Source organism: Esox lucius, chromosome 20, assembly GCF_011004845.1.
Source record: "Esox lucius isolate fEsoLuc1 chromosome 20, fEsoLuc1.pri, whole genome shotgun sequence".
Lineage (NCBI taxonomy): Eukaryota > Metazoa > Chordata > Actinopteri > Esociformes > Esocidae > Esox > Esox lucius.
The window spans coordinates 7,599,490-7,660,437 of NC_047588.1; the positions used below are offsets into that span (position 1 = coordinate 7,599,490).

Genomic DNA, 60,948 nt, shown 5'->3' on the forward strand with positions numbered 1-60,948 from the left:
GAACGGGAGGAAAGTTGGTAACAAATTAAAAAGTGAAAATACTTTCTGCCAACCTCAAGGACTGTTCCGCCGCTCGTTTCTAATTAGGAACTCGTTTAGACCTTGCAGGCGAGCCAGGTGCAATTAGCGTAAGACGGGATGCCAGCAGGTGCCTTGACCTGGTAGGGTCAGTTACTATCGCCTGTTATATAACGTGTATAGTATGTCTGTATTATGGAGATGTGGAATCATTGTATATAGCAGGCAGGCGGTAGATAGATAGATAGACAGACAGCAAGCAGATTCCATTACACAATCTTGTTCTACATATTGATATCCTCTGCATATCTTACATTCCGTAAGACTACTGTACCCGTGTGAACAGCTACAAGGCCAACAGGCATTCCCTTACCAGAGACACACACAATGTCCCCTTTCCCATCTGTGTCTCAACGCTTCACACACCCACATCCTCCAACTCCCCGTGACCCCCACAGACAACATTATACCGCACATCCACTCCGACAGACACAGGCGAACACACGCGCGGAGGTGCCTGCAGGCTGGTTTGCGATGTAGACTCCCATGTCAAAGTAAATGATATTAACAGTCATATCATGAATAAATCAGCAGGCGGGGGTCGTCGCGTTGTGAGAGATCGTGAGGTGAGATGTTTGTCCAAGTTCACAGGACACCGATGTATTCTTTCAAAACCAGCCGCTTGGGACGATGGTCAAGGATATGTCAAGACGGCTAACGGCTCGCAAGGATGGAGACGGCGGGCTCTGGCTCAGAGGGCATCCAATCCCAGGGCAAGGCAGTCCTTTTGTTAGCTCTTCTTCTCTGTTGAGACACAACCCGTGCTGATTTGTTTTCTTCTTTTGAACCTCTCCTAAATAAGTACGGAGAAATCTTAATCGTTGATATATTCCAGTTTCAGCCACATCTCAAACCTTAAATGGTCTGATACGAAAGTTAATTTAAATGACTGATTCGGAAGTGAGTTTGGGTTACTTGGTTGTTCATGTCACCTCCAGGACACATCCACACATACCATGGGAATCCAGAAAGAGACATAGACACAGAGGAAACAGAAGAGCCTTCAGCAGGACTCTTTATTACACATGCACACAAGCAAACACATAGACAGCTCTTTCACATGCGTATATACACACACACACACACACTTGCGCGCGCGCCCCCACACACACGCACACACAGATAATTAAATGCTCCCTCATAGTTTTTAAAGAGCCCACCAACTCCCTAACCAAACCTCTAGGATGGTTACCATTCGACTGAACACATTCTTTGTGCATTGCACATGGCATTCGTTGAGTATTGCTCAACCATTCTTCCTATCAATGTGAATAGCTACAACCAACGACAGCCATCAAGACATCACTGTGGGATTATTCCCATTGTCTCTTGAAACTGTGTTACTGCAGTATCTTTCTGCACCAGTGTTAATGTCGTCAGCTGTCCATTGAGACAGGCAGAGGTGTGTGTGTGTGTGTGTGTATGTGAGAAAGAGAGGGCAGAGAGAAAGCTGGCTGATGGGTAAAGGCATGCTCAGCCTGCAGGTTAAATCTGCCCGCAAGCCACGCATCAAACTTTCACATCCCCGCTATAAATTATTCACCGGGCTACGCTGTCAGGAGTTTAGCACGCCACCGCGGCTGACAGCAAACAGGGAGGAGGGGAAAAAACGGGGGGTGCACTTCTGTTTCTGTGGGTATGTGACAGAGGGAGAAAGAGACAAAGGGAGGTGGGGATGGAGGGTGGGGGGATGGGACGCTGTAATAGCTATTCATACTGTACATTCACTTTACAGTGCTTTATACTAATGCATATAAAATACAGATAAGGATTGGGTGAAGAAGAGAGAGAGACTAAGGTAAAGAGAGAGATAAAGAAAGTGGAGACAGTGTGACAGAGTAGAGAAAGAGGGAGAGAGATGGAGAGAAGAGACAGAGAGTGAAAGGTACATTCACAGTACATGCACATATACACAAATATCCTCATCATTTCATTCTCTATCTCTTTCTGTACAGCCTCCCTACTAATTTAAAGAAAAGTAGTGTTGTGGAGTACTTTTTCCTTGGATTGGTTCGATGTGACATTTTTGTGGTTATATATTGCAGAGGCAGATGACAATACGATTGAAAGGTCTTTATACAATATAAAATGGACTGAGTTATGAATTCTAGCTTTTCAGAGCCTAACAAAGAACTCATGGCCAATCCCATAAAAATATGAATCTATAATCATAAAAAGGACTTACAAGCATTGGATGGCCTTACAAAGCATTTTATTAGGGTCCATATTATCTGTCACAAAAGCAGCAGCTCTTCATTCTATGGTCCACATGAAACCGGAAACAACACAGTAAAGGTATAGACATGTCAATAAGGTACAGCTGAACTGCCTATTTGGTATCCAACTGTTTCTGTGGCCGTGTCACATTGCAACGATTCTTAACGGATCCAGGAGAGCTGAAGATCATGGCATGCTTTGGTCTCATCCATTCTGCTTCTATCCACACTGCTATAACCAGGAAGTCACATAGGTCAACACGTGTGAGGGCAGCCCTAGCCGGCCTGAGGGAGTTGCAATAGAGTGCAAGAAGATCCGAAAATCCATGGTCAACACGTATAGCCCATGGGGCCTCATTAGCTAGCATCACAAAAGAAGGTTCTGTCTCCTAAAAGAGAATGGTATTCCTTGTCTACATTAATCTATTACATTTACATTTGTATATTTTCCAAAAGTAGCATCTATCAGATACATATCAGCACATAAAAAATATTCGCGTCAAATAGGGGAGAGGCCATGTGGTGTCAATCTCGCCCTCAACACAAGGTACAGCATGCCAACCCCTCAATCCTACATGAGTACACCCTCACACACACACTCATGATTTCCCACTTGAGTGTGAGCCAATCGAGAAAACAAGAAAACAAGGACAGCCAAGCCAAAGTGCTGATGGTGAGCAAAATTGGCCTGAAATTCTAAAAAGACTGGAAGAAGAGACAGTGTGAGGGGGAGAGAGAGGTGAGAGGGGGTGAGAGAGGTGAGAGGGGGAGAGAGAGGTGAGAGGGGGAGAGAGAGGTGAGAGGGGGTGAGAGAGGTGAGAGGGGGAGAGAGAGGTGAGAGGGGGTGAGAGAGGTGAGAGGGGGTGAGAGAGGTGAGAGGGGGAGAGAGAGGTGAGAGGGTGAGAGAGAGGTGAGAGGGGGTGAGAGAGGTGAGAGGGTGAGAGAGAGGTGAGAGGGGGAGAGAGAGGTGAGAGGGGGTGAGAGAGGTGAGAGGGGGAGAGAGAGGTGAGAGGGGGAGAGAGAGGTGAGAGGGGGTGAGAGAGGTGAGAGGGGGAGAGAGAGGTGAGAGGGTGAGAGAGAGGTGAGAGGGGGTGAGAGAGGTGAGAGGGGGAGAGAGAGGTGAGAGGGGGTGAGAGAGGTGAGAGGGGGAGAGAGAGGTGAGAGGGGGAGAGAGAGGTGAGAGGGGGTGAGAGAGGTGAGAGGGGGAGAGAGAGGTGAGAGGGGGTGAGAGAGGTGAGAGGGGGAGAGAGAGGTGAGAGGGGTGAGGGGGGGGAGAGAGGTGAGAGGGGGAGAGAGAGGTGAGAGGGTGAGAGAGAGGTGAGAGGGGGTGAGAGAGGTGAGAGGGGGAGAGAGAGGTGAGAGGGGGTGAGAGAGAGGTGAGAGGGGGAGAGAGAGGTGAGAGGGGGTGAGAGAGGTGAGAGGGGGAGAGAGAAGTGATGGAGAGAGACAGAGAGAGAGAGCACAGAAAAAGTCACTTCTCCAGAGTTGTGGGGATGGTACAACGACACGTTGAACTAACAATGCAGAAATAACATCTACTAGTCCTCTCCTTCTCTCTTACTTCTCCCTTTTGACCTTTAGTGACCAGCCACCAACCCGGCCTCCAATCATCTCCACATGACCCTCTCTGATATTTATAACCCCCAATGGAGGGCCAATGGTGAACTGGGGCATACAAGAGCATGCCAACACTGTTTGCCATTCAAATGAGTCACTGAAGCAGGAAGAAAGGAAGGAGGGAGGGAGGTGATTGTCTAAAAAGAGAGGGCGGCAGAGTCTCTGAAGGATAACTGATCATCTGAACTACAATGCATAATTGGCCCCCTCCAAATTGTTAAATATAACATTTTAATAAAACTGAAAGAAAAATCTACCGGCAGGAAACCATTTTTTTTTTCTGCAATATTTATCCATCTTAGAATCACCACATTTCTCAGAGGAAATATTCCCCACTCCTGAGCAAGAGACGAGCTATTTCGAAGCCCAGGGAAATGTGCTCATCTGTGGTGACACAAATGCATACCTGATCAAATGAGCACCTGAGGGGACAGCTACATTATTAGCCATACTGTCTCTTACTGTTTTAATCTCCCCATGGAAACATCAGTGACAGCACCACCTATAAGAATGGAAAGAACCTGTTGCAGCTCTGTCAAATAAAGGGTCAATCTACTGTAGATGTAAATAAACACATACAATGGCTGCAAGCCGGACAGAATTAGGCAAATATCCACTGATTATGTTAACTAGCCATTTAGTTTTGGAGATATCTCAAACATAGTGACCCCTCATATCCTTACCAAGCCATGCAAAGCTAAGAATTCAGCAGACTCTCTCCATCCACCTGGTCCTGCAGACTCCCTCCATCCACCTGGTCCTGTAGTCTCTCTCCATCCACCTGGTCCTGCAGTCTCCCTCCATCCACCTGGTCCTGCAGACTCCCTCCATCCACCTGGTCCTGCAGTCTCCCTCCATCCACCTGGTCTTGCAGACTCCCTCCATCCACCTGGTCCTGCAGTCTCTCTCCATCCACCTGGTCCTGCAGATTCTCTCCATCCACCTGGTCCTGCAGTCTCTCTCCATCCACCTGGTCCTGCAGACTCTCTCCATCCACCTGGTCCGGCAGTCTACCTCCATCCACCTGGTCCTGCAGACTCCCTCCATCCACCTGGTCCTGCAGACTCTCTCCATCCACCTGGTCCTGCAGACTCCTTCCATCCACCTGGTCCTGCAGACTCTCTCCATCCACCTGGTCCTGCAGTCTCCCTCCATCCACCTGGTCCTGCAGTCTCTCTCCATCCACCTGGTCTTGCAGACTCCCTCCATCCACCTGGTCTTGCAGAGTTGGGGCAGAGTTCACAAACCTGTTTAACTAAGACACTGATTCCAGAACATTCAATCTACCGAAATGAACCAAAACACAAAACAGCTGAAACAAAACTACATTGCCCATTGTGAAACATAAGCGCAAAGCAACATGCAGGAGAGGGGAAAAAGATAGCGAGATGGAGGATAGAGATATATGAAGCTGGAAGACAGATGGATTGAGAAAGACAGACAAAGAAAGAGGCAGAGAGAGATCTATGTGAGCGACTACAGAAATAATCTATATTTCATGGCCGCTCAATTAGTGTCAGTATTCACGGGGGGTTGAAGGAGGTCTAGGCAGGCCATGTACTCCTGGGCTAGCCTCGCCCGCACACAGCCCCCCTTGGTTCTCAAAGGATCACACTAGTTCGCCCCTGGTCCCAAAACATAGGAACCAGGAATCCCAGCCTGGAAGGGGGCACCACCCTGGGCCCTTCCTACAACAGCCACCCAGCGCTTTATCATAGAGCTAGTAAGACAATGTGATTAAACAGGTCTGGGATCATTATTCAACCCCCATAACCTTAACTGTTCCCAGTCAGACAATGTGGGAGTGGGAGGGCCACCAATAATGATTTCGGTTTTAACAAAGTGGGTCTCAAACTTGTCCTTTGGGACCCCAGTCATAATTACAATGCCATTTTACCTCTGAACTAGCTCATCTGATTCAATCCATTTAAGTCTTGATGATTAGCTGACAAGTTGAGTCAGGTGTACCTATCTTCAGGGTAGATCTGACACACAGAATGGCTGGTGGTCACAGAGGAAACCGTATAGAATCAGTGGGGTAACCATTAGGTCTTCAAACCTCCCCTCAGACCCCCCGACACATTTCACAATTTGTTTGTAGCCCTGAAAACGATCACCTGATTCATTGGAATGATCGGGAGGATCCTCAGGAGAGGGTTGAAGACCTCTAGGCGTTTCTGACCCTGTATCAGAAACATTAACCAATAACATGAAGACATATCTGATCCTGTATCAGAAACATTAACCAATAACATGAAGACATATCTGACCCTGTATCAGAGACATTAACCAATAACATGAAGACATATCTGACCCTGTATCAGAGACATTAACCAACAACATGAAGACATATCTGAGCCTGTATCAGAAACATTAACCAATAACATGAAGACATATCTGAGCCTGTATCAGAAACATTAACCAATAACATGAAGACATATCTGACCCTGTATCAGAGACATTAACCAATAACATGAAGACATATCTGAGCCTGTATCAGTGACATTAACCAATAACATGAAGACATATCTGACCCTGTATCAGAGACATTAACCAATAACATGAAGACATATCTGACCCTGTATCAGAAACATTAACCAACAACATGAAGACATATCTGATCCTGTATCAGAAACATTAACCAATAACATGAAGACATATCTGAGCCTGTATCAGAAACATTAACCAATAACATGAAGACATATCTGAGCCTGTATCAGAGACATTAACCAATAACATGAAGACATATCTGACCCTGTATCAGAGACATTAACCAATAACATGAAGACATATCTGAGCCTGTATCAGAGACATTAACCAATAACATGAAGACATATCTGACCCTGTATCAGAGACATTAACCAATAACATGAACACATATCTGAGCCTGTATCAGAAACATTAACCAATAACATGAAGACATATCTGAGCCTGTATCAGAGACATTAACCAACAACATGAAGACATATCTGATCCTGTATCAGAGACATTAACCAACAACATGAAGACATATCTGACCCTGTATCAGAAACATTAACCAATAACATGAAGACATATCTGACCCTGTATCAGAGACATTAACCAATAACATGAAGACATATCTGACCCTGTATCAGAGACATTAACCAATAACATGAAGACATATCTGAGCCTGTATCAGAGACATTAACCAATAACATGAAGACATATCTGAGCCTGTATCAGAAACATTAACCAATAACATGAAGACATATCTGACCCTGTATCAGAGACATTAACCAATAACATGAAGACATATCTGACCCTGTATCAGAAACATTAACCAATAACATGAAGACATATCTGACCCTGTAACAGAAACATTAACCAATAACATGAGGACATATCTGAGCCTGTATCAGAGACATTAACCAATAACATGAAGACATATCTGATCCTGTATCAGAGACATTAACCAACAACATGAAGACATATCTGACCCTGTATCAGAAACATTAACCAATAACATGAAGACATATCTGACCCTGTATCAGAGACATTAACCAATAACATGAAGACATATCTGACCCTGTATCAGAGACATTAACCAACAACATGAAGACATATCTGAGCCTGTATCAGAAACATTAACCAATAACATGAAGACATATCTGACCCTGTATCAGAAACATTAACCAATAACATGAAGACATATCTGACCCTGTATCAGAGACATTAACCAATAACATGAAGACATATCTGAGCCTGTATCAGAGACATTAACCAATAACATGAAGACATATCTGACCCTGTATCAGAGACATTAACCAATAACATGAACACATATCTGAGCCTGTATCAGAAACATTAACCAATAACATGAAGACATATCTGAGCCTGTATCAGAGACATTAACCAACAACATGAAGACATATCTGATCCTGTATCAGAGACATTAACCAACAACATGAAGACATATCTGACCCTGTATCAGAAACATTAACCAATAACATGAAGACATATCTGACCCTGTATCAGAGACATTAACCAATAACATGAAGACATATCTGACCCTGTATCAGAGACATTAACCAATAACATGAAGACATATCTGAGCCTGTATCAGAGACATTAACCAATAACATGAAGACATATCTGAGCCTGTATCAGAAACATTAACCAATAACATGAAGACATATCTGACCCTGTATCAGAAACATTAACCAATAACATGAAGACATATCTGACCCTGTAACAGAAACATTAACCAATAACATGAGGACATATCTGAGCCTGTATCAGTGACATTAACCAATAACATGAAGACATATCTGACCCTGTATCAGAAACATTAACCAACAACATGAAGACATATCTGATCCTGTATCAGAAACATTAACCAATAACATGAAGACATATCTGACCCTGTATCAGAAACATTAACCAATAACATGAAGACATATCTGACCCTGTATCAGAGACATTAACCAATAACATGAAGACATATCTGAGCCTGTATCAGAGACATTAACCAATAACATGAAGACATATCTGACCCTGTATCAGAGACATTAACCAATAACATGAACACATATCTGAGCCTGTATCAGAAACATTAACCAATAACATGAAGACATATCTGAGCCTGTATCAGAGACATTAACCAATAACATGAAGACATATCTGACCCTGTATCAGAGACATTAACCAACAACATGAAGACATATCTGAGCCTGTATCAGAAACATTAACCAACAACATGAAGACATATCTGACCCTGTATCAGAAACATTAACCAATAACATGAAGACATATCTGACCCTGTATCAGAGACATTAACCAATAACATGAAGACATATCTGACCCTGTATCAGAAACATTAACCAATAACATGAAGACATATCTGAGCCTGTATCAGAAACATTAACCAATAACATGAAGACATATCTGAGCCTGTATCAGAAACATTAACCAATAACATGAAGACATATCTGAGCCTGTATCAGAGACATTAACTAACAACATGAAGACATATGGGACCCTTAATCAGTGGTGCACTACTGTCCTTCTCCAGGAGGGTGCGCCTTATCAGCTGGACAGATGGTAGTGGGGCATCTAAAAGAGAGCCTCCCAGCTGGGAAGCACAGCTGCCTAGGTAGCTCCCTAGAGGCTCGTTTGGGAAGGAGACGAGAGACTGTATGACAGAGGGAGAGGGGGAGGAGGAGGGAAACAGGAGAGAGAGAAGGTAGGTTGGTGGTGTGCAGAGTCCCCACTGGGTGATAGGAACAATGTCATTTGGAACTGGAAAAGCCCTGCGACAGGATAACCAACAATCATACAGAATGGCCTCACCGGCGGCCGCTAAAGGTGAAAGGTCAGGCCCAGAGGGATCTTGTGATTGGATCTCTAGAGAGGGGGTCATGCCAAAACATCTGCTGTCAGTGAGTAGTCTCCCAGAAGACACTCACCCCCTCTAAACACACACACACACAAATGCAAACACACAAACACACACACACAGCAAGACAACCTTGGAGAGTGGCTGACGGATTTTCTCTTTTCTCTCACTGAGCAATTACCAGCAAAGGAAGAGAGAGAGAGCTCTGAGGAATTCTTGACGAAAGAGGAATAGAGAGAGGCAGACGAAGAGAAAGAGACAGAGGCAGAGAGAGAGAGACAGCAAGAGGGATAGAGAAAGACAGAAAAAGAGACATGGTTAGAGACAGACAGAGAGAGAGAGAGAGAGAGAGAGAGAGAGAGAGACATACAGACAGGGATAGAGACAGAGAGAGCGTGGGTGGCTGATTCTTAAACCTACCGGGTCAAGGCCTCACACAGACAGCAGCACTCTTTACACCGTGAAATAGCTTCCGCAGAGCGCTCAGGGGACGGCCTGGGGCTAGGCTTACTAAAATCACAGTCTGGGCTTTGAAAAGAGATAGAGAGAAAAGGGTCGTAGGGTAGGTATGAGAGAGGGACTCTCTGGGTGCTGATATAAGCAGAGTGTAAATGACCTTGGCTGGGAAAGAAGACGAAGTAGGGGCAGCGGAGGAAGAAACGTACACGCTCAGAAAATCGGCTTCTGAAAGGGTTCATTTGGAGAGCCAGGGTTCTACCTTTGTCATCTGAAGAACTTATTCTAGGTAGCCCTGTTTGGTGTGGGAACGTGGAGATGTAACGCCTGCGGGCCGTTCTCTGCGAGACAGAAGGACGACCATAAGAACTAAGAACGACCCAAAAGAAAAGTAATGTCTTTGAAAGGTGTCTATGAAGAGATCTAAGAACGGAGGATACAGGAGTAAATTCAATCCCATGGCAGATCTGAGGGACAGGCTCTGAAGGTGAAGGAGAGGAGGAGACCCGGCCGAGTCCGTCGCGAACTGCAACATCGACGAGATTGAAGTTAGGAGTTGTTAAGAGTGAGGCAGTGGCGTGAGAGAGGGGAAGAGTGCAGGAGAGATGGAGAGGGAGAGAGGAAGGAGAGTTGGGCAACTACAGGGAAGATCCTCCAGAAGGATCTGTAGGCTTGATCCACACACACACACATTTTTCTGGCAGTAAGAACGAGGACCGGCAGCAAGACTGTGTTTCTGTAGGAGATCCTAATGAGAAGACTTTCGCCTCTGTCTAGACTCCTCTTAGTGATAGAAGAGCTGACGCCACAGCTGCCTGCTGCACGAGGTACAGCAGTGTGTGTGTGTGTGTGTCAACTAGTCTGAGTGTCCGAATCCTCTCAACACTGTAATTCATGGGCTCCGTAACACAACACCCACCGCAAGCCCACCAGCAAAACCCCACCCACACCCACACAAACAAATCTCCACCTCCATTTCAAGTGTCGGTTAGGGTACACATACAAATCTGCCCTCTAAATCCCACCCCCACCCTAAACCCCTTCACCCTCCCTGTTCTCCCCTGCTAGTCAGGCCGCTGGTCAGCCAATCACACTGCAGGAACCACCCAAGCGGCAATGTCACGTCCTCTGGGATGCGTCCTCCGTCGCGTACGGATTCAGGGATTGCCATGTGCTGAGCACTCCGCTCTGTACACGCACACCTACGTGGCCCAAATGTCGCCCTATTCCCAGTGTTTGACCAGTGCTGTGTTCTAGAGCAGTGCACAGGGAATAGGGGGCTTCTTTGGGATATTGCCAATGTGTATTTCCTCATACAAGCAGTGTTCATTTTGTTTGTGGGGGAGCTCAACAATGGCACATTTCTTGTTATATACTTTGTAACAGTCACTTGCGCGCAGTTACAGTTGTCCGCGACTTCACGTTTCTACGTGACAGCAAACTTGGTATCATTCGTCAACGGTTCTTGACGGCTCGTTCCCCAGCGGCTCTTTGATAAGCTGCAGCTTTTCTCTCCAGAGGGAGGGCTGAACTCTCCCTCTCTCTCTCTGTCTTTCCTTCCATCTCTCCTGGGTTTTAATCAGGCACTTTTTTGTGATGCATCTTCTCCGGTAATCTGGAGGCTGGTGTGTACACACAGTCTGTGGTGATTGAGGTGGCAGGAGAGGCTGAGAATAGAGAGAAAAAGGGAAGACGAGGGAGGGTGAATGAGAGAGGAAGCGCTTGTTAGTAGCCCGGCTGAAGTGCTGCTCCAGTTACTCGCTTGAAAGGCGCTGCTTTTCTTTCGCTTTTTACATTCTTTCTCCCTATCTCCTTTGTGCTTGTGTCTCGGAGGTCCATTGGTTCCAGGTGACAGCCTCACTGAGGGTCAGGGTACGCTGCACACTGGATAACACAACACACACACAGGCACAGACGGACACAGACACACACATTTGTTTGTCTATATTTGTAGGGAAATACATGTCCCCTAAACTAATCTTAACTACAATAACCAACTTTTATACCTAAATTTAAACTAACCTTAATCTGAAACCTAAACCACAATGCCTAAACCAAAAACTAAGCCAGATTCTAACATTAAACCTAAACATACCTTTTCCTTTCGGACACCAAAACATTAAAATAATGTTTTGTCTGGTTTTACTCTCTTTGTGCGGACTTGTATTGTTAGACCTGGATCACATTCACACACACCGAGACACACAGTGACATACACACATATACACACACACACACGTTTCTATGGCTATCCTCATGGGGACCCTTGCCCTAATCTTAACCCTAAACCTAACCATAACCCTAACCCTTACCTTAACCCTAACCTTAACCTAACCCTAATCTAACTCTAACCCTTAACTTAACCTCAATAAAAAAATGTATGCCTAAACTTTACCTAGATGTAATGCCTAACATTAATGCCCGGAAAAGGTCCGGTTTTACTATACTCATGGGGACATTTTGTCCCCAGGAGTATAGTTAGACCTAAAACACACACATACAGACACACACAGACGAACAGCTCTCTTCACAGCAGGTCTCATTAACTACACTACAGCTGCTCTTGGTTCAGAGCCACACTCTTCACACACACACACACACACACACACACACACATAGACAGACACATGTGGACACACACACTGAAGATAGATGAACTACCAACCACCACCGGAGCCTACAGCTGACCCTTCTCTGAGCAGCACACTCCCACTCTCAAACCCCCCCACAGCATCAAACAGCATAGTCTTTAAAACCCAGAACTGTCTATGATCCTCAGTGCGTGTGTTTTGTGCACGTTTGTCTTTCCGCTCTTGCCAATGGGAAGCCAGTTGAAGCATCGCTATCTTCTAGTGATCACATTTTCAATCCGCTGCTATTAGCCACACTTGCTAATTGCTCTCACAGTATCAGTCATTAGGGACGCCAAGCAGCCCTGTTCCCCATTAGCGTTAGCGCTAGCACTAGCCGAGTTGGGCTATGCGTAGCACTTAGCCCCCATGTGGGATTAGACCATGAGTGATAGAGAAAGGCAGGGGGGGGGGATTTGGAAGGGGGCTCAAGGGTATTAATTCAACATTAATTGTGTCATCACCTCTCTAACACTCTCCCCCCTAGTCTGTAGGCCCCCCTCTTCTGGCTCAGGTTCAGAAGCAGTGGCAGCGGTGGATATCTAATTACATGTTCACACTTTAAACAGGGTTGAACTAGACAGAAGCCACCTAGATGTTGGTTTACCATTATGGCTGTGGTAGTCTCCCATAGCCAGGTCTTTTTTCTTAAGACCCCCAGAGGTGGATGGGTTCTAAATAGCTAGGGCAATGTGTGTGTTAGTGTTAGAGACTTTAAACAATACATACATCTGTCTGACGCTACTGAATGTAGTGGAACTTCAGATGGCTCAGTGGAGACTTGATTCATCAGAATTTGTGTAGTGATACCCACATATTTTTTCAGAAATTGTCGTCCCACCAAAACAAATGTCTGGACCTTTGGGAATCCAAACATTATCAAAACATACCAAATTTAAGTTTACAAGAGAACAGACAATGGAGGTGGAGACGGTAGAACTACAGCATTTCTCTATGAAAACTATGGTTTTCAAATGGGGAAGGTGGTTCCCCCATTGAGGTGCCAGCACAGAGATGGGTTATGACTCGCTGAATCGCAAAACTGCCCAAAGGGGTGGGGTGGCCAAGAGCTGAACTAAGTGCCCAGAGGTTTGGATTTGAGCATTGCCTGAAGGTAGGAAGGAGAGGTTCCTCTTGTTGCTCCACTGGAAAGCGCCATGGCGTTGGAGTGGATACGAGTTTAAACTGGAATACGGTGGGGTGCAGGAAGATCCAGGGTGATATGGGAGAACTTAGAGGGCTTTTGCATTCTAGATAAGGGCAACCCGTTTAAAATGGCTTTCCTATGTCCAATTGCAAATGAGACAAAGAATCGAACACAAATCCCTGCCTTATACAGTAGGTACATTAAATCAGGGCTGTTGCAAACAATACTGTGCCTAGGTATGAATGGATGAGTTTGTATGGACGGGTTTTAACGGGTTAGCTAATGTTATACAGCATCTAATATAAATCTAGTGACATATAAAGGATAACAAAAGATTTGGCTAGTAATAATAATAACAATAATAATAAACAAATTATAATTTAAAGGAACTGCACTTCACATTTGTCCAAAATGTTTGTTTTTGTTTTGATTTAAGCGTCATGAAGGTGAATTTAAAGTCTAAAGATGTTGTTAGTATCTATTTGTTTTACCTCATTTTAGGTGAATAATGTGCGGGTTGAATTTCTGGGTGTTATAAACTTCCTGTCTTGTTAAATACCAAGTTAGATAGGGAGCAGGTAGTGGCTTAAAACACAGCCTTGGAACAGCCTTGACCACCTCCCTTCACAAGAGAAACATTTTACAGAAAGCTGTTGCTTACGCCATTTTGGGTCAAACTTTATTTCTAAAGATCATCAGAAATACTTCAATGATATAATAACCCTAATCCTAACCCTAACCTGATCCCCTTGCATAATCCTTACCCTAACCTGATTCCCTAGCGTAATCCTAACCCTAAACCGCAGTGTAATCCTAACCCTAACCTGATCCCCTAGCGTAATCCTAACCCTAAACCGCAGCGTAATCCTAACCCTAACCTGATCCCCTAGCATAATCCTAACCCTAAACCGCAGTGTAATCCTAACCCTAAACCGCAGCGTAATCCTAACCCTAACCTGAACCCCTAGTGTAATCCTAACCCTAACCTGATCCCCTAGCGTAATCCTAACCCTAACCTGATCCCCTAGTGTAATCCTTATTTTAAACCTATCCCCAACCATAGGATATATCTGATTCTCTACACATGAATGTCTTTAAAGATGTTTTCTTTCTTCAGACATGTATGCTTTATTTGATAGGGCAGTGGTGAAAGATCAGAGCAGATATATACCTAATATACCAGTCAATTAAATATTTTCAATTCCTTGAGTACTATAACACTGTAGTCTCTGCAGTCAAGTCCAAACTACTATACCCACAGAGAAAAACAGATTTTTTTTAATCACAAAGCTTGGTGGAGTCAATGTCAGAAAGTAGCTAAAATGTCAATATTCCTGCAACTAGAATCCAAGTTTGATTTAGTGACAGTTTGCAACAAGGCAAATGCTTTGCATGATGGGAATTTAAAGTTGTCTACTAAGAGTGCCACAAGAGAAAATGTGCAAAAGCCTGGCATGGTTATGGTAAGAACGAATTCTGAATGTTCTGAAGTTGTTGCAAGTCAGGGTTGCACTTCATTTTGATAGTTGATACTTTACAGACAGTCACACTATCTGTCCACAAGCAGCTGCTTACTATCTTTAGTATTATATGAACCTCTGGTTCCAGCCTGGCAGTGCCCACCCCCCACACAACACTGTCTATCCTGTACCATCATCAGACTCAGTGAAGCAGAGGAAAGCTCTCTAGAACGGTTTGAGTGGGAGAAAAATGGCACCTGAACGCAGAGCCCCTCTCTCTCTGCAGTAATGAGGCAACAGAAGACATGTCCATCCCTGAGGCAGAGCACCTGGACTAGGTTGTCTGCCTCCGCCTCTCCCCTCTCTCTCTTCCACAGTCTAAGGTGTTTCTGTCTTGAGACAGATTGGACATCAGCCAGATTTGTAAAGGAATGCCTTTTTTAAATTCCCCATTCTGCTCAGAGAAATCTACAACGTTGTGTAGGAGAACAATATGGAGGAACCTAACAGCACAGCTGTCATGTATAGATGGAACATTATTTTGTTGAATTATTCAATACCACAATAACTTACGTATTAAGAATTGTAATTGTATTTCTTTTTGTCTCAGGTTTCCTTTTGGATTTTTCTCTGCATAGTCCACATCCTCCCTCCCTCCCTCCCTCCCTCCCTCCGGAGAGCCTCTGCCGAGTGGACTCAATTAAAAGAGTGAGTGAGAGGAGTGTTGGTGTATGTGCACTTTCAGCACTCCAGCATGTGTGTGTGTGTGTGTGTGTGAGACTGTAGTCTCCTGTGTGTACGTGCTCCTGCGCGTGTGTGTGTGTGTGTGTGTGTGAGTGTGTGTGGAGGAGACTCTCCTGGGGCCTGGCAGAATGGCACTGCAGCGCAGCGCACTCCTCCTGTGAAAACGCCTCCGATGGGACCGGGACAGCTGTGATCAACCTACAGCTTCAGAGGTGATAACAAGCCTTATTAGCTTCCCATCTCTCTTATATACACTCACACACTTTCACACATACAGAGTCACAGACGTACAATGTTAAACGTGGACATGCATACAAGGAAACACGTGCGCATTCACAGGCACGCGGACGTGCTGTTTCCCTCCAACTGACACTCATCAACTCTCTTTTCGACACTATGGCAACACACACTATGGCAACACACACTATGGCAAGAAAACGCACTGTAGCAACAGGAATTAGTGTGTGCCGTGTGTGCAGAGAGACAGCCTTGGCCAGATTATCCTTGGATAATAGTAAAGGGGAATAAACAAATGAATATTCAACACGCACCACACTCAGTCGCACATACAGGTATGAGGAAAAAGCACTCAAGCACACAACGGCATAAGACATCAACTCAGGAATCAGGGGATTACAGTGGAAATGTCATCACACAGCCCAACAACGGTGGCAAATCCTCACATGAAAACCACACACGCGTAGGACGAGACAGACGCTTTCTTTTCATTTCATTTATTTAACAGTCACCAGATGATGAGTTACATTCTCTTAAAAAAAGAAATAGACAACAAAATTGATATTTTCTTTTTTTTGTGTGTTTAAAAACTATTATACAATATTCTCAATATATAGATTTTTGTACAAAATAAAAGTCCTTATAACTGGAAAGTAAGTGTGACGCAGAAACAAAATTATAAAAGGGAACTGGAGTTGGCTCATAAATTACCACCCTCAGGGGAGACAAAGACCCACCTCTTTCATAAATAAATATATGTTTAATAAAATTAGATATTATCTCTATTTCCTAATATCAGGGTGTCACTAAATATTTTTAGTGCGGGCTATGACATATCCCTACCAAGGGGTCCTTTCGCAAGACCTTCCACAAATAATCCACACTGAGACTGAATGAGAGATGATATCCTAGAGTAAGGATGTTGATCTCGACGAAGGGGCCTGAATGTCTGGCATGATATGCCATTGGCATATTGGATATTTTAGGAATTCCTGGAATCGAGTACATTTTAGGAGATCCGCGGTACGGTGTACATTTTCGGACATCCCTGGTAGTATTACTCAGTTAAGTCTGCCGCAGTGTGTGCCTTCTAGAAGGAGCCATGAGAGCGGAGTCGTGCTCTTTAGGCATCCAGTGAACAAAAACAGGCTTAATCAGGGATGGACAACCTTGGCTTGAACCAATGAGAAACTCTCCTTTTCGTTTTCGTCACAAAGCATTTTTAAATGCTTTGGTAAGTTGTGCGCTAATGAACACGACCCAGAGGTTCTCTCGTCTCCTGAGATTTTGTGTGGAACTTGAGTGTGGGGGCTTGAGTTACAGTGTATGGACTCCCCACTTATAAAGAAACACACACCGTCGGTCAATTCATGGGGCTGATGTAGCCTTCTGTCTGCACACATTACCATGCGGTTAAAACCCATGAACCATATCCCTGTACGTCTTATAGAACGACAACATTACAACGACAACAAGTAAGAACGACCACAAAAGAAACACAGTGACTGTGGCGATGTGTGGTAGGATACTTTCCTTCCTACCTGGAAGGGAAAGCAACCCTGTTTGACAGAGATTAATGCCAATCCGATTGGCTGATTGTTTTCGTAGTCTCCCCCCCCCCACTCTCCGCCTCTATCTGACAACCAGTCTAAACTCAACCTCCCACCAGGGCCCAAATCAGTCCGATGATCTCAGAACATGTGCAAGGGAACACAAAATACAGATGACGATGCTGATGACTTACGACACAAATACACCATTTGTTTATGACACGCCCCAAAATGATGGGGGGGAGGATCATGACCTTACGATAATGACAATCTTGCTTTTGACCTATTTACCAACCTCTGCTTTATTATTGTGTGTGTGTGGGTTGTCTTCCCCGTTTGTGCCCTTCCTGAACAGATGATGCCCAACGGCCGGCACGGTGGCCCTTCGCTTGAACAAGGCGTTATTTACCGCGCATTACGCTAGCAACAACTGCAGAGGTGAGAGAGAGAGGGAAGGGAGGGAGAAAGAGAGAGGGGGGAGAGAGAGAGGGATGGGAGGGAGAAAGAGAGAGGGGTGAGAGGGAGAGATAGGGATGAGAGATTTACAATAATGATGCATGGCTGCAGCATCACTTTGGAGATTAAAAGCAAGATGCTGAATTTCAATCAAGCGCTGTTTAATGGGTTGGCGTGAGGGATGATCAGTTTGTCTCCGTTGGCAGAGGAGAAAGACGAAGAGAGAGGTTAGAGGGAAAAGCTGGCACGGGAAAAAAACCCGGTGACTTAGACAAGGTGATAACAGCGTTTTGAATTTTCTCGTCTGGGTACTCCAAAGAGGAATTCAATTAACATAATGACAGAAGGTAACAGACTGATATTACAGACATTTTTTACTTCCACAGCAAAGTAAAGCACCAGATTATAGTTCTCAATGAGGCACAGGTATTACATTTGACTAAATTAGTCATTCAATTGTACCTAATGTGAGCCAGGAATAGAGACCAAATAACCAATCAGTCAGAAATCTCATATTTTCACTGTTCTTAGTGATAGTAAACTTTGTAGCATAGCAGCATAGCAACCCCATTATATGTCTCTACTGAACCTGATTCGATAACTTGTTTGGAAAAATCTACATGAATGTGCCTGCTACCTGGGTTCAGAATCTGTTAGCCTGCTACTTGGTCACACCTGGTTTCAGATACTATTTAAAATATTTAAGACAAGTTAAATATTTCCTCTACTCTCCCTTGACTGCCAGATGGGCAGGGTTTATACTTCTACAACAATTCGATTGGTTCCACTGCACTAGGATCCTTAATCAAGCCCCACATTTTTTTTACAATTATTTTCTCAAATTATCAAATCAGTGCTCCCTTTAGTGGATATATATTCAGTGAAATATTTTCTGGTGGTACATGGTGTAAAAAGTTTGAGAATGACAGATTTAGAGTATTTGAACCCAGTTTGACCCACTTGTTTTAAGGAGCTTGGTAAATTGAGGTCTCATGGTAGTAGATGAGATAGTGAGAATGTTGGCCAAAAACACATTTGAGATTGTCATCACAGTTTACAGCTAATGAGAGAGAAAAAAAATTATATGAAATGAGCTAGAATCCCCCCCGGGGGAAGTTATCTATCTTGATTTTGCCTATCATATAGGATTAACTGCCTAGAAATACAGTGAATAGAACAGACAAAATATTGACTTTCTATTTAGTGTATGTCTATTACATTAATCTTATCCACTATGCAAAATCCAGATAATTTTTTGAAAAACTGGGCCCAGGGGAGTCAGGAGAGAGAGGGATAGAATGGGGACATTTTATAACAACATAGAAAGGGTTGGGGCGTGACTGGCTGCATGTTTATCTCCTCTGTTCTCAGTCCAGGAATCACATAGTCAAGCACAGTGCTGTCCACCACATTAGTGGGTCGGGGGTGGGGTCTGTTTGAGGGCAGGCCTGCAGCACCCTGAGTCATGATTCAGCCGGGCACCCAGCTCTGGTTGTTGTGAGCTTGCTGAGGGCCTGCAAGTCCGCTCATGCCCATCCCCATTCCTGTACCAACCCCCACCCCCATGCCGACCCCCATCCCAATGCCCACACCCTGGGCCAGGGAACAGTCAAAGTTAAAGTCCATCTCCTCTCCGGAGTCCATGATATCGTGGAGGAGGATGGACTCCACGTCGCAGTCCAAACTCCCGTGGAACATATCCAGGTCCAGGTCGGCAGGTAATCTCTCGTGGGGGTGTGGCTGGTGGTACGAACTGCCATGGTAGCTGCCAACTCCCCCGCCGCCTCCCCCCAGGACCTGCGGGTGGTGGTACGGTCCGTCGCCCATGCCCTGGTGCTGCGGCCCGGGGTATGTGTTGTGGTGGGGGTGCGACGGGTGGGGGGCGGTGGCCAGGTGGCACGAGTCCTGGGGCATCCCCAGCATGCCGGCTGGGTTGGGGGGAAGGGTGGTGGAGGCGGGCAGGTGGGCGTGGGACGGCGGACTGTACAGGTAGGGGGCCTTGTGACCGTAGGGCTGGAGGTGACCGCTGCTGATGCGCGGCGCCAGGGCCGGGGCTCGTGCTGAGGTTGGGTGGCTGCCGTGCTCCTGCCTCAGGCCCAAGTGAGGCGAGTGGTGCCCAGTCACGGAGTTGCGGTTATGGCTGTGAGCAGCTCCGTCGTGGCTGAGAACCGAGCTGTGGTTGCCAAGGGTGCCGTTGTGCCCGTTGTGTCCCGGGTGGTGGCCGTGACGGGTGGAGTTCTCTCCGTTGGTGGAGGGGCCCATCATTGGGCGGGCGTCCCTCTCTTGGCCCATGATCATGTCCTTGGCACAGTACAGCTGTGGAGCCCCCGGGCCGCCTGGAACCCCAGGGCCCCCTGACAGCAGGCTCTGCAGGGCGTTCATCCCGGAGTAGGCGCGCATGTTGCCGGGGAAACTAGCCGGCTTGTTCTCTTGGATGGTCTGCATGGGTGAGTGGTGGCGCAGCATGCCCATCCCAGCCTGACTGTAGGCTGCTCCACAATACGAACCCTGACCTTTGACCCCAGGGTTGTAGTGATAGACCGGTGGGATTTTGTGGCGCGCCGCTGTTTGAGGATGGTGATGGTGGTAACCATCATCCAGGAGCCTCTCTTCAAGACTGATCGCCCCTGTGAGGTTAGCCAGCTGGGGCAACTGCTCCACAGGAGGACAGTGGCCCCCGGCGGACCCCATGGCCGGTGAGCGTGCGCTGGATGACGGGGAGGAATAGAGGTGGGGTGAGGCCGAACAGGACAGCCCGCCTTCCTCTGGCTCCTCCAGCTCGCCCTCAGCCAAAATGGGTGACAGACGACCGCTCAGGGTCGAAGCGGATGAGCTGGCCCGAGAGTGGAGCTCTGTCCAGGCGTCAAACTCTCCCTCCACACTTGCAGCTCCCACTACGTTGCCTTTGAGGACCTTCACAGGTGGACTACACTGCTTAGGGGAAGCCTGAAGTCCCCCCGGGGCACCAGAGCCAATCCCCGGTCGGCCCACCCTCTTGCGGGTGACCCGGCCCTTGCTCTTCAGGTATTTGGCGCTGTTGTCCATGGAGACCGCTCTCCGGCGAGGGGCCTTGCCCATCTTGCCCCCTTCGGGGTTGAGCATCCACCAGGATGACTTGCCCGTCCCCTCGTTCTGCACCCGGATGAAACGCGTGTGGAGGGACAAGTTGTGTCTGATGGAGTTCTGAGGACATACAGAGGAAGAAAGAAAGGGAAATATTACAATGCTAATCGTCTTGTTATGCATTATATAATGTATAGTACCTAGTTGCATATCATGGTTTCAGAGTAACCTGTCTGATGGGAAACAACCACTCTAACACAAACATGAATGAGTTTGATGTACCGCAGGGCATTGAGCTTGGGACTTCATTATTTTCAGTTTGGTTACAAAAGTAAAGAACATAGTCAGTTTTACAATGAAAGACTAGCAGTGAACTGGTCCTAAATACTAAATATCACAGAAATGTTTAAAAGGATATTTCTAATTTATAAAAGCTGTGAAAAAATCCAAAAATGTGATTATGATGGCACATTGATTCCATACACTATTCAGGGCTCGTTTTATCACTTGAACAGAAAATGGGTGAACTGTGTCAAATTTAAGCAACTAGGAAAATACATTTCATTTGTGTGTCTTAGTGACACCGAAGAGAAGCAGGTTATTGCATTTTCATTTGACAACAGTAGCTGGGGCACCTTATGTTAACCAATAGGAACTCAGGCATACCGCCTGGATGTACTTTTCAATGTTCTTTTATATTACATGCAATCATTCGACATAATGCCCCTTTAAACATTCCATTTCAGTCAAATCACTTAAGTAGTCCACGTGACTAATGAATAGACTACTATATAGTGTTACAAAGAAACAGAACATAATTATTAGGATAATTATGAACAGACTTATTAGTGGACAGATGAAAAGACATATGAAAAATTATTAGGAGACTTATTAAGAGAATTAAGTGAAAGCAAATTTCATTGCTTAACTTATTTAAGCTTGCCTAAACAAATAACGCAACATCAACATTATTTTTGTATTTAAAAAAGTTCATATTCTTTTCACTTCGACATTATAGAATATTTGGTTTAGATAAATGAGAAAAGGTCCCAGTTAGATCCTTTTAAAACTCACTTTGTAACACAAACACGTATTGCATCCATTGGATAGAACAAAAAGAACAGAGACAAAGTGTAGTTAGCCCATATCAGAGCAGCACGAGTAGGCCTTGAATGTACAAGGTTTTAATGCTTGATAAGGGCAAAAAAAAAAATAAATTGCCCTAAGAAAACAGCATGGTAACTCAATTTCCGCTGCTTAAAGATTCATTCGAGGATTTTTGATTACTAGTTGTAAAAGCAGTGCTGTCAAGCCAAACATTGTGTACTGTGTCATGCCCTGTATAGGCAAAATATATATATACAAATATAGTTTGTTCTAAGTCCCAGACTGCAGCTTTACACAGGGTGAGGGTATGCAAAAAACCACATGAGAAGAAAGTCATACAACTCCGGAAAAAATTCATAGACCACTGCAACTTTTTCGTTCCTTTCCAAAAAAAGTCGAAAGGGAAGGTTTTGAGTGAGGAACAGAAAGGTTAAAATTAAGAGACCACTGCAAATTGAACGCTTCTGTTCCTCACTCAAAACTTTCCTTTCCGGAGGTGTATATGAAACACACGGATAAGATGTGTTTCAAAATATTGCTTGAATTATTTGGATATTGCACAATCAATTTTGCATGTGAATTGGATTCACTGTGCGACCCTGTTGCTTGTCAACAGGCATGTCAATCTCCACCGGCTCAGAGTAGAGGATAGATTAACTGCATCGCTATGGGTCTTTCCAAAAGGTGTAGAAAATGCCAAATTGTCTGTTCAAACAGTTTACACAGCTGGGACACCCATTAAAACCACACAAAACAAGCCAGCAGAGGTCTCTTCAAAATCCCAACACTCACAACGGATGCTGGGAGGAACACGGTATAAAACAGAGCCATGACGACAGGGAACCCAGTGTTGTCCAAGGTAACTCAAGCTAGCAATTAAATGGCAATGAGAACAATGAATGAAACAACACCTCGTAACACAGCAGCAACCTGGACTGGTTGCGTGACTTCAATGCCAAGCAGAGTTACCAACCCCTTTTGTGAGTGCCTCAAGTGTCTTATAAACATCCTCATCTGTAGACATGACCATCTTGTTCATAAGGTTGCTCGTAATCAAACAGCTATCTGTTGGCAAAGAAAACTAGTTTCATCGTCTGCACTTTGATGAATCACAACCTCCCAATCCTGATACCATGCTCCTCTTCACTAAGAACGGTTCAAAGGAGGAGAATCTCACACCGCTGATGCTACAGGGGAGTGTGTGGAGTCCGCTTTTAGGCTCGCAGATCAATGTGTACCGGTTTGTTTTTATGCTTAAAGCTGCTTTGTTGACCATGTTGGGTCTACGAAAAAGATGTGTCTGTTCTGGGCTGCCTAATGAACTGTAGACACCAGAAATCATTGTAAGCTATGAAGACCAGAATTCAACAAAGTGAGTCGGACTCGTTTCAGTAGTCAATTACTCCCCTATCGATTCTCCATCATGGTTCTACAAAAGAGCTGGCTGTGCCAAAACTGGGGACTCATGGAAATAAATGATACACCTTTGTTGTCCTAAACACTAAGCCGCTCTTAAAATGACCTATCAGCAGACGGCACCAAAGACACAAGTGAGGTCTCAAGATGAAACCAGCAACTGAGGTGAGCCAATTTCAGCTCACATGAAACCCAGTGAGAGGGGATTCCACCCAGAGTTTGTCCTAACCGGAAATCCTTGAGTTCCCCTCCATCTCTGTCAAGTGGACCCCATCCCTCCCACCTTGGTTCGCCCTCTTTCTTTCCCCTCTTCACTTTGTCTTCTTCTCAGCCTGCTGGGTTAATCCCTGGTTCGATGTGCTTGGCTGGGGCTGCTGTCTGATGTGGCTGCTGGGCTGGCCTGCCGCCAGCCTCCCATGAAGTGAGCGTGAGGATGGATGGGGGAGATTGAGCTGGGAGTAACAAGGGAACCTGAATATAGCTTACAAACTAACAACCAACTACCTATTTACAGACCAACCCACCACCTCCTAACTACCTATTTATCGATCATACAACCACCGCCTAACTACAGTATCTCACAAAAGTAAGTACACCCCTCACATTTTTGAAAATATTTGATTATATATTTTCATATGACAACACTGAAGAAATGACACTTTGCTACAATGTAAAGTATTGAGTGTACAGCTTGTATAACAGTGTACATTTACTGTCCCCTCAAAATAACTCAACACACTACCTAAACCCCTGGCACCAAAAGTGAGTACACCCCTAAGTGAAAATGTCCAAATTGGGCCCAATTAGCCATTTTCCATCCCCGGTGTCATGTGACTCATTAGTGTTACAAGGTCTCAGGTTTGAATGGGGAGCAGTTGTGTTAAATTTGGTGTTATTGCTCTCACACTCCTTCATACTGGTCACTGGAAGTTCAACATGGCACCTCATGGCAAAGAACTCTCTGAGGATCTGAAAAAAAGAATTGTTGCTCTACATAAAGATGGCCTAGGCTATAAGAAGATTGACAATACCCTGAAACCGAGCTGCAGCACGGTGGCCAAGACCCTACAGTGGTTTAACAGGACAGGTTCCACTCAGAACAGGTTTCGCAATGGTCGACCAAAGAAGTTGAGTGCATGTGCTCAGCGTCATATCCAGAGGTTGGGAAATAGACGTATGAGTGCTACAAGCATTGCTGCAGAGGTTGAAGGGGTGGGGGGTCAGCCTGTCAGTGCTCAGACCATACGCTGCACACTGCACCTCTTCTAAAGATGATGCACAAGAAAGCCTGCAAACAGTTTGCTGAAGACAAGCAGACCAAGGACGTGGATTACTGGAACCATGTCCTGTGATCTGATGAGACCAAGATAAACTTATTTGGTTCAGATGGTGTCAAGCATGTGTGGCGGCAACCAGGTGAGCAGTACAAAGACAAGTGTGTCTTGCCTACAGTCAAGCATGGTGGTGGGAGTGTCATGGTCTGGGGCTGCATGAGTGCTGCAGGCACTGGGGAGCTACAGTTCATTGAGGGAACCATGAATGCCAACATGTACTGTGACATACTCATGCAGAGCATGATCCCCTCCCTTTCGTAGACTGGGCCACAGGGCAGTATTCCAACATGATAACGACCCCAAACACACCTCCAAGACGACCACTGCTTTGCTAAAGAAGCTGAGGGTATACCCCAGACCTAAACCCCATTGAGCATATGTGGGGCATCCTCAAAAGAAGGCTGGAGGAGCGCAAGGTTTATAACATCGACCAGCTCTGTGATGTTGTCATGGAGTAGTGGAAGAGGACTCCAGTGGCAATCTGTGAAGCTCTGGTGAACTCCATGCCCAAGAGGGTTAAGGCAGTGCTGGAAAATATTGACACTTTGGGCCCAGTTTGGGGATTTTCACTTTTGTACTCACTTTTGTTGCCAGTGATTTAGACATTAATGGCTGTGTGTTGAGTTATTTTGAGGGGACAGCTAATGTACACTGTTATACAAACTGTTCACTCACTAATTTACATTGTAGCAAAGTGTAATTTCTGTAATTTCTGTTCTCACATGAAAAGATATAATCAAATATTTGCAAAAATGTGAGGGGTGTACTAACTTTTGTGAGATACCGTATCTATTTAAAGACCAACCACCACCTGGCAACCTATTTAAAGACCAATTACCACCTGGCTACCTATTTAAAGACCAACCACCACCTGGCTACCTATTTACCGACCAACCAACTACCGCCTAACTACCTATTTAAACACCAACCACCACCTGGCTACCTATTTACCGACCAACCAACTACAGCCTAACTACCTATTTAAATACCAATCACTGCCTGGCTACCTATTTAAAGACCAATCACCACCTGGCTATCTACTTAAAGACCAACCACCGCCTGGCTACCTATTTAAAGACCAATCACTGCCTAACTACCTATTTCCCTACCAGCCACCCCTGACCTACACCTACCTACCTAGTTTTTCACTGTGACTTTTTCTCTTCAGCTCTCCTATCATCTTGACTGATACTCAACTAAAGGACTCAACCAGGCGCCAGAAGAAATGTCCCGACAACCCTTACGACAGTGCACTCCCCAGCTTCAGCCCTCCTGGTATGGCCACTGGTAATGCTCTTAGGAGGGAGGTGAGGTCAGCCCCACGCAGCAGCACCTTGCCTGACCACCAGGGCATTTTGTTTGTTAACACCCAGTGCCTCAGAAAGGTCTACAGAGATCCTCATGGACCTCAGGCCTGTGAACCGTGGTCTGATCACGCTGCTACCATCCAGTCAGAGATGGAGCCTCATAACAGGGACAGAGAGACTGAAAAGCTTCTACCCCCAGGCTGTTAAACTAACTGTGTATTTGCCATGCACTCTGATTCGCACCTTGAGGCCTTTTGCACACTCACACACACAACACACACGCACTAGCGTGTAAACTCACGTGAAAACAGTGTCTCCCACTCACACATCCACACCCAAAGTACACACTCACTTCCACCGTTCTCTGTCACATTCTTTCTTTTCCTACCACCTTTCTCTGAGCTCTCTGTTGTTCTTTTCTCCTCATCCCCCATCACCGCGTCTCCACAGTTTCTTAATAAACAAGAATTTGAATGAACATATTTTGTATTTATTGTATGACATATTCATTTTCTTTCATGCCAATCAATTATGATCAATTCTGTGATGAACACATATGACTCTATGACTGTTAATTTAATCTTGTTGACAAATAAATGTTTAGATGTTCCATACTTTTTACATTTCTCTAAGTGAACGCTAAGAACTACTAACGGGAGAACAATAGCCATTCTGTTCTGCTTTTGTTGTTACTGGTATTCTGACTTGTTGAAAAGAAAAAATCAAACTAAAGCACCTACAGTAGCTAAGCCTTACCTCGTCACTATAATAGATTGTTTCAGATTGTGGCACATGGGGTGTAATTTAATCTCCATTGTGTTGTGAATAATTTGCATTCACGGCGAACGCCACAGTTCCGAGTACACACACAAATGAAACTGTGGAACACCGACTCAAAAGTGTCAACTGACTGAATTCAGGTGATCTGTGAATGCCTGGTTTCGCCTGTCTCGCTGTGACACCTCGAGCGTTGGGTAACCATGGCAACCATTGAGGAGAGTGGGGGAGGGGGAGACATGTTGGTTGTTTGATGCTGCAGCTTTCTCTCTTTCTTTCTTTCTTTCTTTCTCTCTCTCCCTTACTCCTCTCTCTTGCTTTCTAAACAGCCTTTTATCTGGGCTGTGCCGTTCCATCCGGAATGCCGGGTCGGAGGAAAAGGTGGAACACTATGACTACTTCAACACACTTCTGTTCTGGCTCACTTCTTACATTTTCACATTGTCCCATTTTCACATTGCACATTGTTTTAGCACGGCTGAAGCAACTGTCGTGGATATTTTGGTTTGTCGAGGTTCGGTTCAGTCCGGCTGACTAGTGTCAAAAACCTGTCGTTTGCGTAATTAGTTAGAGTGCTTCGTCAAACATTCATATGACAGAATACTCGAGCGCTGCTCTCACGCCATTCCCCCGAAGACTGAGTAAAACATACCTAACTGAGTTGGAGCCCGAGCACTTGGTGCCACTGAATCCATAACTGCGTGAAATCAGTTCCGAAGTGAGCATGTATGATAAAAAAAAAAGAACATTCCCCCACTATAGACTTGAAAGAGGGATTTGAACATCATCCCCAAGCCCTCTTTATCTGAAGCCCTCTTTATCCACCTGCTAAAAAGAGATTTCAGAGATTGGCTGAATCCCAAACGTCTCCCATTTCCCTACATGGTGTGCTGCTTTTTACAAGCAGGGCTTAGGGCTCCGGTTAGAAGTAGTGCGTTGAATAGGAAAAGTAGGGTGCGAGTTGAGACGCAGCCATTCCGGCGTTACGTCGGCTGTAATGGCGTGGCCGGCTAGCTGTTTGCTTCCTGTCTGCCCGCATGTTTGTTTTGTTTTCCAACCCAGGTTTTCTCAGTAGCAGTCATCCTGTTTGGGTGTGGCTTTCGGGGATAAGAATAGCCCTGACGGGCTACAGGTGTCCCTCCCTATGGTTGTAGACTATCTCTGGCGTCACTCCCAGGCGCTGGGTGAGGTGTGGGGGGGGGGCAACTTGGCCAGCCCCTGCCCTTCTCGCTCACGCCCCTGAAACAGGCAGTTGCAGGCAGCCAGTGCTAATCTCCCTCCATCCCGGGTAATCTCAGACAATCCCAGGCTAATCCTAGTTGATTCGGGGTCACTCCTAGCAAGGCCTCCCATACAGCTCACTGCCAGGTCATTGGGAGCGCTGCGGGCAGTCCGGATAGGGTGTGATCCAGGGCCATGATCTCCATGTGACACAACCACCCGTACAGTTTCCCCACCTGATAGAGCTGTAGGAATGCTTCACTCAGTTCGTCCTTGAGGGTTGCTTCATCTGCATTTCTCCCCACAGGGTTATAACAGAAAATAATTGAAAACTTTGCCTATTAAATATTCATAAAATGGAAAGTGTTTCCTTGAGCCCCCTGGCTTTCACGACCAGACAAATGAAGCGAAGCCCACAAAAGAACATACATTGACACCACACATATTGCAACCTTTGGACTTGCAGCTATCTTCTATTTAAGCAACGTCCATTTAGAGATTGTGGAAGCCATAAATATTGAATGATGATGAAGGGAGAACTTACACAGATCTCTATTAACTGATCCTTCATAAAACATGTGCACCAAAAGTTGTCCCACTTAATGACACCCCAACCACAATTCCAAGAACAGTTTTAATTCAAATTCTAACAATTTAATTTGAAAAAACAAGAAACTATCAGTCCCGCCACTTGATGTGCGATGAAGCTGTAAATGTCAGAGTGGGCCTTTCAACAACAATCAGCTTACAGTGACCTTACACAGCTATCTTGGCAAGACACTGAAGGTGAAAAGGGCATCTGTCTGTTTATAGATCTATTGTAGCCACCGGAGCACATAAAATGCAATTACTAGAATTGGAAAGCCTCTCAGTTCACATCAAGTAATAAACAACATCCATGGGTACATTCAATATGATAAGCAGTCCACAAATCACTCTGTATAGTGACACATTGACTAAAATTATAATGTTTTATCTAGTAATAATATTTCTATGCTGTGGGACATTAACGTTAATGAGGATGTCCATTCTAGAAAATCTATTTGGATGCTGTGGCACATTGACTTTGATGGAAATACCTGTTGTAATCGTTATAGTTCCACGGCATGGCACACTGATTTGAATAGGGAATGTCTGATCTATTAATTCTATGTCTATGGCGTGGCACTCCGGTGGCCCCAGAGAGATGAGCCCCACCTTGAGCACCACTCCCCTTAGTGACCACAATCCTGATATGAGACTTATGTCTTCTTTAGTCTCTCCCGAACAAGCCAACCCACCTTAGCACTCTTTGTCCCCAGATTAAGAGCTTTAAGACCTGTTAACCTCACTGAATCTGACAGGTTCAACACACAGGTGGCCTTGGAGCAGCAAAGGGGATTTTTCCTTTTTCATGAACAGGTACTTGTTCAAAGTCAAGGGCATAGAGAGTACAAGACTTCCTGTTTCGATTTGGCCAAGCTCCTGTTCCAGTTCCAAGAACGAACAAAAACTAAACGGGCACTGGTCACGGTCAATAATTTGCTCTCTTCCAAACCCTTTCATTTGCCCCTCAGCATTCCAGCCGTTCACACTGATTGGTGCTCAGTCCTCCCCTGCACACACCCACTGAGTTACATTTGTGATCTCAAGGTCTAGAGTGGACAATTTAACTGGGACAATCTATTTGCTCTTCATTGCTGAGGCTTGGCTTGAGACAAATCCAAGTCTGACTGTCTGTGGGAAGCTCATTTGATTGGGCAAGCTGGATTTTGTGAGGGTGATACGCCCTGGCGCGACAGTGGCCCGCGGCGTTGCGTGAGCGGGCTGATATTGCCCAGTCGCCCAGCTTGGCACGTTGCCCAAATGCCCCTCCGCCACCACTCTCGGGGTAGCAATCTGCCTTTGGCGCTGCGGCGGTTGTTGGGAAGCGGGGGGAGGTGCAACAGAAAGTCTGGGTTGGCTTGACTGGCTGGCTGGCATGGATGGCAGCTGGGGGTAGAGTGGGTGAGGGGGGCAGCGGGGGGTGTGTGTGTGGGAGGGGTTACAACATGAGGCCCAGTGTGTGAGAACCCTTCCAGCAACACAATGGGGTTCCCTAAAAATGGGAGCCCTTCACCCCCCCTTCAACCACACAGTCTTCTCAAGGGCCCGCTCGCGATAAAGGAGAAGAAACAGGTCAATGTGTTTAGGGCCCGTCTCGTATGGAGAGGGCACACTCATTCAAACGGAACCGGGTGCGTGCAAGCCATGAAACACAAGCGAGCTTGCATGGGAACGCTGAAAGAAAACCACTCACCCGTTTCAAATGACTTAAAGGGTCGGACGGCTCTTTAGCACGTTCCTTCAGCAAAGGCGAGCATCTGTCTGGCTGGACGGGACCAGTGAATCCATTTAGCGCCATTTGGCGCGCGCAAAACTGGTGTTTATCAATCCCATTTCATACAGAAAGAAGCCATTATGCTGTTTCGTCTATGGGTATCTCCTTATGGCAGGCCTTTCATTAGATAAGCACAAATCAAGGGGGACCAGGAGAGGCTCTGGTTGTGTTTATTGTGATGCCTGTTTGTGCCTCTGCATAAGAACGGGGGGGGGGGGGGGGTAGAGGCTAAACACAAGCAGTTTTGTTCAGGCTCAGGAATGAGTTTTGTCAGCTAAGCCTGTCTCCAGGCTATTGATGGAAATTAGCGCCGGCTAAATATTCGCTTCCAGTGATTGATGTCACGGCTCGGCTTGTCCCCATTTGAAGGGAAATAAAGAATTTAGAGGCGCGTGGATTAATGAGAATGGGGCGGGGGGTAGGTGCATTTGCCATTCTCTGTAAACGGGGGCAGGGTTGAGTTGGGGGTGGGGGGGTTCTGTACAGAACCGAGCGCATACAGCACACTGTCCCTGATCTCCTAGCATGCGGACAGTCCGGTTTTCCGGTCTGCTACCTCAAAAGATTTGGAAAAACACTGTCTCATTAGGAGGTCAGAAATGATCAAACACACCTCTAGTCACAGAATGATCAGTCGCGTAGTTCCAAGGTCACAACAAGGCCTACTGAAGACGAGCTATATCGAAGAAACTGTCCACGGGGACGTAGTCATTTGGGTCTTAGAAAAGGCACATATTCCCTCTGACGACAACGCACAGCACTTTCGGCACTTGCAAATTTGCCACGTCAACCCAATCCATCATTCCACATTCCCTATCGGAACAGTTCAAACGGAAATTGAGGCAAAGCAAAGAAAGTCAAGACGTGTGTGTGTGTGTGAAATGGAATCAGTGGTGGATTCCTGCCTGGTTGTGTTCAAATTGCAGCCAGTCCAAATCCCTGCCTGTATACTCCTATAAAATCCAAGGGGGTGGTTGGCGGTTGGATGAGGGAACAGTCGATCCAGGGCTGCACGAGCTTAGGTGGCTATAAATAGGCGCTAACAGATTAGCAGAGCATCTGAGACCCGGTTAGGGGATCGGAAAATCCGCTGCAGAATGCCAGGGCGGCCGTGGCGGCTATCCGGTTGGGCCGGCATACGGGGGGGGGGGGGGGACGACATCCACAACACCCACGCAGACCCCACGCTCAGCCGGGCATCACGTCTGACGCCCGAGCCAAATGTGGGTAAGGCCTGTGCCAGGGTGACGCGGGCAGGCGGCAGGCGCGCATGGATTTCCACCGAGTCTCCGGGAGCGACGGTTTCCCATGTGAGGATTCACACGACAGGTGCACGGGTGGGTCCACCTGCTCGCTGCTGACACTTCATCTAGCGTCTGAGGCTCCATCCGACTCAGATTTTCCACGGGGCCTGCCATCAGGCCATTAGAAAGTCGTGAACGCTTCTGGAGAGAGCCTTTTTCTTTTCTAAAAAGTATTTGTGTGTCTGTGTGTGTGTTGATTTGTGCGTGTGCTTGAGTCTTTTAATGGCCCGCAGGCGGGCGGGCGGAGTGTGGATTTGATTATATTGAAACCGCCCTCTGCCACATACAAAGAGAACGACTCAACAATGGAATCAATGCCAACGCTGTTTTCTCCCCCTCTCACTCTCAAACATAATCTCATTCATAATAATGAGAATCTCATTTCCCCCATTCTAAAGGTCAGTGTACACCTCTGATCTGACTTTAATAAACATCATTCTCAGGGTTTAATTTAATTTCACCAGAGCAGGAAACTCACTCGGCAACATGGCATGCAAAATTCATAGAATCGTCCCTTTAATTGCTTGCAATTTCATAGAGCAGAGACAAATTATATCATCACAATCAGATGAACGCAGCCAAATATGAACGCGCGCCCCAAAGCACGACAAGAAGGCTGCTCGTGAAGCCCGGACGATGTTTGGATCAAACCTCAGACACAGGCCCACACATTTCACATGTATCAAGATACAGACCCATTCTCTGTTACACATCCCCTTCTTCTCACATTAACTGGCAAACAAAATATACACATATGCCTCACACACACGCCCCCCCCCCCCACACACACAGATAAATTCCCCCCAACACACACGCTGCTCCCCCCAGCACATGTACACACTCCCCTCGAACACACATACACACCCTATCCCCTCACACACACACACACACACACACAGGACCTGGCACAGTGGGCACGCTCATTACCGCAATGCCAAGCGACTAGTTGCTAAGGAGACCTGTGGGAGAGGGAGGGATCTTGTTGCCATAGCAGCCACGCTGGTCCCTGCCAACTATCCCCTGACAGAGAGACAGCTAGGGAGAGAGGTGGGGGGGGGGTGAAATACAGCAAGGGGGTGGGTGGGTGGTTTGGGGGGGGGTCTATGGAACTTCATTAAATGTTGTGTGAACCCACTGCTGCTCCTTAAGAACACAAACCATCGTGCGTCCTCCTATGAGAACAGACGCCTGAAGACATCCAGATCCACGCCCAGTGTCCGCCTATAGTCCATTGGAAAAGATCTAAATGTAGTATCAAAGGTCTAAAAGAACTAGAGAGGGAGTGGGGGAGGGAGGGATGGAGAGAAACAGAGAGAGACAGAAATATGCAGGGAGAACAAAGGAGGACCAAAGGGGGCCTTGAATGTGGGGGCCCAGAGTGAATGGAGAACGTCTGAGATCTTAAACCATGGCCTCCAACGGTCTGCCAACCATGGAGCCATTTGGAGACATTCCTTTATGTAAAAGCACTGTTCTCGCCTCTCGTTTCCAGCCACTTCCTGGAAATCCAGTCGATAAGAATGAACGATCAATAAACTCCACTTCACATCCAGCCGTAGACATACTGTACTGTGTAACGGCTCAATGGGAACTAGCAGAAACACTCAGGCAGATATACTTTGGCTGTATTCCTTCACACAAGGCCATGTTCAGAAGTGTAGGACTGTAAGACTGAAATGCTTATTCAACACTTGGAGCCTTTATAGATAAGAGCAAAAAATGGGCCATATATTAATGTGTAATCATTATGGAACATTTACATCTTACACTGGCATGTACTCAGTGATGAGCCGAGGAAACATTGTGCAGCTTAAAAAACTGCACACGCAACTTCTTCTGGTGTCTGGACAGTTTTCAATGTCCAGACACCTTTTCATACATGAAGTAGTTACACAAATTCAAATGTAAACAATAGTCTAATTGGTATTTTTTTTCCTTATTCTCCACCTTCAATTCTTCACTAACGACTATGGCCTGTGGAGGCATTAAGGCATGTGAACATGCCAGTAGAATGAACTGGGTGTGTGAGTGAATGGTCTGGCGATAAGCACACTGAATAACTTACAACTACAACTGGAATTATCGACTAGAGACACGTTTTTTATTGTCAATAAGTTGCCCACACGATACACGATGCTCTTCACACTACTCACTAAGTATTAGTAGCGTGTAACAACACGGAAGGTGTCGGTTCCAGTGAGATTTTTGTAATTTGATATTACAGAACAACCTATGGGCTGAAGTATTCTTCTATACATTTCGGTAACAATATACACTACCTTTCAAAATTTTAGGCTCACTTAGAAATATCCTTGTTTTTGAAAGAAAAACACATTTTTTCTCCATTAAAATAACATTGAATCGATCAGAAAAACAATGTAGACATGGTTAATGTCGTAAATGACCATTGTAACTGGAAACGGTTGACTTTTAATGTAATATCTACATAGGTGTACAGAGGCCCATTATCAGCAACCATCAGTCCTGTGTTCCAATTACCCGCTGTGTTTGCAAATCCAAGTTTATACCTTTAAAAGGCGAATTGATCACTAGAAAATCTGTTGGCGATTATAGAAGCAATAAAACTGTCCTTCTTTGGACTAGTTAACTATATTCAGCATCAGCATTTGTGAATTTTGATGATAAGCTAAAAGTTGCCAGAAACAAAGAACTTTCTTCTGAAACTCTTCAGTCTATTTATGTTCTGAGGAATGAAGGCTATTCAATGTGAAATATTTCAAAGAAACTGAAAATCTTGTACAAAGCTTTGAACTACTCCCTTCTCAGGAAAGTGCAAACTTGCTCTAACCAGAATAGAGGAGTGGGAGGCCCCAGTGCACAAAGGAGCAAGGGGACAAATACATTACAGTTTTTAGTTTGAGAAACAGAGGTCTCACAGGTCCTCAACTGGCAGCTTCGTTAAATAGTACCGGTAAAACACAAGTCTCAACGTCAACAGTGAAGAGGCGACTCCGGGATGCTGGCGTTCTAGGCACAGTTACAAAGAAAAAAACATATCTCAGACTGGCCAATAAAAAGAAAAGATTAAACACAATCGGTGGACAGAGCAAGATTGTAAAAAAGTGTTACGAACAGACAAATATAAGTTTGAGGTGTTTGGATCACAAAGAAGAACATTCATGAGATGCAGACCAAATGAAAAGATGATGGAGGAGTGCTTGACGCCAACTGTCAAACATGGTGAAGTCAATGTGATGGTCTGGGGGTGCTTTGGTGGTGATAAAGTGGGAGATTTGTAAAGGGTAAAAAGGATATTGAAGAAGGAAGGCTATCACTCCATTTTACTCCATCCATACCCTGTGGATGACGCTAAATTGAAGCAATTTTCCTCCTACAACAGGACAATGACCCAAAGCACAGATTCAAACTATGCAAGAAGTATTTAGGGAAGAAGCAGTCAGCTGGTATTCTGTCTGGAGTATCCAGCACAGACACCGGTTCTCAACCCCATTGAGATGTTGTGGGAGCAGCTTGACTCTATGGTACGTAAGAAGCACCCTTCAAGCCAATTTAACTTTTGGTAGGTGCTTCAGGCAACATGGGGTGAAATCTCTTCAGATGACCTTAATAAAATGACAACCAGAATGCCAATGGTCTGCAAGGCTGTAATTGCTCCAAATGCAGGATTCTTGGACAAAAGCAAAATTTGAAGGACACAATTACTATTTCAATTAAAAATCATTATTTCTAACCTTTTCAATGATTATATTTCCTATTCATTTTGCAATATTTCCTATTCAAAGTATTTTTATGTATCAATTATCTTTCGTTACATTATGGTAGGGTACATCCAGGTGCAGCAGAATTTATTTCTTAATAAAAATAGAATGGATTGGAATAACATAGACGATTCACCTTCACAAAGTTACAAAATACTGTCTAACTGAGGGCTTTAACATCTAGTCTGATTCTCAGTGGGGAGTAGCGGGGGTAGTGTTGTGTAATACTTGTGTATGTGTGGTTTTATGTTTATGGGTGTGGTAGCTTGTCTTATTGAAGCATTGTGCAAGTCCCGCCCACCTGAGGATCTGTCCTTTCCAGCCATATATTTCCTACTTGGAGGAGTGGAAAATCCACCTGTCACTTAAATCTATCTGGAATAATTGCTTTCATTGTTCTCTGGCGCCCCTTTACACTCTTACCTGTCCCATTTGTTTTAAACTGTTATACTGTTAATGTGACATTAATTTGCTTATTCTTCTTTAAGTGCTCAGGGGTTGATGCAGATGAGGGCTGCGGAAAAACTTTCTCAGAGCCGCCCAGAATCAATGGGTACATGTCGGACACAGCTGTCATCCCTTAACATGCAATAGCATCTCCTTGTGGTATGTCAGGCACCTGTGAGCTCAATATTGGTTGTTGGCCATGTTATATATTGATCTCCAGCGTGTGTGTGCCAGTAAAAAGTTTCTGGTTAAGTGAGCAGTGTGGGAAGAACAAGAACAGCTTGTGGAGATGTTCACCAGGGTACATGACTCAATCTTCAACTCTCTCACATCTGTGATAATCGCAAATTGGACATTGCGAGATTGAGAAGGAAGAAAAATGCAATTTAGATGCACTCAAATGAATGGGACATGTAGGAATCTACACTCAGATTATATTAATACTATGAACTCATTATATAATCTTGCAAACAATTTAAAGTGCATTTATATTAGTGTAATGTAGTATAAAGCTTTGAATTATGCAAAAGTACATGACTAAGTCTAGACAACTCAGGGGAACACAGCTAGGGTGGCTGGATGCGCCAATGTTCCCACCCCTTTATATTCATTTATCAATAAATATAAAAATTTGACACATGCACTATTCTTTATTTTAAGTAAACATAAAATTACCTCTGATAGACTTACAAAAATAATATTGTATGCATTTGAATAAACAACTGAATATAAAAAGCTAAATTGAATACATTAATTACACACCATTAAAAAACATTAAATATCTGATGAAAAACTTCAACTATTATCCAATTGTTTTTTTTTTTATTAGAATTGTTTTTAGAACTTTTTAACAATTTCACTGAGCGTTGCTCCTCAGTGTCTGGACTAATGAGAGATGGAGAGCCACCCTCTGCTGTGAGTCAGGAGGAGGAAGACCTCCTCCCTCTCCTCGTCTCCCTCCATATCCCCAAACAAAAAGAGCCCAATTAAGTCAGTTTGAGTTAAGGTCTGTTGGTGTGTGTGCATGTGTGTGTGTACATACACATTTGTGCGTGTATGTGTGTGTATGAAACAGGGGGTTAGTGTGCGGCAGGGTAAGTGCATTGTAAGTTGTAGAGAGAAACTGCCTGAAATAAGGTGGGGGGGTGTTATTCTCTCATTTGCCCACTTGTTTGGGAGAGAGGGAGAGAAGAGGAGAGCAGAGCAGTCAGCAATACAGAGAGACAGACAGAGAGAGTGGGGGAGAGAGAAACAGAGCGAGAATGAGAGAGGTTCATAAAAAGCAAGAGTGATAGACAGGGTGATATAGACATACAAAGACAAAGGAGGTGTTGTGCACATCTCTAGGAAAATCAGGTGGAAACCGAGCTGCACTTCCTAACCTCCTGCCAAATGTATGACTACATTAGAGACACATAATTCCAACACATTTGCAATTTTTTCTACATTACTCTTCACTCATAACATTTAAAATGTGTGTAATGTTTATTTAAAATTTCAGATTTAAAATTAATTTTAATTTTTTTGTTATTTATTATAGCTTTGCCAGTGTTTCTCATGCCAATAAAGCCCTTTAAATTGAACATTTAAAAGAATTGTTAGAGAGAGAGACAGCAGAAAAGAGAGAGACAGAGAGACTACTCTCCACCCTAAGCGGCGTAAAACCTGCTCTCAGCTCCTCTACGGGAGACACTGAAATATTAATCAGTAGAACCAGCCACAGACTTGTCTCCCCTGAATGCAACAGCTTCAAACCCTGTCCCTCTCTAATGAGTAGCCATGAGTGGGTTCATGAATGGCTAATGTACACAGATGGGGGGTCCAATGGCAGGATAGATACTGGTGTTGTGGGGCTGGACTAGGCACATGGGGGTGTGGTACTGGTGATTGGAGGTCAGGGAGGCACCTTTTATGAGACCCCTGGAAATGTATTTAGAGGTAGCCCCACTATTCTTCTTGTAAATGTGTTCTCCCTTTCTCTCTCACCTCTTCCATCTCTCTGTGTCGCTCGAACTTTCCCTTTCACTCTTCATCTCACTCTACCTCTCTGTCCCTGCCTCCGTCCTCTCTCGTGTCGGTGTGTATAGAATGATAACAGACTTACCGCCTCCCCAACAAAACCTCCGAGCTGCCACGGTCCGTTGTAGAGCTATTTAAAGGGCACTACAACAACCTGCGCACTTCTGCTTTTATGAATGCACGAACTGTTCGTGTCCAGGCCAACGTATTAATAACCTATCCACATTAAAACTGCAACAGTCTCAACATTGTCTCCTAAACCCTGGTACAGAAATGCAGTTTCCATTCTACACAGAATCTCTCAGCATAAAACCAAGAAGAAAACAAGAAAAATAAATATGTGGCTCTTCCAGCAATGAATGAGTAATATATTTGAGTAATATATATATCAAAGAAAGCCAGATGCAGACAAATGTGCAATGCAAAATCCAGAACTCATTGAAAAAGTTGGGCATAAAAACTCATTGGGCATAAAGTTAAGCAAAAGGGCCAAACTAAAAGTCCAATTGATTTTCAGGACTACATTTGGCCTGAGAACCATGCATTATTGTCCTGAACCTAGAACTTCATCCAGTAACACAATGGATCCCAACCTTCTCATGTTACTATACCACCAATTGGATTCTGCACTGCTTGGAACCACGGTCTCAGTACCCCTGGATTTCCTGATGATAGAAGAAGAACCCCTGTTTGGGAACCACTGAACAATCATCTGAGTTAACAGGAACTTAACAAGCCCTCGTGTTCTCCCATTTCTCCTCCAAAAGGGAGACACACAATCTGGCAAATCTGAAGCTATTGAGCGATATTGTGTGATGTCAGGAGAGGATTACCAAGCAGGAGAATAGGAAATGTGGGTTACTCAGTCTTCCCAGGACTCTCTCGATTACCATAGAAGGCGTGTCTGGATTAGGAGCGACTGTGGGCACCCGGCATGCCGACGCACACGCTACAACTCCCCCACCCCCTGTCATCTGCTTGCTAATTGGAGGAGTGGGCTTCAGCCAATGACCTAATTCCTGACCTGACCTGACCCTCATAGCACAGCAGTCGCGGCTGGGCAGGCCACCGGATTAGAGTCAGAGAGGGGAATGAATACCTGGTCCTCAGGGGGCCGTATATCTCTGGGCCGGATGAACGGGGTCATGGTGCACAAGGACAAAAAGCTCTCTGGGTCTAGTTAGGGATGTACGAATGCCCCTGGGCCTACGTATGGGCCTGGGTGTGTCTGGGATTGTGTGGGACCGGGTGGGATTTGAGCGTGAAATTAGTTAATGTGATAGCATGTGGTCAGACTGCGTGGGGTAACTGCAGAGCAGTGTTTCTCAAACTAAGGGCTGCGGCCCCATGTGGGAACAGGCTGGGTGTTTCGTATCTTAATATATGAAAAAGCTACAGAAACCACTCCGTCATTACAGCTGCATTTCATGGCAAGTGGATGTTAGTCATGTTAGCCCAGTTCTGAGTACCAGAAAAAAATATTTCTGGTTTGTCTCGCAACCTCCTTTTCAAATCAGGCAACCCCACATGGGGTGAAAACCCTTAGTTTGAGTTGTGGTCTTCTCATGTGTATGTTATGTGAGCGTTTTAATTTGTCGTCACGTTTATCATGCACGTCTTTGCATGACATCCCTCATGTGCCGCTTTCAATTAAGTGTGTGTGCGTGTGTTTATGTACACACCAATGTGTTTGAGTGCACGTGTGTGCACGTTGCCTCTACTCCAGGAAGAGGGCCGTAGACTTTCCGCCTGAGCGGCACTGTCAGTGAGCATCACTCAGCCGGGCTGTGTGGCGGGACGCCTGGTTCATTAGCAGAGGGGGAGAGAGAGAGAGAGAGAGAGAGAGAGGAGGCAGAAAAGAGGAAAGAGCGAAAAGAGAGAGACCAGGCGAGCTGGGAAGCTCGTCTTAATATCCGCCTTGAGAGCATTACACACACGGTGTTGCGCCGCGCTCAGTCACGCCATCAACCCGCCGTGAGAAGGGGAAAGGCTCAGGCCGTCCTCCACTCCTCCCTCCAGCCCGTCTTTCATTCCCTCTACCCGAACCTCTTCCTACGTCCTCCACTCCTCCCTCCAGCCCGTCTTTCATTCCCTCTACCTGAACCTCTTCCTACGTCCTCCACTCCTCCCTCCAGCCCGTCTTTCATTCCCTCTACCCGAACCTCTTCCTACGTCCTCCACTCCTCCCTCCAGCCCGTCTTTCATTCCCTCTACCTGAACCTCTTCCTACGTCCTCCACTCCTCCCTCCAGCCCGTCTTTCATTCCCTCTACCCGAACCTCTTCCTACGTCCTCCACTCCTCCCTCCAGCCCGTCTTTCATTCCCTCTACCTGAACCTCTTCCTACGTCCTCCACTCCGCTCATTCACCCCACTGTTTGCTGCCGCTTTTCATCTCTTCCGCACTCCAGATCCATCGCTCCCACATCTCTCCAGATCCATCGCTCCCAATTCACTCCAGATCCAACGCTCCCACTTCTCTCCAGATCCAACGCTCCCACTTCTCTCCAGATCCATCGCTCCCACATCTCTCGACTGCCGCCGTCGACCACCCCCCACCCCCCACCTCATTCTGTATCTCCCTCCTTCTCCAACACCGGAGCGTTCAAATTCATTTCCTCTCTCTCCCGCTCTCCATCATTGTCATTAGGCCTGACTCTCCTTCATGGCACTTGGTAGCAAATGCTCTGTTTTACCCCACGACATAAACACGTACACAGACACGTACACAGACACGTACACACAGACACGTACACAGACACGTACACACAGACACGTACACACAGACACGTACACACAGACACAGACACGTACACACAGACACGTATACACAGACATGTAGACAGACAGACACGTAGAGAGACAGACATACACAGAGAGACACGTAGAGACAGAGACACGTAGAGAGACAGACACATAGAGAGACAGACACGTAGACAGACAGACACGTAGAGAGACAGACACGTAGAGAGAGAGACACGTAGACAGACAGACACGTAGACAGACAGACACATACACAGAGAGACACGTAGACAGACAGACACGTAGACAGACAGACACTTAAACAGACAGACACGTAGAGAGACAGACACGTAGAGAGACAGACACGTAGACAGAGAGACACGTAGACAGACAGACACGTAGACAGACAGACACGTAGACAGACAGAGATACATAGAGATACGCAGAGAGAGACACACAGAGACAGAAAGACACGCAGAGAGAGACACGCAGAAAGACAGAGAGACATGCAGAGATGCGCAGAGAGACACAGACAGAGAGACATGCAGAAAGAGAGACACACGAAGTGTCTGCCACATACTAGTTCATTGCTTGTTATAGAGATGCCCTACTCTAAATATTGGAAAAAAACATGTATGAAATTTACTAGGATAACTCTAAACCTTTAGCTGTGTCCTTTCTCTATAGATGGGTTGTTTTTATTAGCTGTGTCCTTCTCTATAGATGGGTTGTTTTTATTAGCTGCCGACGGTGCGAAATGGGGAGGGAATACTTGGTCCAAAAAGAAACAATCCTTTTCGTTTGTACATTTTGATTTCTCTTTTTTTCAATCCGTAACAAAATAAACACAACCCGGGATTCGCACAAGAGCGACACTAATTGTCCCCCATTGGTAGTCTGCCTAGCTGGTTCGGGAGTTAAATAATTTCTTAGCTTACATCTGTTTGGTGGCAGCGCTACAATTCAAACGCTAGCAGACGACGCAAAGCTACATTTGTCCCTATAAAAAATTTCTGAGACCGGCAAAGGGCTGCCTAACGTAGTCCGACGTCGTGTCTCTCCGACGCGTCAGCACCGTGAGAAGGATCTGGCCCGACGCCAACAACACGGAAACAGACTGGAGCCTCTGATGAAGACAGGAAGATGGATGCACCCCCCTTCATACGCCTGGGGGACCACGTGACCGCACAGGTGCAAATTATGCCGAGCGGACGGAGGATGGGGAGGCCACAAGACTGCTGAAACGTTCCGTTTCGGAAATGATCGGGAAAGAGTGCGTGACGAAGAGGTGTGAAAAGGCAGATAAATGGGAAATCTGAAGCACTAATACAGAAAGATAGGCAATCACACTGAATTCAAACCCACTCAGAAAAACAAACACACACACTCTTCTCATCACACTACCTTCCCCTCCACACTACACCCCCACCCATTGTCTTGTCAATGGTGTCCCGTTCTGTAACTAAGGCCTCAGATGTCCCGCCTCTCCGAACCGTGACCTATTTCCTGTCTGGGTGCTGGGGCAAGCCCCGCCCCCTGTTATCCTCTGCGCCGTCACATGAGGTCATCTCGCCAGCTGCCATCCTAGCCCACACACACACACCCGAACAACCACTCCCCAATGACACAAAGGCTTTCTTCTCAAACAGACGCTGGCAGACGCACACGCATCAGTCCAGCAACCTTTTTGTTATAACACCTATACTGCGCAGTCATAACACCATGCACTCCCTTTCACCTCTACATCACACATACCACCACAGCTACACGCATGCACACAAACGCACGGACGTGACCCCAGCGACGTGGTACCACGCGCATCAAATCTTGCCCCCCACCGCCCCCCCTCCAACCCCTCATTTATTTTCCTCCCCAGTCGGCCTGCATGGATCACTTGGAAGGATTTGAGCAAAGACTTTGGCTAAGCTGATTGCTAAAGGGGTGGGGGTGGTGGCGGGGGGCGCAGTGGGGGGGGGGGGACAAATTAACATTGCACAACTGCATAAAACCTTCTTGGGTCCTGGTCTCCCTTATGTAACAGACTGTGTCTGCGTTCCCGAAATACCCCCCCCCCGCCCCCCCCCCCCCCCCCACACTCAGCCCCCGCCTCACCCCATTTACCCATTTTGGTCTAATTGAGAGATCTTTTTTTGGAAGCTGTTTTTTGCTCCTATTTTATTATTTATTTTGTCATGAAGCACTGAGCAATCTGGTGGGGTGGTAAAGAGGCTGCGTCTTCGTGTGTCTGTTCGTGCGTGTGTGTTTGTGTGTCCGTGTTTGTGTGTCTATGCCTTTGTGTGCGTGTGTGCGTCATTGTGTGCACCTGTTTGCTTGCGAGTGTGCGTGTGTGTGTGTGTGTGTGTCTGTGTGCACGTGTGTCGGTTTTCATGTGATTGTGTGTGCGAATCTCTTCACGGTAACAGTAAAATCCAGTGTGTTAGTACCAGCCCAGTGTTGAATGGTCATGAACGTGGGTTGATTAGGGACATGTGTAGAGGAACAGGGTGACATCGGCCTGTGGGTTACGATGCGTCCTGTACGAGACAGTAGGCTGCCTACAGTGAGTGAGTTTCACAGTGAATATGTGATATTTCCATGTGTGTGTGTGTGTGTGTGTCTATCACTGGATATGTTTCTGAGGGCAGTGGGAGTTCACTAATGGAGGCACACTTGAGCTGAAGTGTGCAGAGGAGCGGAGGTCTGGCTTCAAGTCCTGCTTGGAAGATCGACGGCACCTATTTCTCTTTCTCTCCTTTTCTCTCTTCCTCTGTCTCGCTCTCTCATTCTCGGTCACTTTTTCCCAAAATGGAAAAGTACGATCTTACGATCGTGAGCCAGTTGAAGGAGATCACAACGTAGCAGCCAGCTGTGACCTTTAGCCCGCTGAGGAGAGCTGCTAGCTTAGCAACATGATCGAGTGTGTTATCCTGACGCACATGAGGATGTGTCTCAACAGCTCCACATGACATTGTCCGACATACTGGGTCTATCTCGATAACCTGACAGCGACATGCTCTCCTATCACTGCCACGCCGATAACACTCGACTGCACTTGAAGTGATTCGCTTGGCTCGAACCGTCGCTGCTCGCTTCACCAGTAAAAATAAAAACCTTGCTACAGAGAGGACAGTTATGTCAATTCAATTGTCTGCATTAGCAAGTTGTTCTTCAAAATGAATATAGTCAAAAATCTCCAACAGGCCTCCCGTCTTCAACATATCCCTCATGCACCCGACATACAAATCTTGTCCTTGTGATTCTGCAGAATGAACAAGTCCTGCGCTCCTATCTCCCTCACATGAAGCAGAATGAACAAGTCCTGCGCTCCTATCACCCTCACATGAAGCAGAATGAACAAGTCCTGCGCTCCTATCACCCTCACATGAAGCAGAATGAACCAGTCCTGCGCTCCTATCACCCTCACATGAAGCAGAATGAACAAGTCCTGCGCTCCTATCACCCTCACATGAAGCAGAATGAACAAGTCCTGCGCTCCTATCACCCTCACATGAAGCAGAATGAACCAGTCCTGCGCTCCTATCACCCTCACATGAAGCAGAATGAACCAGTCCTGCGCTCCTATCACCCTCACATGAAGCAGAATGAACAAGTCCTGCGCTCCTATCACCCTCACATGAAGCAGAATGAACCTGTCCTGCGCTCCTATCACCCTCACATGAAGCAGAATGAACAAGTCCTGCGCTCCTATCACCCTCACATGAAGCAGCATCTTAAGGGAGTGGCTGTTCTGTTCACATACCGGTTTTGTCAATCTGAGACCCATCTATACTACTATACTTGTTTTTAGGAACCCATAAATGTCAAATAAACTCTTTTTGACTCCCAACCTGTTGAGCAACTGTGTGTGGAACGTGTATGACTATTTTATCGGCTGGCTAATACTAGAGATCCCAAAAGACTTGTTGGTAAAACCTGAGGGTGGGTGGCACTTGTATGGTCACTGGACTGGAATCTGTTTGCCTCTCTATAATACACTTTCTTTACACCAATCTTCCATCCGAGCATCAGCGATCTCCAATTCAATTTCCCATTATCTCTGTTTTAGCTATTCAACGATTGTTTTGAATCGAAAAACTACTTTATATGGACTAATATCCTTATGAATGAATGAACGTGGCTGAGTTACATGAAATACCATAGCATGAACATTGCATGAATTCAAAATAAATAAAAAATACATATATATATCAAATAGAAATGGTATATAGATATGTTTCTATTTAATTCACACCTTAAAAACATATTTTCCAGACTAACCAGTCTAGGTTTGACAAGCAGTTCCCTAGCACTCTGCTCTGTCTCTTGGTCTTCCCACCCCTACAGGAGGTCAGCTCCCACTCAGCCAATCAAAGTTCTTCTCTGACCTGGCCCACCAATGGTGGAAGCCACTTCTTCTGGGACTGTTTGAAATTAGACATCTGAATCACATTCACCCAAAAGAATTACTAGCACTGAATACGGAGCTTTCTGAAAACCACTTTATAAGAGTGTCACATGTACTTAAATGACTGTTGTATGTTACAGTCTCACCTGTCTGTCTAATACAATAAATGTACTATCTGTAAGTCAGTCAAGACAAGAGCATCTGACAAATGCCTGAAATGTAAAGATGTTCATCTGTCTTCATGGTAAGAAGACGGCCTAAATTAGCATTGTCGTTGGTATTGGTTTATCTCAACAACCTGGTTGCGTTTGCAGACATATTGGGCACATCGCAATAAGCTTAAGTAGCGTTATCTCCAAGGCTAGCTTCCTCTCTGTACCGTGAAGGCCCGCCAACACACGTCCAGTAGCCAACCCAACATCTTCACCACGTCTGAGCTTCCATGACCATACAGGCCTACCTCACCACGAGACTGATAGTCCAAACCACCCCTGCTGCAAAACAGACATATTATCCATGTCAACTAGAAAGACTGTCAATTAATATCAAATACTCCTGCGGTCACATGGAGCTACGTGTGGCTACGACAGGCCCAGGGCTTCCCAACTCCCTCCAGGCGTCCTCAGTCTGACACAGTCGATCGGGGAGCATAGACAACTCTGTGACGGACATTAAGAGACAAAAAGAGAGGCATTTATCATGTTAGTTTTGGGTTCTAAAAGAATGACTCAAGGAGAGAATGAAGGAGAGATGAAACAGCACTTCAAAAGAGGACGAAAGGAGGGAATGAAGGAGAGATGAAACAGCACTTCAAAAGAGGACGAAAGGAGTATATGGAGAAATGAGAGGGATGGGGAAATGAGTGATAAAAGGGGTACTTTGTGAAGACTGAAAGTGACTGAAAGTGTGAAACAGCAGAAGAGGACAGAAGTGAAGGGATTGAGTGACAGAAGAAAAGCCCAAGATAAAAGAGGGAGTCCAACAGGGAAAGGCAGAGAGAGAGAGACAGAGAGAGACTCATACAAGAGAGACAAACAGAGGGGGAAAAAATCCCAAGATATTCAGAAACAAAGAGCATGAGAGGGAGAGAGGTGGTGGGGGGGGGGTAGGAGAGAGGCAGACAAAGACAGAGACAGAAAGAGATGTACAGAGAGACAGAAACAGAGGGAAGCAGACGTGCTGGGTTCATGCCGGGCTATCTGCAGCCTCAGAGTTCAGCACTCCTTACAAGGGCTGCATACTAAACATTGGGCCGCACGTCCTGACCTACATTCATCCCCATGGATGCACAAACTCAGTTAGGGCCGGCGTATTTCAGCCCACGGCGGTCAGCTGGCTGTCTGACCGGCCCTAACCTTCCTCAACCCCGTGGACTTCTTCCCCAACTAGGTGCGTGGGGGTTTGTCTGATTCCAGGATGGTGGTTCGTGCCCTGATGATTACCGATATCTGGAAATGTTCATGAAAAACCAAGGAACATTTTCAACGTGTTGGGATCCTTCCCACCATACGGCAACACTACGGCAACGTTTCACTACGTTTGCCTTTACGACGTAGCCTTCCACGTCGCCCTGTAGAGCGGTTAGCTGTCGCGCCGCGAACCTGCAGGAGCCTAAGATAAACTAGTTGAAGGCTCTCTGCCACACACACGCACACACACAGACACACACGCACACAGACACGCACGCACACAGACATGCACACACACACGCACACACGCACAGACACACTGACAGGCTTTTTGACAAAACAGGTTGAGAGCAGTAGGACAGGCAAGGACAGCCCAAAGATGGCCCAAATATGGAGTGTCATCATTATGCAGCTCCAAACAGACAATACATCACCCATCTATCCTCTTCACCCCTTTCTGACTCTTTTCCTCTCTTCCCTCTCTCTGTCTCATCCCTCTGTCTCTCTCCTCTCCCTGTCTCTCGTTTATTTCCCCTCTCTCCCCCTCTGCCTGACACACGGCCAGACATCAATCGCTTCATACAGGGAATCTCCAACCAAGAGAAAAATTGAATTATGAAATATGAGCACCTGGGTGGCTCTGAGAGAGAAATGGCTTCCATTGTATATCACTCTGAAGGCTGAAGAGGGAAGAATCTTATGTATTGTTTATGTAAGACATAAATAAAAGACAAACATAAAAAAATAAGTATTACCATCCTGACGTCAGCTAATGGTTAATTATCTACATGTTCGTAAGAAGGGATCCTGGGTCCTCAATGGGGATTCCGCACCGCACAGTCATAAAGAACTCTGAAAGACTGAACGGAAAGCCATCAGCGAGCGCATTATGCAAATGACGTCGTTGCATTACATAAAAACAGAATTTCATCATGATGAAACCATGTACACGGAGACATTTGTTTCATCGCAACAATAAAAGACAGCCGGATGACTAAATGGAACTCCTTCCCCGCGGACACGAGGGAGACGAGTTGCACTACATAAAACAATGTCATCCTTCAAAAAGGTCCACACGTATGCGCTAGGCCTGCGGCCACAGTAAACCTGGGTCTCTTCGGCGATGCGCTAGGCCTGCAGCCACAGTAAACCTGGGTCGCTTCGGCGATGCGCTAGGCCTGCAGCCACAGTAAACCTGGGTCGCTTCGGTGATGCGCTAGGCCTGCAGTGGCGACTGGAGCTCGTCTGACCTGTGAGGAATTATAAATAGCATGTTTGTGGCGTGCGTGGATAGGTGTATAGAGCGGTAGTGTAACGGAGCCTGAGGCAGCATTGCTATGGCCATGTGGAGGAAAGAGACCAGGGGGAGGAGGAGGGCGGTGAATACTGGAGGCCAACCCCGGATTCAAACAGTATTCGAGATCCTTCAGAACACTCGAATGATGTCAGGCTTGACGGAGCCGTCTGGCCATAAATGTATCAGCACGGCACTGGCGAGGCGAGAAGCCCTCAAAAACTCGCCCAACTGGCCGTCCGGTAAGACGGGCTGCTCAAAGTGTTGGAAAGGTTCTGAGTAGTGTTTGAACCCAGGACTGCCATAGGGCTGTGCTGGGAGTCTATTCACAGCGGGATGGCTGCCTTGCCTGAGAGGAGCAGGCAGCCTGCAATTAAGGTGAAATCAGGGAGAAATCTGCACTGCCTTGATAATGAGCCTCGTCTGAATTATTAACGAGAAGCTGTTCCCCCGGGACCCAAACTCCCACTGAGCCCATCAGCCGGGCAGACACACACGTGAGCACACGCACATCATGTATGAGTGAGCACGCGCGCACAGATACACACGTGAGTGAGCACACACAACACAATCATGTGAGAACTGACACGCGCAAACCAATGGACGCGCACATGCGCGCACACAAACACACACACACATACACAGGTATGCACAGAGGTTTACAGTGTGTGTATTTACACATACATACAAAGGCATGCACTAACACCAACTGGTACAAAGACACACATTCAGACTTAAGCTTTCAGACTCTTAGATAAGTTATTCACAAACACCAGCAACCTTTCACTGAACAGGAGAGCTGCAACAAATCAGCTGCTTGACAAGCCTACATGATTTCTCCATGTAATATAAACAACTCTACAAAGTAATATCTGTTTTGGAAAGACAAAGGACATATAGACTTCACCAGCATGAAACTATCCAAACCTATATGATCGCAGAACAACTCTCTTGTGTCCTAGATATGAAGCATGAAATTGGCATGAAGGACATTGTTGCTAATATTGGAGTAATTCCCATTAATCGCCTGCAAATAAGAGAAATTGCTACCAGTGGTTGATATGCTGTAAACAAAAGTTACATGCAGTGGAACTATAATCAAGCAATAAGGCACGGGGGTGTACTGCCAATATCCCACATTGTATTGCCTGGATAGACGTGCAGTTAGACGTGGTATATTGGCAACATAGTACAAACACCAAAGGTGCTTTATTGTAATTATAAACACACCACAAATGCAATTAGAACAGTGAAAAAGGTTTGGACTATCAGCCAATCAGAGTTCAGGTTTCAAAACACCCAACCATCATCCAACAATCACAAATAGGCTGTGAAATCTCTTTGAAAATAATTAACGGACAGTATTCTGTGTATCAGTGCAAACTGACTTCAGTCTCAATGTCTTTCAACGTCTTTCAAGCGGGTACACAAATTATCTCCCTTTACCACAACCTCCAGAACAAGGCCGGTTTGAGTGAACACAGTCCTAGCGGACTGATACATATTTGGGTTTGGATAAAAATAGAGCATTCTACCATAAGGACCGACCACATCCAGAACCAACTTTTATTGGGTACAATACATATTTCTCAGCGCTGATCTCATTGGTCAAAAGACCAATTAGTAAAAAAATATCAGAATCGCTATTCCTGTGTAAATGCTGCCTGGAATACCACGGAAGGGCAGAGCTCCCTAACTCAAGTCTTTCATTTCACTTTTCGCTTTGTTGAAATGTGGGCATAGTTGCGGATGACTGCTTATAACTCATCATGTGCCCCGTCGGTTAGTTGGACCGTGATGTAGAGACAAAGCAACACACAAGCAAGCCCTCCTCTCTTCCCTTTCACCCCCCCCCCATTTCACCTTGGCACCACCCACCCGACCTGGCAGTGTGGAGAGAGACGCATAGAAAGAGATGTGCTTTCTCAGAGGATCCAGCATTGGCCTGAACGCTGAGAACCGAAAACCAATCATCCTCGCTTCCTTCCCTCGACTGTTACCATTCCAAACTCGTAAATCGCCTCAGCACACCAAGTCCCATCCAAGCAGCTGTAAAAGGCGTCACCAAAACCGTTGGACTCTCACCAAACAGCGCCACACCTCCCCAGAGAGCCAATAGGCCTGAAGTCCAGAGGGCTCCAACAGCAAAACAGATCTACATGACTTTGTTACTGCTCCTCTCGGGCCTCAACCGACCCCAGAACACAGTGTTCCTCCATGGGTGGTTCACCCAGGCAAAAGGACAGTGTGTGAGTTCCTGTGTTGATGTAAAAAACACAGTAATGACAAGTCGCTTAGACATTTATTTTATAAGCAGATGCAGTTCTGGACTTGGAGACCGAGCCTCATTGAAAACACATACTTCCTCTCCTTGAGAAATCTATATAAAGTGTGACTTGTTTTAGCCTGGCTTCTGGTCTGTTTAGCACTCAACTCCTTGTACTGTACTCCCTGTCAGGCCAAAGTTCATATTTACACTTGACAGTTAATGCAGCTAAGGTCTAATCAAGGCATCCCAAACACAAGTCTGTACCAGGATTGATTCCCACGTTGTGTCCTGATAATTTTATTTATATTAGCTAGCCAGCTAGCAAATAAGAGGCCAGCGAACACATTCGATACACGCTAGTATTGTACTGCACTTTGAAATGACAAGGTGCCCGGCATTCACTGGACAACGTGGAATGCCAGCTAAAAGGGTTCCTAGGCTAGGAGGTTCGGTCTGCTAACCCTCAACATAGAAAAGGGAGTGACATTGTAGGACAGAGCGTGTCCCAAACGGCATGCTACATATATTCCCTATGCGGCGCAGTACTTTCAGTCAATGAGCCACAGGACACTGCTCAATGTGATGCGGTCGGTGTGGAGAACCCAGGACACATTGCTACTGATCACTCATTTGGTCACCTATTTCAGTCCTACTTAGAGGTTCCATCAGTAAACTAATACTCTGGACCACAGCACTAAATCAGCTGCACAACGTTGTTTGATTGTGCACATGACGGGAGGTAAAGGTAGCCTACATACCCATTATTTCATTGAAAAAGCGAAAATACTGAAATGTGACTAAAAGTCAGTTTTTTTCTATGAAATGCCACCTATTACTTACATTATGGGCATCATGTTAAGATAAGACTTGTCCAACTACAGTATACAGTAGGCAAAAGAAAAGACTAAAATAACACTGTGTAAAAACGAATACTAATCACCCAAACTGAACATGAATAATACAGACAGATTGGGTGGGGGTGAGTGCGTGTCATCTTATGGCTGAGATATGCTCTGTGGGACATATAAGACGGTAAGGAGGTACTTGCTGTTTATGGCACTCCGGTTTCCAGTCAGCGGCAGGAGACTTGTAGTAACGCTCTCATACTGCCTCTGTGGCCCTCTTGAGTTCGACACTTAACCTGAATTGGCCCATGCCGGGATTAACGCGTGACGAGACATAGAGGAGAGACCAGGGGAACGGCGCAGTTGGTCATTAAGAAAAAGACCAGACGTCGGGTGTTGTCCTGGAGATAGATGAAGTCAACGGAAATGGGATGGTGGAATTTCAAAGGCAAAACGCCACAGCTTCTCTCACAAATTTGAATGGTTGCCCACGCCTCAGTTATTTGCATGTACATTCATCATTTGATATAGAACTGCTGGACTGACTGGCTGAAGGTTATTGGGGATAGAGGGAGTCATCTACTCTGTCCTCTTGGCAAGAGACACCTAGTTTAACCTGAACATTCTGACTGAACAGTGTGTGTGTGTGTGTGTGTGTGTGTACTACAGAATGCCAAGAAAGATACTGTATGAGGTGTCAGACATCATAAATAATATTCCGACATCATAAATATAACCTGCTTGATCATGTGAGCTCTTGTGTGTGTGTGTGTGTGTGTGAATGTCTGTCTCTCTGTCTGTCTGTCTGTCTCTCTCAATCTGTCTCCCTCTCAAAATACCCCCCCTCCATGAAAGAGAGAATAAACCAGGACTCAGATGAAGTCAACGATGGTTTCAAGTATCACACCTTCAGACTACCAACCCTGAATATTCTGTATTAAGCCTTTAGACACACACATGCACACACACACGCACACACGCACACACGCACGCACACACGCACGCACACACGCACACACACATGCACACACGCACGCACACACGCACGCACGCACGCACACACTGACCTGGGTGCCTTTCTCCTACTTGGGTTACAGTCTGTGTGTACTGACAGCACAGTGAGAGTCTGCACATCTCCAGAGCCTGGCACAGATGGCAGCATGTTTGTAGAATTCAATAACTAAGCAGATATGATCCAATTGAGTTTCTAGTTCTAAGTAATGTCTCTGTTGTGACACTGTAACAGGACGGTGTGAACGGAGAGTGTTCAGAGTGTCGGAGTTCGACGACGTTTCGCAACGTAACAATCCAAGTAACCAAAACCCAACACCTTGACTCTCCCTCTCCTCCTCTCCCTCTCCTCCTCTCCCTCTCCTGCTCTCCCTCTCCTCTCCCCCTGGTGTTTTACCTCCCTCCAGCCACTTCCTCTGATTGGGCTCATTTCGGTGGAGCAGCTAGTTGACCCTGTGCCCTCCTGTCCTATGCCAGCCGTTACCTGGGGAAACCTTATGAATAACGGTGTTGTCACTTCAGATTAGACCGTCTGACTGCCTGGCACCCACGCCAACGTGCCTCCATCCCTTGGCATCTCACCGCCCACAGCCCACACACACACACACACCAACTGTATAACCGGAGACACGCAGCCATTCACAGAGACGCGCACGTACAAACTCAAAAGGTCATACAAAAATACTCATTCTCTGCCAAAACAAAGGGAAGATAGCAGACGCACGCACAGGAGCAGGTCTCCATTAGTCCCTAACAGTGGAGATACCCTCAAACGTCCTCAAGCTAAATTAAGTCAGCATCACCCTCCAGGCATCCCAAGCAAAGTAACCCTTAAAACACACCATTACGGTTAGGATGTCTGAGGGGAAAAGCTGGGCAGTGTTCTCTGAAGTGACACGCTGTCACACCAATCAGGTGGGCCCAACGCGCATGTCTACGGAATGAGACAACCGCCCCCCCCCCAGCCTGCCCCCCCGCCGTATCCCGGACAAAGACACACGGCCAACATCCCAGCGCTGGCCCTCTCGAGTGTCGTTGGCACGTTGTGTATATGTGTTCTGTGTGTGTCCTTGTCCACGCCTGTGTGTCTGCACGTACCAAACGCCCACAAAGCCCCATATAGCCCACACATAACAGTAGCCTCCGCTAAGGAGGTGATTAGGTTCACGCCAGGGCCTCAGTCACCAGCTTTCCTAGAAAACAGAAGAGCAGCTATTCATAATCACTTCTTAGTTGTCATCAGTTCGGTGTAGTACCAAGAGGGATTCTGGAATCCTTTCCAGCGAGAGTGTGGGGGAGAGAAGAGAGAGACGGGAAGCTTAAAAGACTACCTGCTTTGGTACCAGATTAGAACCTGCGCCTCTACTTTCAGCCATGACCCTTCAACCTCCTCTCCTTATTAGCTCGGCCATTTCATTTAAACAGCAGCTCACCAATATGTTAATATTGTGTTCATTTGATTTCTCCATCAAAAAAAGCACTAACTGCTCCCAGAACAAATGCAGTCTGTTGACTAAAATTAGAAAGTAGTGTATTATGAATTTGAAGACGTCCATCTCGCACACAAGCAGACACAAACCAGGGAATCCTGTCTGGAGGGAGTATAACCATATAACCATTCTAATCCCGGCGCAGACAGTTCCGCAACAGTATCACGCAGTCAGTTAAAAACTAAATGTTTTAATGAAACCCATCCACCCGTGATTACCGGTTTTGGCGATACCTTCAGTTTGTATTACCTTCAAATAGCACCTGCTGGTGTCGGTGGGTTGTATGGCGTTAAACACAGCCTCCGCTCCACTGGGTCAGTGAGTTCCTTCTCTAAATGTATGTTTACCTTACACACTATGTGTCTGAATGAACCCAGGCCAGGACTATGGTTGCCATTCAGCTTAGCTTTAAACAACTTACCTAATCACCTTCATTACGTGGGATGGGCAACGCGTCTTGCGGCCCCCCCCAAAAATAACCCTGGCAGACTTCCTCATGCTTCCAGTGAGTCAAACCCCCTAATTTGGCCGTTTCGTAACGGTCTGGTTTGCTGACTGGGTGACACTGGGGCTAAAGATACAGCTGGGCCGTACGCTTAGCGGTCGGGGGCTGTCACCGTGGTTAGCAGCGGAGCACCGCGGCCGTCGAGGCAAAGGGCAGGGATAACGAGGCTCAACCACCTGCAGACACACCTTCGCAGAGCTCACTTAAATGGGACGGACTTAGGAGTTAAGAGTCAGTCAGGCGCTTGGTGATTAAGGCTGAGGAGACTGGCGGACTGAAATCGCCTGACTCCTCAACTCGTGGCCAAGCGTAAAAGGTGACGACATCCTATTCCCTGTGGAGGGCACTAGTCCCAACAGTGACCATTTGGGATTGGATGCCAGTTTGCACAAGCAAACGCAAAAGGTCTCTTTAAAGGGGCCATTTATACAGGTTCTGTCATTGTTTAAAATTAGAGGCAGGATTCTTCAAAGTGCCCCTTAAATGTAAATAAAACATAGGCTACAACAGGTGAATGTGGTAAGCAAAATCCACACAGAAAGCTGCACAGGCCATAAAGACAAACCTAAAGTACATTTAAATGACAAAGAAACACTTTAAACCCCAGGGCTCTAAGCATTTCTCACATTCCAATAAAGTGTTGGTTTCATGGCAATAAACCTGGTTGTGGAAGACTAATTAGACACTTGACAAGGTTGGAATACCTGGTAGACCATGTCTGTGCGATTTTCACTCTTTTAATATGGCGATATTCTTGCATTTCTTGCGATGGTCTTTTCAAAGTTATGCATGTTCTGGGCTTTTTCTATCAGCAGTGTTTGCAAAGTTGAAGATCGAAACATGTGTTGTACTGAGTCCAAATGAATAAAGGCACTCCATATCTACACATTCCATGTTTGCAATATTTTAACACTCCACGCCTGCTGAACACGACCCGTGTGACAGTAAGCAATAATCAGTTGAAATACACCTTGTTAAGATGTTCTTATTCTGTTTGTTTTGAGGGGCACTCACTGTTATAACTGAAGAAAAAAACAATCACAGCCTAGATGTTTGGTGGATATGTCGGCGTGCTCACAAAGACAGGACCAGACACTGACAGTAGCTTTCTACACAGCCTCTGGAGGGGACCAACTGTAATGATTGACAGCAGACTGACGACTACAGAGGGTTTACTACAGACAGTTGATCCAACATTACGCACCGCATTGTTCACCCAAGGTTTTTAAAGGGTTCATCTGATCTGCAGGGACAGGGGCTCTGGATTCGACCTTATTCAAAACAAAATGTTTCTTTCAGAAGCTTCGGTGTGAAAGCGTTCTAAAAGTGTTCTCTGGTGGGAGGAAAGGTTCAATCTGGAACCATGAAGTATTTAACTAAAGGGGAAATTGTCATGGTGTGGGTTTAATGCTTCCACTCAATCAAATCTGGCCCTGAAGATCTCATCTCTGAGAAGTACTAGATCAACAGCTGCTAATGCCTCCAAATGTCTTGGTTACTTTGGGATTCCATTTGTATGTTCTTAACATTATAGGTCTAGTTAATAAAGAACAGGGATTAGAGCCAGACAGCATATTAAAGACAGGCTGAAAGAACGGGCAGACATCCAGGAGAGGTTGCTCTAGGCTGCTGGCGAGACAGGATATAACCTGTGTTTGTGTCTCTGAGTGTGTGTGTGTGTGTGTGTGTGTGTGTGTCTGAGTGTGTGTGCGCCTGTGTGTGTGTGTGTGTGTGTGTGTGTGTGTGTGTGTGTGTGTGCATGTGTGGTGCCCCCACAGACAGCTGACCAGCTACAAGTGATTCTCAAGAGACACCTTAAAACATTTAATAGACAGCATAAGTAATATTTTAAGTGACAATTGATTGTATTGGCAAAATGGCTGTGTCTACGGGCTAGCGTGAGAGTGGGAGAAAGCAAGAGACAGACATGGAGGCAAAGAGAGAGAGAGAGAAACCAATGATTTTTCACAGCAATATCCGTTTTTACGACATGGATTTAAAGACGTAGCGCAGCTAACCATGGACATATTGAGGTTAGCCATTATGGCCAGTGATTCTCCCACCTTTACCCAGATCATTGTAGGCTACTGTCAATGGTGGGCTAATTCACTGATCAGTGCCACTGACAAAAACAATGAGGTTTACGACCCCCGTAGTGACATGGGGCAATAATGTAACCGAAAGCTTATGGCCCAATGTCGTCTTGACTGAGACGTGTTGTGGTTTATAACGACATGATTCCCTATTATAATAATGGTAGCCTCCATATGCTTACCTTCCATCCAGCCGAGCTATTACTGTCGCCCTTATCCTTGAAATAGGGCACATAGCGGACCATCCAATCATAGATCTGTGACAACGTAAGTCTTTTTTCAGGGGTACTTTCAATGGCTCTTGTGATAAGGTCCGCGTACGACTGATTGCCCCATGCGTTCCGCCGCGAAGATTTGGCTTTGCGCAATTGTCCAGTCACATCGAGTGCTGCGCCGGCCAAGCATGGGTGCGTCGAGCCGGTTGGAGTCGGGGCGCCGGCTGGATGCTTCAGCTCCGTCGGCGCGCCACACATTCTCCCCGCTCTACACGCAGAAACGGTTAGACTGTCATCCGGTTCCACCTTGATGGTGGTCAGTGGAAGACCCCCATTGACCTCCTGTACCCCGGGGAAATCCTCTGGACAAGGCAGTGGCCAAGTGCACGAGCGGGGCCGGCTTTGCGGCTCAAAATCAGAATCAATATCAACCTGATGAGCTTCCAATTCGTCTTCCTCCATCATCAACATTTATCCTCAGTTGTGAAGGAATTAAACCGCCAGGAAGACAATACCTCCACGGTGTTCGTATCGTCTCCAAATTCGTCTCGTGACGCGGATATTACAGTCTGATCAGATTCAATAAGGTAACGATCCAATATCAGAGAAGCCGGCAATTGGGGAGATTGGTCATTTTTAATGGCTCGTCTGCAGTAGGATATCACAACCCGCATGTAAGGATAAGAGTAGCAATAACAGTAACAACAATCTTTCTCCCATTTTACCTTAAATGAAACATGTTCAGTTGTGTTACTGGTGAACTGTTAATAGTCAACATCTCCAACAGCTGCGGTCAATCCATGACAATGTCAGTTATCGATGTTTTTTTTTAATCCGGCTGCAGCAACAGATGATATTTCAGATACTAGAAGAGATGCAGTGAGCCGTCGAGATTGCCTATTCCAAAACATATGCCAGAATCACAAAAATATATTGAGGCTATTGTAAAGATGTACAGAACAGACAAACGAGGATATGTGATTACCGTAAATTATTAGCCGGATTACTCAATCTTCCAATCTTGATGTATAAGGCAGGCAAATGCAAGTCCACTCACATACAACCGATTACAAACGCAATTGAAATGAAATACTTTTCAAAATATGCGACCAGCATGTCCTTTTTAGTTCTTTTTTAAAGCGACAATTCCAGACAGAGCACAGTCCAGCATCAATCTGTTCTTGTCCTGTTGATAAAATTAATCACACGCATTTAGTATTTCTCACATAGCCAATCTCCAATCTGCCGTTCTCACTCTCAGATCTCCTCACATGTTCTCATTTGCTTACAACTCGTTTCGTAGAAGTGACGATGACGCGCTGGTGTGGAATAGATGCTGCCAATTGGATGGCGAACATGAAATCATTACTCACAGAACATGCTTAGACGTAAAATACGAACTCCCTCGAACATTATATCAGCTCTTCCATAAAGCGGTGCGAATATTTTCATGGAAAATACAAAAGTAGCAACCTGAAAATTATGCTAAATGTATTACAGTCCAAAAAGATGTCTGTAGCGCTTTTTAACGTGACCAGTGATCATCTCTGGATCTCAATTAATTTTAGTTTTTCAAAATGTGGTTTATATCCTGAAATAAATGGTTGCAGCTGTGCAGTCTATTTGGAAATGGACTTGTGTTACTCTCTCTATTTGCCTTTAAACCTTTTAGGAGAGTCAGTCTCTTTTTGGATACTCAGCTGTCCCAAAAAAACACTGACAGCGTCGAACCGCTTCGACGATCGGGCGTTGAAGCAGAACAGCAGGAGTGTAGTTTTCTACCACGATTAGATAGATTTAGTTCAGATTACCAGAGATTAGTTAACCCCAGATTCTAATCCGGTATGAGTGAGGAGAAAATGAAATGGCTAGGCCTGTGTTATTTAATTATATCTGCTATATTACAACATCATATGAAAAAAAGATAGAACAGATTTTTTAAATCGCATTTGCCAAGCCTTGACGCTCTCTACAGTAACACTGGCAGCCGGTTCCCCAATGTGCCTAAAACCGAGATAGCCTACTATTGCCACGCCTACTCATTGGACAAATTTAAAGCTTGGAGGGTGAATCATGTTAGCTACTGATTTTAAGGCCATTGCTGATTTTGTGAAATTTGGTATTCATTCAGATAAATATTGTAGTCAGTCAGTGTATTCTCTAGTTAGATGCATGTATCTGCATAACACGTTTGCCTACTGTCAATTTGCCATTGGCAGTAGGCCAAACAGCAACCGAAGAGTCACTTGGTATTTACATCCGTTTCAAATAAATTCTATGACACAAGAACAATTTAAGAACCCTAAAACAAGTCACTTGATATTTATATAACTTTCTGATATATTACATGATAAAACACAAGAACAATACAATAACTGTTTTAGAACCCATTACTAGGTTTTATATATATATATATATATAAATGACAACACAAAAAGACAAGTAAATACCAGACATTCACAACCAAAAAGAAAAACAAACAAAACAGAAAGAGGAAAAGGATCACCCCTTTGAATTGCATAACAAGCCCATGTCTGGATTTGATTGCAAGTATAAATGTGCTCTGAGCGATTCTGCAAATCGACTATGGAAATGTCAGTGCCAAACACATCTTCTATAGAAATGCATCATATAAAAAAAATGTACATACAGTGGATATAAAATGTTTACACACCCCTGTTAAAATGACAGGTTTTTGTGATGTAAAAGAATGAGACAAAGATAAATCACGTCAGAACCTTTTTCACCTTTAATGTGACCTATGACATGAACAATTCAATTGAAAAACAAATTGAAATCTTTGAGGGAGAAAAATAAAAACTCACAATAACCTGGTTGTATAAGTGTGCACACCCTTAAACTAAAACTTTGTTGATTTTATTACAGCACTCAGTCTTTTTGGGTAGGAGTCTATTAGCATGGCACATTTTGACGTGGCAATATTTGCCAACTCTTCTTTGCAAAAGCGCTCCAAATTGCGAGGACATCTCCTGTGCACAGCCCTCTTCAGATCACCTCACAGGTGTTCAATTGGATTCAGGTCTGGGCTCTGGCTGGGCCATTCCAAAACGTTAATCTTCTTCTGGTGAAGCCATGCTTTTGTGGATTTGGATGTGTGCTTTGGGTCGTTGTCACATACAGCCAGTACTTGCCAGAAATTCCTGCAGTTCCTTTAATGTTGCTGTAGGCCTCTTGGGAATCCTCCCTGACCAGTTTTCTTCTCGTCCTTTCATACATTTTGGAGGGACATCCAGTTCTTGGTAATGTCTCTGTTGTGCCATATTTTCTTCACTTGATGATGACTGTCTTCCTCTTTCTGTTTTGTACCCTTCTCCTGACTGATATCTTTCAACGATGAGATCCCTCTGATGCTTTGGAAGCTCTCAGCGGACCATGGCTTTTGCTCTGAAATGCAACTAAGAAAATGTCAGGAAAATCCTATTAGAACAGCTGAACTTTATTTGTGATTAATCAGAGTCACTTTAAATGATGTCAGGTGTGTAATGACTTCTATTTAACATAAGTTTGAATGTGATTGGTTAATTCTGAACACAGCCACTTCCACAGTTGTAAGAGGGTGTGCACATTTATGCAACCAGGTTATTGTAAGGTTTTTATTTAAAATTTTTCCCCCTTGAAGATTTCAGTTTGTTTTTCAATTGAATTGTTCACATTATAGGTCACATTAAAAGTGGAAAAAGTTCTGACATGATTTATCTTTGTCTGATTTTTTACATCAGAAAAATCTGGCATTTTAACAGGGGTGTGTAGACTTTTTATATCCACTGTATGCTTAATGTAGGACAATCTTTTTTTCATCTGTAAAACAGACAGTGCAGCATTTTCAAATGCAGAAATGTTTTCTAATATTTTATAAACTGCAGGTCTCTGAAAAAGTTATTTCTGTCAAGGTCATAGAGGTGTGGGTTCGATTCCCATGGGGTAGCATTAGGTAAAAATTGACTCAGGCTCATTGAGAGTGTCTGTTGAATAATTTCAATCTAAACTGAAATATAAATGCAACATTCTACAATTTAGATTCTGTCAAGTGGATTCATTATCTTGCCAAAGGAGAAATGCTCACTAACAGGGACGTAAATATGTATATGTATCATTTTTTGCGTACATATCATTTCAGGGTACTGTACGCAAATAAAACAGGGAACCAACACTTTACATTTTTACTTGATATTTTTATTTAGTATATATTCAATGTGTAAATCCTCCAGCATGTATCCTCAGCTCTCATTACTCAATGATACTGTCAAGGTTAGAGGGGGCGAAGTTGGTGTTCCCTGCTGTCAGGAGCCAAATAACATTGTCCTAAAGTCAAAATGGATCTTAATTAGCTTCCATATACTAACTGTTCTATACATAATTGGAATTAGTTTAAAATGATTTGTCCAGGGGACATTATTACGGTGCCAGTAGGGAAGGGACATCATAAATGATCCTACATGGAAAACTCACAACCCGAGGGAAGATGGCAAGGCATTGTCAGTAGGGATGTTCTGGTCTTATTTTTATTCATTCAATGTTTTTTTTAAATGGTCTCCCTTTCCAATTTCATGTTCAGTTTTATGAACATTACGCTTCATCCCATTAATTCTAAAGAAGTTTCTGAGAGTCAA

General features: G+C 45.4%; 1 protein-coding gene across 1 annotated transcript; it reads right to left on the reverse strand.

Moving 5' to 3' along the window:
* Positions 1-16,456: 16,456 nt before the first annotated feature.
* On the reverse strand, positions 16,457-57,851 carry LOC105006557 (forkhead box protein O3). Its single transcript, XM_020040741.2, has 3 exons — positions 57,303-57,851; positions 56,285-57,214; positions 16,457-21,130 (listed from the first exon to the last, which is right to left on the reverse strand). The coding sequence occupies exons 2-3, from the start codon at positions 56,786-56,788 to the stop codon at positions 19,418-19,420; spliced, it is 2,217 nt and encodes a 738-aa protein (XP_019896300.1). The 5' UTR covers positions 56,789-57,214; positions 57,303-57,851; the 3' UTR covers positions 16,457-19,417.
* Positions 57,852-60,948: the final 3,097 nt, after the last annotated feature.

What these genes read in the sequence shown, in the direction of transcription:
- LOC105006557 (XM_020040741.2), bottom strand. Translation starts at nt 56,788, where the DNA reads ATGTTGATGATGGAGGAAGACGAATTGGAAGCTCATCAGGTTGATATT. An exon ending in ATAGCTCGGCTGGATGGAAG is followed by an intron (nt 21,131 to 56,284) that starts GTAAGCATATGG and finishes GTATGTCCTCAG; the next exon opens with AACTCCATCAGACACAACTT.